The sequence below is a fragment of the Chelonia mydas genome, chromosome 13, assembly GCF_015237465.2.
Source record: "Chelonia mydas isolate rCheMyd1 chromosome 13, rCheMyd1.pri.v2, whole genome shotgun sequence".
Taxonomy (NCBI): Eukaryota; Metazoa; Chordata; order Testudines; family Cheloniidae; genus Chelonia; species Chelonia mydas.
Window position 1 is genome coordinate 36,071,349 of NC_051253.2, and position 71,423 is coordinate 36,142,771.

Here is a 71,423-nt window from a genome sequence, read left to right on the forward strand (position 1 = left end):
CATTTATAGACCTGTCTAGGAGGGGCTGGGCCCCCCAAGTGACACAGGGTAAACCATAGCCCCTGGTTCCTGCTGGGGAGGAGTTCACACGTGGGGTGTTGCTCACCGGCCGCCCTGCAGAGCTAGCAGAGAGTAATCTGCAGGGCCTGGGAAAATCTGGGGCCCGGTAGTCCAGGGGACATGCACATCTGGGGCCCTAATGCCCCCGGCCCAGGCACCAGCCTGAGCACCAGTGAGCAGCAGCACTGTCAGGCCCATGGGGGGCAGCATCTGCCTGGGAGGTGGGTTACAGGCCTGGCCTGGTGGGGCAGCGGGGATGCAAGGCAGGAAACCTCCAGGCCATGCACTCCAGGGTGTGGGTGGAAGACCTGCCATCTCAGCGCTTGGACCCCACACCACACCAGCTGCAGGGAGGGTGGAGAAGGAGAGTCACCATCTGGGGTCCCTCAGCTGTTGAGTCCATTCTGGTGGGGCCATGGGCATTGCAGGGCTGTGCTCACCCTGGACAGTGACCTGCAGCCCTGCAGAGTTGGGGGGAGGGGAAGTGGCTCAGCCGCTAAGAGGAGGGGCCTAGTCTGAGGCCTGTGCTGTGGTTAACCCGGCCTCATCTCAGCGTCTCTCTGCACTGGGAGGGTTCCTGTGTCTGGTTGGGAACCTTCACAAGCTGCAGGCTCACAGACGCCTTTGCCTGCTGTCTTGCACAGCAAAACTGCTCCCCCTCCTCCCTGGCGCCCAGGTGAAGGAGCTGCAGGAAGGTTCCTCTGTTGCTCTGGGCCCTCCACAGCTGGGGCTGGGACACATATGGGCACTGGCCCAGCCTGGAGCTGTGCATATCTGGGGTGGAGCTGAGCCCTGATGCAGCTTGCACTACCCCCCACCGCCCACTCCATGCATGCATCAGATGAGGCGTGTGGATAGGGCTGAGACATCCATTGACAGCTTCACTGGCCTCTTCCTTCAGACATCTGGGTCGGAGCAGAGACGGGGGTTGGGGGGACACGTCAGTGTGATGTTTCCACCTGCCAGGTGGGGCCTCGGCCATCTCTGTTCCTGGAAACCCCACCACATGGGTGTGGTGGGGGAAGACCAGTCCCCACATCTGAGCCCCTGGAGCCCTGCCCAGCAAGGGACTGCCCATTCTGGTGCCAGGCACAGCTGGGGACACACCTAGCTGGGATCTCTCCCTCTACACCCAGTGGCTGTGCACAGCTGGACACCACACACATCTGGAGCAAAGATGGGGGAGGGGGCTCAGCAACTAACAACAGAGTCTGAGCTCTCACCCTGGCTTGGTGCTAATGTGGGAGGAGCCGTGGTTTGACCAAGACTCAGATCAGGTTCTGGTGGGAACCCGGCCCCTTGATCCTTTTCAATGGCTCTCCTTCCCCTCCGTGTGGGTGTGAGCTGGGGGGAGGAACATGGATCTAGGAGACCAGAGCCCCCTGTCTTTGACAGCATGGCTTCCCAAAGACCCCCGCATTGCAGGCGGAGGCAGAAACAATGCATCTGATTCTCAACCCCCCTGAGCCAGCCAGTCTTGGATGGGAGTTGGCTCCCCCTAAAAGGGAAAGGCCCCAAGTCCCATTCAACACCCACCTGAACCAGTCAGTACCCAGGCCTGGGTCTGGTTTGCAGTCAGAGCCCCCTAGATGGGAAAGGCCCCAACTCCCATACCCCATCCCCAGGAACCAGCCAGTCCCTGGCCCTGGGGCTGGATGGGGAATGCTGCCCCATAGAGGGGAAACACCCATATCCATTTCTCACCCACCCCCACATGAAGGGTCGCTGTGTACTGTGAGGCTGAGTCCCATGAGGAGCTGCTCCCATTGCACTGGGTGAGGGGCTGAGCGGACTCCTGTGTGTACCTGCTCCTGGCCATACATTCTAGGGGGCTCATTGCATGTTCGGTGCTTATAAAAATCTCCGCATATCCCCGAATTGGGAGATGCTGGGAGCTGAGCTTCAATGGGATTGAGACCCAGAACTTGACAGGATGGGCTGGGAATTGTAAAGCGGGGGGGCAGGGTATTAGGGGCCCAACTCCCACTGAAAGTCAGTGGGATTTTGATACCTCACTCCTGCAGGTGGCTTTGAACATTCCCGCTGGCTGTGTGCAAAAGCGGTGGCCATTTCTAAAAGCCCTGGAAGGAAATAAACACCCAAGAAGGCTGAATGTCACTACACTCGATAGATACAGGATAGGGAGTGAAATTAAGAAGCAAACATTGTGGAGGTGAAGGCGCCAACAGGGCTGAGATACTAGAGCAATGGGTAACACTGTCAGGGAATGGATGGATGGAGGGAGGGAGTGTATGGGGAGGGAGGAATGGATGGAGACTTGCATATTCCTAGGGAGATAGGGAGGGAAGGATGGCAGGATGGATTGATAGAAGGGTGTGGATGGAGAGGGAGGGAGGGAGGGGCAGATAGAAAGGGTGGATGGACATGGAAGGTATAGTCGAAAGAGAGATCCTGAGACATGAGGCCTCCCATAAAGGGTCTGGTGTAAGGCCTAAGGCCTGAACTAAAGTCAGGCCCTGCTGAGATAAGGTAAAGTTAGCAAGAGTCAGTCTATGAGCAAAGGTCAGGCCCTGTGACAAAGCAGATGCCAGCTTGCATATTCACTATCTGATACATGAACTTGCCAAGCACAGGGCTGGTGTTGCAAAAAACACAAGCACTCCTAGGTGCTAAGTGTTCACATAAATATATTCCGGAAGGACAGTGCCAGAACATCCTAATACAAGGTAAACTCACTTCCTGAAGGTGACACAAGGACAAACCGACTCCTCCTAAAGATAAGGTCAGGATGAAAGGGTGATGTATAGAGATATTTTGAGCCAACCATCAGGGACACAGTAAAGAGTGGTAACTAACCACATCAGAGGGGCAATACATAACTTATTTGTACCAGTGTATAAAAGGGGGGTCACAGAGGGGTTGTCTTTGTCTGGTTTTGGGGGGAGTGGAGACTCACCCCCTCAGTGAGCCAAGCCCATTGTCACAGGCCTAAATGTGTTAGTGTACCTGTAGCACATATAAGGCAGTGATACTGTGCTTTGTCGGCAATAAACCTGGCCAAGCACCTTCACCACTGAACTGTGTCTGTGTCTTCTTTGACAGTTCGATAGAAGTCTGCTGTACGGGCTATCTGGCCAGAGCCAGTGTAGCATACAGAGAGAACGCACATGCAGCCAACAACGGACAACACTGGTGACCCCAACCGCTAATCTGGTAAGTTGGTGAGCTGCCCTCTGTAGGAATCATGAACTAACGTGGCAGAAAGCTATGAGCTAGGGAACCACCTTATCGCCTCCCTGCAAATCCTCACAAAGTTTGATGAGATATGGAGGTGCTGTGATGTCAGTATAGGATGTCCATATGAATTTTAGAAAGATAGTGTGAAAGAAACACATAATGGAATCTGTAAGGCTAGGGCAGCCACTGTAGCCTTGGAAAATAAGAAGAGTAAGTTCTGTCTGGAGGGAGATCTCATGGCAGGCCCGATTGTTTGTTCATTTCTCTGGAACATTAATAGCTTTCTGTCCTCCTTTCCTCTGAAATATCCCTCCATACATCCTTCTTCTATATACATCTGTCTTCTCATATACTATGTCCATCCATTCATCGTTCTCCAGTATCTATTCATGATCATCCATCCTTCTTCAATATCAATCTGTCTATTCTCTTGTAATATACATCCATCCATCTATCCATCTATCCAGCCATCCTTCTGCAATATCCATCCATCCATCCATCCATCCATCCATCCATCCATCCATCCATACTTCTGTATTGCCCATCCATCCATCCTTCTACCTTCTCATCTGCCATGTCCATCCATCCATTGTTTCACAGTATCTATCCATCCTCTGTCTATCCATCCTTCTGCAATATCCATCCATCTGTTGCCTTTTCTTTCATTTAAAGTGAATTTTGTAGTGTGGTATTACACCACCGTAGGTTCGGCTCTAGTGGCTACAGTTTCAAACTCACAGAGTGAAAGTCACCTCTGCTACTTGCTTCAGATTTAGAGTCTCTAGGAACATATAAGGACAAAGGGTTGTGACCACACGTACATTTCACGCATAAAAGGCCCTGTCTGTTTTACAAGTTTTATTGAAGTTACAGTTAAAGTTATGATTACCCAAACATATAGAAATTCTATAAAGACCGGTGAACAAGTTACAAATATACTTCTACTCACATCCTTTCATGATATTCTAAAGGTCTGATGGATGCCTGGCCAAATGATCTTCACTAGAGGGGTGGTTCCTGCTGGTGTTTCCAATAGGAAGCTCAATTTTCCTCATCTGGGCATCCTTTTTTTATAATGTGATTCCAACTATGCCTCATTAGCTTTTATGCACGTTGTGCACCCTACAGTTAGGGCACGTGTTAGAAAAATGTCACTGCTGGGGATCTTGTAAGCAAAAAATTACTCTTATTATTCATTTTTCGCAGCGCCACATATGGGTACATCTTTCCCCGTAATCTTGTGGCATAGGGTCATTCTTTGGTCACTTATGTCAACCATTTCTTAAGCCTATGGCCTAGTGTGGCTAAGCTACTATCTTACAGGCCTCAGCCTGTAGGCCTTGTGTTTGAGCCCTCCTTACTGAGACCCCTAATACCTAATTATCCCTTCTAACTACTGATCAATCTTATATTTCTGTAATCCTACAATTTAATTCATAACATGTTGTTGAATCATAACATCAAACAATAAACGATCAATCAACTAAAATCACTGGCTACACATCCATCCACCCATCTGCAATAGCCAGCCATTGCTCTGCAATACCCGTCTAGCTCTCCACTCACACTAGAGATGGATGCTCCCCTCTAAGGCTTCAGCTTGCACAGAGTTTTCTTGATCCACGGGACGTATATGGAGAGCCTGGTAAACACACTGGGAGTTGACCAGTCACCGCTGCCATGGGAGACTATGCCCCGGGCCTTCCCATCACAGACCAGTGGGCCCCCAGAGTCACCCTGAGAAGTAAATACCAGGCGCAGGGTTATCGATGTCCAAGCAAAGAGTGGGCTGCATTCTGTATTCACGGTCCTGAAATCCACCTCTGTAACCCACTTCCTGGGGGTTCACAGTCAAGTCACTCCCAGGACACGCCCAGGGCTCCCACCCCATGACCCAACCAACCCCTGTCGCTGAATTCTAGAATCTGCCCGATTCTGGTGTCTGATTTCTAGCATCCATCCCCGATTTCTTTAAGCTACTCAATTCCTGTCCCTGATTCCGAATCCTGATTTTCAGCATCTGGCTGACTCCTGCCCTTGATTTCTAGGATCTCCTGCTGATTTCTCAGATCCACCTTGGGTTCTTGATTCAGCAATTCCCCTTTCTGACTCCTAGGGTCAGTCTGATTTCCAAACCTGATTTCTGGGATCTTTCCCTCACGATTAAGATCCATCCCTGATTTCCAGGATGTGGCTGATTCATGTCCCTGATTTCTGGAACCTGTTGAACATCCAGATGATTTCTGTCCCTGATTTCTGTGATCTTGCCAGTTCCTGTCCCAACTTATTAGCATCCATTCCTCATTTGAAAGAACTGCCTGGTTCTTGTCCCTGATTTCTAGCCTCCATTCCTGATTCCTAGGATCTGGGCAATTCTGATTCCTGGTTCCCAGGATCTGCCTGGCTCACCATGGATCCTGACTCTCCCCATTCTGCCCAGCCCTGTCGGTCTCCTGTTCTAGCAGCACCTTGTCCCGGGCACTGTGTGCCCCTGTCCCACACTCACCAGGAATGGCGACTTCCTCTCCTGGGGGTCCCCCACGCACAGCATCCTGGATGGGACATAGTGCAGATAGGGCTGAGACAGACACATTTTCTTGTCCATGACCATCAGTTCCACCTCCTGCAGGGTCGGGGAGGGCTGGGAGTTTGTCTTGCTACTGGTCTGGCCCCAGCCAGCCACGCTGCACACTGCCCCCTTCTTCACCTTCTTCTGGGACAGGGGGATTGTGCCCACAGTCTGGGTCAGCTTGGCCTTGTCCATCAGCTGTGATGCAGGGCGAGGGGCGGGAGAGAGAAGGGAAATCAAACTCCTCTTGTGGGATGTATCCTATCCTGGGGGGATGGTGCTAGATGAGACCAGTTGGGGCATCCCCATGAGAACTGTGCAAATCTGTGATGCCATGTGGCTCCAGGGGGCTTGGTGATGGGATAGAGTGATACCTGCAGCAGAGTGAGGTCACTGGTGGAGGGGTGATGTGACTGTGATGCTACATGCCGCAGTGTGGGGGTCAGTGGGGGCGGGATGGAATGAAAGTGGTACCTGCAGTAGTGTGGATTCACTGAGGGTCAGGGTGGCATTACACCCCATTGTGACATTGCACTCCATATGCTTTATGAAAATATGCTTATGAATATGGCATAACTGCTGTACGCTAAATGCCCCTTGTAAGGTATCACTGGAAAGCTTATAATCCACTGAGTGTGTTCATCCTATTTGTTTGCATGGATTGTTTCCATGTCTGGCGGTAGGTGAACAAGACATAAACTCGTATTGCTGATGCAAACATCTGAAGTGGAAGCCATTAAAGGTGCTTCAGAAACAATGACCTGTGAATGGCCCTGATTACCTGCAAGCCTCCCTGTGACCTGTGGGCCCCCCCAGGAAGAACGGAGGCTGGGGGCCTTACAGTGACATGTGACCCCTCACCTGATACTGAATTCCATCTGGAATCTGGTACTTTTCCAGAGGGAGTGGGATTTCAAATAAAGGTTTCCTGCCTTAGGGAAGTTCTGTATAAAATGGGGGAAGCAAACAACAGCTGTCTTCAGCTGGCTTAAGAGATGGCCCCCCCACCCCGCAGAGATACCTGCAAGCACCTGGAAACAAAAGGACTGTAACCACAGGGGTGGGTGAGAACAGGCTGGACCCAGGTTAGAAAAGGCAACTGACCTGAGAAGGATTTTACCTGAAGTAACATCTAGGGTGAGAAGTTATCGTTTGTGACTGATTTCTTAGTGTATTCAGCTTAGCCTTGCGTGTTTTGTTTTATTTTGCTCTGTGAATACTCTGAAACCTTTGTTCTGTCTGTTATTGCTAAAAACCACTTAAATCCTACTTTTTATATTGAATAAAATCACTTTTGTTTATTAATAAACCCAGTGTAGTAATTGTTACCTGGAGGAGTGGGGGGGGGGGGGGCGGGCAAACAGTTGTGCAAATCTCTCTTTCAGTGCTACAGAGGGCGAACATTTAATGAGTTTACCCTGTATAAACTTTATACAGAGTAAAACGGATTTATTTGGGATTTGGATCCCACTGGGAGCTAGGTGTCTGAATGCTGGAGACAGGTGACCTGCTGAGCTGTTTTCAGTTAAGGTCTGCAGCTTTGGGGATGTGGCCCGGATTCTGTGTCTGTGTTGCAGCAGGTTAGCATGTCTGGCTCAACGAGGCAGGGTTCTGGAGGACCAGGCTGGCAGGAAAAACGGGCTCAGAGGTAATTTCAGAACATCAGGTGACAGGGCCTAGGGGATCTCTGTGACCGAGCCCATCACACCCATCTTCTTCATAGTAACGTTAGGATATGAGTATGGCACAATTATGATATATTTTGTGCAAGATAAGGCATGTGAGATATCATTGGAAAGGTTATGATTTACTGAACATGACTATCATATTTATCTGTATGTATCATTTTTGTATCTGAAGTTAGGAATATTGTCTATGCACCTATTACAAATGTGTTCACACCTGGGGAATATCCACTAGACAGAATGCAGTCAGTCTAGATGGATGTCTGGTAAGGACCATTAGGAAGAATAATAGGTCTTAGAAGATGCTAATCTCTTACTGAGGAGCCTTCCTAGGCAAGCCTTCCCGGGAACACTGCAAACAGCCTTTATGTTATGGCTGCAGGTTCATGTGATCAAGCCACCTGGTACTGGACTTCATGATAATATTAGTATTTTTCCACTGACCAGGGGTGGGAATCACACTGGAAGACAAAAAATTCCCGCCATATGTAAAACCCATTTAAGGCAAGGCAGTGACATAATCATGGCTCGTTCTTCACTGAATCCCCGTCCAGGATGACGGCTGTAAACATCTAAGAAACAAAGACCGAATGAGGGCAGAATGACTGAGCTCAGGCTGGAAGACTGTCTAGCCTGTAAATAAAATATCTGAAGTTTTAAGCTGCAGGCAAATGCAACTGCCCTTCAAGAATCTCTGCAATCTGCCTAAAACAACATTTAGGGTGGGAATTTGCTACTTGTAAGCAGTGTAGTATATTAAGCTTACATTGCATATTTGTCTTATTTGCTAGGCAATCTACTTTGATCTGTTTGCTGTCCCTTATAATCACTTAAAATCTACTTTTTGTAGTTAATACACTTGTTTTGTTTTGTTTAAAACCCAGTGTGTATATGGAAATTATAACTTGGGGCAGAAAGCTGTGCGTATCCCTCTCCACATTGAGGGAGGGGGTGAATTTCAGGACCTTACGCTGTATAGTTCTCTGTGCAGGACAAGACGGTACAATATTGGGTTTAGTCTCTAGATAGGGGTGTGCACTTGAGTACTGGGCAGTTCCTTAGCCAATCCTTCCCATGCAGTGCTGATCTCAGCATCGTTGTGAAGCTGCAGCTGGATGTGTCCCTACATGTATATATGCTGGAGGGGATTTGAGAGCCTGTCACACCATCACAGTGTAAAGGGAGCCCAGGCTTTTGGGTCAGGTGGGCTCAGTGGTACCCCAGTTCCAAGCAGCACCCCAGGGGGAATCCGTCACAGTGGAGTGATGAGATGGGGTGATACCTGCAGCAGTGTGAGGTCACTGGGGTGGGGGCTGAGATGTGGCCAGTACCTGCAGCAGCATGAGGTCATTTTCAAACGTCTCGTCATTGAATTCTGGGTGGGGGATTCGGCGATGTACCCAGATTTTCTGCGTCCCCAGTTCATCTATTTCAAAGTTGTGGGCCCCCAGCAGCACGGAGATGTTGCTGTGAAATACAAGGGGATGCAGGTGCTGCAGACAGGCCAATACTCTGGATTCAGGCATGGGTCATTAACCTTGTTAAAGTGGGTGTGTGTAGATCATGCCAGCACTCCAGGGCCTTTCCTCTGCTGGGTGGGGAGTAACTTTGACCTGGCCCCAGGTTCGGAGAATGGCTGGCTAAGGGGCAGGGATCTTGCATTTCTTACCCAAGGTTGCAGTTACAATGAGCTGCTGTCACTATCACGTCCTCCCGGATCAGGAACCCTCCACACATGTTTCCTCCCTTTCCTTCTCTCTGTATTCTTACAAAGGCCATGTAGGGTCTGGAGTGAGGCTGGGCTTCCTGTCCTCCAATGATCTCCCCTGGCAGACGTGTCAAGAGAAGGATTTAATTCAGGTTCCCGATCCAGCCAGCTGGTGTATCCCTCCGCTATCCAAGATCAAGGCCCCCATTGTCCTAGGCACTGAACAGACCCAGTCCGAGACCAGAGTTTGGTGGAATTGGAACATGAACCCAGGAGCCCTGGCTCCTAGCCCCTCTTCCCCGGCTCTAACCATACAGACTGCACAGACCTGCATTTCCTGTCTAGGAGTTGGCCGTTCACATCAGCAACTTATTGAATTTCTGTGTGTTGCCTCCCTCTCAGGGGATTTATTATGGTAGCATCAACCCCCTCCTCTCCCCTTGCCCCTTTAGGTCCCTGCGCACCTGCCCCCAGAACCCATGCCTCCCCAGATGGGTCCTGGTCATACACTGATGTCCCCAGGCCCCAAAGCTCAGGGGCACCTCAGCTTTGTTCTGGGCACACACACACTGATAACTGCCCCCAGGCTCCACGGACCTGAGGCTCCCTAGTTGGGTCCTGGGCAAACACCAATAGCCCCTGGAGCCCCACAGCAGTCCAGCTGGGTGCTGGGGACTCCAATGGCCCTGGTGGAAGCATCTGACTCTGGGGAGGAGCCATGGTTTGCAGACAGCTCCAGTAGTGCCAAGCTCTACTCCCTCTGAGGCCAAGGGGGGCCTATCCCCTCTTGCACTCACCAGCCTGAGCCCCGGGGGGCAGGGGAAAGACCATGGGAAACAGGAGCAGCAGCAGCATCGTCAGAAGGCGCCTGGGGAAGGAGACAATGTGTCTGTCTCTGGGGTCACTTATAGGACTGGTGACGCTTGGCTCAGGGTAAACCACATCCCCTGGATCCTAGCGGGGAGGAGTTCACACATAGAGTAAGGAAGTCACCAGCCACCCTGTAGAGCTAGCAGAAAGCAAACCTTGGGGCTGTGCACATGTGGGGCCCTAGAGCCTCTGGGGATGTGCATATATGGGGAATTGCACCCCCTTGTACATTTGAAGCCCTGTACCCCTGGAGACTGTGCAGCTCTGGGGCCCTGAACACCCTGGGGACTGAGCAGATATGGGGCCCAGCACCCTTGGGGGCTGAGCACATGTGGGGCCCAGTACCCCATGAGGCTGTGCACATGTGGCTTCCTGTACCCCTGGACTGTGCACATCTGGGCCCCCTTAACCCCAGGGCTATTCACATCTGGGGCTCTGCACCCCTGGAGGCTGTGCACTTGTGGGGCCCTGCACCCTCTGAGGTTATGCACTTCTTGGGCCCTGCACCTCTGGGCCTGTGCACATCTCGGGTGCGATAGTCCAGGGGCCATCCATATTTGGGGCCCTCAACCTCCTGGGGACTGTGCACATCGGGGCCACTATGACCCCCCCAATCACCAGCCTGTGCCCTGGGGAGCAGGAGTACGAGCAGCATTATCAGGGCGCAGCTGGGGAGGGGACATCTGCCTGGGAGACGGGTTACAGGTCTGGATCGGCACCGGGAATGCAAGGCAGGAAACCTCAGGGCCATGTGCTCCGGGATGTGGGTGAGGGCTCTCCCATCTCAGCTCTTGGACCCGCCCATCACATCATCTGGGGGGTGAGGGTGGAAAAGGGGAAGTGCCATCTGGGACCTCTCAGCCCCTGAGTCCATTCTGGTGGGGCCATGGGCATCGCAGGGCTGCGCTCACGCTGGGCAGTGCCCTGCTGACCTGCTGTGCCGGGGGAGGTGGCTCAGCTGCTAAGAGGAGGGGCCAGTTGAGGCCTGTGCTGTGGTCAACTCGGCCTCATCTCAGCATCTCTCTGCAACAGGAGGGCTCCTGTGTCTGGCTGGGGCCCTCACCACTCGCAGGCTCACAGACTCGCTGGCCTGCGTCTTGCAAAGCAACGCCACCCCCCTCCCTCCTTGTGCCCCGGTGAAGGAGCTGGAAGAAGGTTCTTCTATGGCTAGTTGCCCTCCAGAGCCTGGAGCGGTGTGCACATATGGGGCAGAGCTGCCCCCTGATGCAGCTTGCATTGATACCCCCCACCCCCCGGTCTGTGCACATGCCTGTTGGGGCATGTGGCTAGGGCTAAGACATCCGCTGAACCAGCTTTGTTGGCCTCTTCCTCCAGGCACCTGGGCTGGAGCAGAGATGGGGATGGAGGGGGACACCTCAGTGTGATGTTTCTACCCACCAGGTGGTCCTTGGCCATCTTTGTTCCTGGTGGGGGGCAGAATATACAGCCCAACTGGGTCATGCCCTCCACAGCTGAGCCCCTGGCGCCCTGCCCAATGGGGGGCTGCCCGTTCTGGGGCCAGGCACAGCTGGGAACCCACCTAGCTGGGACTCCCCCGGTGCGCCTAGCACCTGTGCACTGCTGGGTACCGCGCACATCTAGAGTGAATCTGGGGGAAATGGTTCGGTAGCTAACAACAGAGTCTGAGCTCTCGCCCTGGCTTGGTGCTACTGTGGTGGGAGTCATGAATTGACCAACTGTCAGCTCAGCCTCCGGTGGGAACCGGCCCTTAATCCTTCTCAAAGATCCCCCTACCTCGCAGTGTGGGTGTGAGCTGGAGGGAGGGATGTGGGTCAGGGAGACTAGATCCCCCCATCTGTGACAGCACCACTTCCCACAGAAACCCAGATTGGGGACCAGACCCAAAACAATTACCCGTAATCAGATTCTCAACCCTGCTGAGCCAGCCAGTCTTGTCTGGGAGAGTTGGTGCTCTGAGAGGGAGAAGGCCCCATGTCCCATCCCCATGCTCCTGAGCCAGCCAGTCCCCACCCTGGGGCTTTATTGGAACCGACGGCCCTTAGAAGGGAAAGGCCCCATGTCCATTCCCCACCCTGGGTAGCTGTCCAGGGTGAGGCTGGATTCCATAAGAAGCTGTTCCCATTGCACGGGGTGAGGGGCTGAGTAGACTCCGGTGTGTACCTGCTCCTGGCCATATGTACTAGGGGAACCCACTGCATTTTTGGCACTTCTGAAAATCTCCCCATTTCCCCTCTTGGGAGATGCTGGGCGCTGAGCTTCCATGGGATTGAGCCCCAACACTTGACAGGATGGACTGGGTATTGTAAAAGGGGTGTCAGGGTGTTAGGGGCTGAACACCCACTGAAAGTTAAGGGGATTTAGACACCTCACTCCTGCAGGTGGCCTTGCACATGCCGGCCTGGCTGTCTATGATAGCGGTGGCCAGTTCTAAAGGCCCTGGAAGGAATTATACACTGACAAAGGCTGAATGTCACTAGACTCCATTGATTCTGGCAGACAGAAGACAGAGTGAAATTAACAGGCAAACATGGCAGAGGTGAAGGCATGAACAGACCTGAGTTACTACAGCAATGGGTAACACTGTCAGGGGATGGACGGATGGATGGAGGGGGTGTGTGGAGAGGGAGGGAGGGATGGAGACTTCCATATGTGTAGGGAGAGAGGGAGAGACGGATGGCAGGATGGATTGATAGAAGGTTGTGGATGGGGAGGGAGGGATGGATAGAGTGAAGGGGTGGATGGACATAGAGGATGTTATCAGAAGAGAGATCCTGAGACATGAGGCCTGCTATAAGGATCCTGGTGTTAGACCTAAGGCCTTAATTTAAGTCAGGCCCTGCTGAGTTAAAGTAAAGTTAGCAAGAATCAGGCTATAACCAAAACTCAGGCCCTGTTACTAAGCAGATGCCTGCTTGCAGGTTCACTGTCCAATACATAAACTTGCCAAGACCAGGGCTGGCATGGCAAAAAACCGAGCAATTCTAGGCACTAATCATTCACACAAGCACATTCCCGAAGGATTGTGCCAGAACACTGCAATACAAGGTAAACACCCCCAATACAAGTTAAACACACTCCCTGAAGATGGTACAGGGACACACCGACCCCTCCTAAAGATAAGGTCAGGATGACAGGGTGAAGGATAGAGATGTTTTGAGAAAACCAACAGGTAAAGTGTGGTAACCAACCACATCAGAGGGGCAATATGTAAATTGTTTGTAACAGTGTATAAAAGGGGGGGTCACAGAGGGGGTGTCTTTGTCTGGCTGAGGGGGGGAGCAGAAAGTCCTGGCCTCACTGAGCCGAGTCCCTTGTCTCGGGCATATATGTGTTGAGTGCACCTGTAGCAGGTATACGGCATTAATACCGTGCTCTGTTAGCAATAAACCTGGCCAAGTGCCTCTCCCACTGAACCGAGTCTGTGGTTTCCTTGGACAGTTCGATAGAAGTCTGCTGTATGGGCTACCTGGCCAGGGCTGGTGCAGCACACACAGAGAACAGCCAACAACTGACAACACTGGTGACCCCGACTGCTGATCTGGGAAGTAGGTGAGCTGCCCTCTCTAGGAATCGCGATATAACATGGCAGAAAGCTACGAGCTCGGGAACCCCCTTCTCCCATCCCTGAAAATCCCCACAGAGTTATATGGACGCAATGGGATGTCAGCATAGGACGTCCATATGAATTTTAAAAAGATAGTGGGGAAGAAACATAGAAAGGAATCTGTACGGCTAGGGCAGAGGCTGCAGCCTTGGAAAAAAAATAAGAGTAAGTTCTGACTGGAGGGAGATCTCATGGCAGGCTTGACTGGTTGTTGTTCATTTCTCTGGATCACCAGTAGCTTTCTGTCCATCTTTCCTCTGCAATATCCATCTGTCTGTCTTCCTATCTGCCACATCCATCCGATCTTCTTCAACATCTATTCATCATCGATCCATCCATTCTTCTGCAATATCCATCTGTACATCTTCTTGCAATATCCATCCTTCCCTCTACCATCTATCAATCTATCCTTCTGCAATATCCATCCATCCATCCATCCATCCATCCATCTGCAACATGCATCAGTCTTCTCATTTGCCATGTCCATCTGTCCATTGTTCTGCGGTATGTATCCAACATCTGTCACCCACTGGTAAATCTTTTTCTGTAATCTTGTGGCATAGGGTCACTGTTTGGTCACTTATGTCAAGCATTTCTGAAGCCTATGGCCTAGTGTGGCTAAGGGAAAATCTTACAGGACTCAGCATGTAACACGGCTATCCCTCTGAAGCCTGTAGGCTTTGCGTTTCAGCCCTCCTTATATAGATACCTAATACAGGTTGTACCTCCTTTATCTGGACTTCCCTGGTCTGGCAACATCCCTGGTCCGGCATCGTCGGCAACCCCATGGGGGTGCTCCAGGGCTGGAACACTCACGGGGAAAAGCCAGCATCCCTGGGCTTAGAAACTCCTCCCCCGCCCTCCCAGAGCTTCAGAAGCACGGAGTTAAAGCTCAGGGAAGGAGGGAGAAGAGCAGGGATGGGGGGGCACTCGGGGGAAGCGGCAGGGCGGCTGCAGAACCTCGCACTGGAGCACCATTGACTGAGAGGGGATGCAGTGTCGCCCTGGCCGTGGGGCTCTGCAGCTGCCCTGCCTCTTCCCCACAGTGCCCCCACTCCCATCCCCGCTCCGTCAATGCCGGCCCCTCTCACGCCAGAGCAGAGCTCTGTGGCCGGCAGCAGAGGGGCAGACATTGACTTCTCCCGATCCTGCAAATTCCCTGGTTCGGGACCGGTCATGTCCTGAAGGAGCCAGACCAGCAAGGTACAACCTGTACCTAATTATCACTTCTCACTACTGATCAATCTTATCCTTCTATAATCCTACAATTTAACTCTATTTAGTATACAATGATTACATATGACCTAACATATTAGTTAATCATAACATCACACAATAAATGAACAATCAGCTAAAACCATTGGCTACACATCCATCCATCCATCCATCTGCAATACTCAGCCAGCCAGCCAGCCATGCCGCTGCAATACTCAACTGTCTGTCCAATCACGCGAGAAGAGATGAACGCTCCCATCTATGGCATCAGCTTGTGCAGTTTTCTTGATCCACGGGACGTATTTGGAGACCCTGGTGAAAACCTGGGGTGCTGACCCATCAGGTTTGCCCTGGGAGACAATGCCCTGGGTCTTCCCGTCACAGACCAGGCCTCCGGAGCCGCCTGAGAAGCAAACACCAGGTATGGGTTTACAGATGTCCAAGCAAAGGGTGGGCTGCATTCTGTATTCATGGTCCTGAAATCCAGCTCTGTACCCCTCTTTCTGGGGTCTCATGGTCAAGTCACTCTGAGGACTTGCATGGAGTTCCCACCCCAAGGTCCAGGGATCCAGCTGGACCATGTCCCTGATTTCTAGAATCTGGCCAGTTCCCGTGTCTGATTTCTAGCATCCATCACAAATTTCTTTAACCTGCTCAATTCCCATCCCTGATTCCAAATCCTGATTTCCAGCATCTGGCTGACTCCTGCCCTTGATTTCTAGGATCTCCTGCTGATTTCCTGCTGACTCCTGCCCTTGATTTCTAGGATCTCCTGCTGATTGCTCTGGCAGGGCTGGGCAGAATTGGGAGAACCAGGATCCACGGCGAACCAGCCAGAAACCAGGAACTGGAACTGACTAGGTCCTAGCACTAAAGGCTGTAGGACAGAAATTTGGGACCAAAATTGGCCAGCTCCTAGGAATCAGCGATGGAGGCTAGGAACCAAGGACAAGAACTAGGCTGGTCTTTTAAATGTGGAATGGATCCTAATTATTTTGGGACAGGAACTGGCAAGATCTTAGACATCAGGGGTGGAAATGAGCTGCATGTTCAACAGGTTCTAGAAATCAGGGACAAGAATCAGCCACATCGTGGAAATCAGGGATGGATCTAAATAGTGAGGGACAGATCCTAGAAATCAGGATTGGGAATCAGCTGGATCCTAGGAAATAAAAAGGGGATGGGGGCAATAGGAGACTATATAAGAAAAAGGCCCCAAAATCGGGACTGTCCCAATAAAATAGGGACATCTGGTCACCCTACCTGCCCCACATGTCCCAGGTCAGATCTGCCCCTGTGGCCATGGGGGTTTTTATCTTTCCAGACCCACCCTTCCCTTGCAACACCCGCCCCGTTAATCAAGCGCAATCCCTCTGGCAGAGGCTCCCCAGCAGCCTAGAACTGGCCGGGGCGGGGGACGAGGGATGGGACAGGACAGATCTATGCCAAGCCCTAGAGGGGCCTGTCTCTGCCCAGCTAACAGAACAGCCCCGAAGTGGCTGGGCCCTGCACAGACGGCCAGAGGTGTCAGCTGCGTTCACAGCGCTCCTGTGCTAGCTAGTGGTGCAGGAAGAGTTGGGAATCTGGGCGGACTCACAAGGGTGCTGCTGCAATCGCCTCCCGGCTCTGTGGTTGACCCCAGCCCTGGAGCACAGTCCTTGAGCTAAAGGGGCGAGGCTGTTAGCTGGCAGCAGTAGGAGGTTGTTACCCTGCATGTGGCTTCCAGGGGATGTCACACGCCCAGGATGGGTGGCTGATATTCATGGGTAGGAAGCTTCCCTAACACAGACAGGATCCCCACGGGTCTATGAAAACAGCTTCCCCTGCTCTGCTTCCCACTCCACCGGGCTTGTCATCCTTCCTGAAATGTCGCACCCAGGACTGGATACAGTACTCCAGTTGAGGCCTAATCAGCGCAGAGTAGAGCAGAAAAATTACTTCTTGTGTCTTGCTGACAACACTCCTGCTAATACAGCCCAGAACGATATTTCCTTTTTTTTGCAACAGCTTTACACTGTTGACTCATTTAGCTTGTGGTCCACTATGACCCCCAGATCCCTTTCCGCAGGACTCCTTCCTAGGCAGTCATTGCCCATTTTCTATGTGTGTAACTGATTGTTCCTTCCTAAATGGAGTACTTTGCATTTGTCCTGACTGAATTTCATCCTATTTACTTCTTTCTTACTTACATTTCTCCAGTTTGTCCAGATCATTTTGAATTTTAATGGCTTCTGTACATTGATCCTGGGTGCAACACGACTGTTAACCTCGTTAAAGTGGGTGGCTCTAACGACCCATGATTGAATCCATTGTATTGGCTGGTCTGCAGCACCTGCATCCTCCTTGTATTTCACAGCACCATCACTGTGCTGCTGGGGGCCCACAATGTTGAAATAGATGAACTGGGGAGGCAGGAGGTCTGGGTACATCACCGAATCCTTCACCCAGAATTCAACGATGAGACGGATGAAAAGGACCTCATGCTGCTGCAGGTACTTCCCGCTTTGCATCACCCTGGTCCCAATGATGTAGGTTCCATCATATCACCTCACCCCCAGTGACCTCATATAGCTGCAGGTACCATCCCCATCCTGTCACTGCACCCCCAGTGACCTCACACTGCTTCAGATACCACCCCATCCCATCCCCCCCACCCCCAGTGACTTCACATTGCTGCAGGTACCACCGCTGTCCCATCACCTCATTCCAGTGGGCACATGGACTCACAAAGTTGTACATGTTTCATGGGGAAGCCCCACCTGTTCCCATCTGGCCCCATGCCCCAGGACAGGACCCATCCTCCAACAGGAGTTTGATTTCCCTTCTCCCTCTCCCCCCATCACAGCTGAGGGACGAGGCCAATCTGACCCCCACTGTGGGCACCATCCCCCTGCCCCGGTGACAGGTGTAGGAGGGGTGTAGCAGGGCGCTGGTGCAAGAGCATCTAATTAGCCCCTCCCCCGTCAGCTCCAATCAAGGGAAGCAGATTTGGGGCTGATGGAAAAGTCCTGATGCCGGCCTGAGGATTGGCAGCACCTGCCGGCCTGACAAGCCAAGGGCTATAAAGGCTGGGAAGGAGCCAGGAGGGAGGCAGGCAGTGTTACGAATTACACCTGAGAGGACACGCACACAACTGTTGCGAATTACACCTGGTAGGACACGCACACAAATGCTGCGAATTATACCTGGTAGGACACGCACACAAATGCTGCGAATTACACCTGGTAGGACACGCACACCAATGCTGCGAATTATACCTGATAGGTCACGCACAGTTCGAATCTAGGCTGAGGCACATAAACAAAGTCCACAACTGCAGAGTTCCCAAAAGACACTAAGTTTATTACGCTCGAGCGTGGTGCCCCCCTGCTAGCCAGGAGGGGACCCTGAATACAGATTATACAAAGGTTATATACTTTTTAGCAAAGCATGTTGCCCTCGTGCATCGGAAACCTTAGCCAATAAACAAACCCTTGTCTTATCTACCACCTATCCCTGCTTGGTGCATTCCTCGTGCTATACCAGTATGTTAATTACACAGCATGGTCCTAAAGCCATGCATCAGTAACCTTTATTATCAGGATGGGAGGCCTCACATCAAGGCCAAGAGACAGGGAGTTAGAGACTGACAAAAACCAGATACTGGGAGTCAAGGCAGGCTGGAGACAAGGAGGAGGATTTTCACAGGGATTCAGTATCTAAGGATCACTCCTCCTGGTGTATGATGTGCTGGCATTTAGACAATGGTGGGCCCCAAACCAAAATGGAATCACATGTCCTAACTTTTCCTTAACAGCAGCAAGGGAGAGGTCAGTCAGGGAGGGAGCTGGAAGCCTCCTGGCTGAAGACTGATTCTGCCTGTAAACAGAGGAAACCCTGTAAAGACTATATAGTTTGGCACTGGTGGTGGGAGAAGGCGAGGTGAATAAAGACACGGGTGTGGCACAACCCTCAAGTCTCTCCGAGCCTGATTTGGGAAGGCAAGCAGGCCCAGGAAGAGGGGCTGGTCATGCACCCCATTACAAGGGGGGTGTGCAGCGTGGCGGGCTGGGGCCTGACTACGACCAAGGAAAATGCCTAGCCCTCCCCAACTCTGCAGGAGGTGGAACTGAAGATCATGGGCAAGGGCGAGTGTCTTCCTCAACCATATCCGCACTATGCCCTGTCCAGGATGCTGTGCGTGGGGGATCCCCAGAAGACGAAGGCATCATTCCCGGTGAGTGTGGGACACAGACATGCGGCGCCCGGAACAAGAGGCTGCTAGAACTGGACACTGGCAGGGCTGGGCAGAATTGGGAGAACCAGGATCCATGGCGAACCAGCCAGAAACCAGGAACTGGAACTGACTAGATCCTAGCACTAAAGGCTGTAGGACAGAAATTGGGGACCAAAATTGGCCAGCTCCTAGGAATCAGGGATGGAGGCTAGGAACCAGGGACAAGAACTAGGCTGGTCTTTTAAATGTGGAATGGATCCTAATTATTTTGGGACAGGAACTGGCAAGATCATAGAAATCAGGGGTAGAAATGAGCTGCATATTCAACAGGTTCTAGAAATCAGGGACAAGAATCAGCCACATCGTGGAAATCAGGGATGGATCTAAATAGTGAGGGACAGATCCTAGAAATCAGGGTTGGGAATCAGCTGGATGCTAGGAAATAAAAAGGGGAATTGCTGAATCGAGAACCCAAGGGTAGATCTGAGAAATCAGCAGGAGATCCTAGAAATCAAGGGCAGGAGTCAGCCAGATGCTGGAAATCAGGATTTGGAATCAGGGATGGGAATTGAGCAGATTAAAGAAATTTGTGTTGGATGCTAGAAATCAGACACGGGAACTGGCCAGATTCTAGAAATCAGGGACATGGTCCAGCTGGATCCCTGGACCTTGGGGTGGGAACTCCATGCAAGTCCTCAGAGTGACTTGACCATGAGACCCCAGAAAGAGGGGTACAGAGCTGGATTTCAGGACCATGAATACAGAATGCAGCCCGCCCTTTGCTTGGACATCTGTAAATCCACACTTGGTGTTTGCTTCTCAGGCGGCTCCAGAGGCCCCCTGGTCTGTGATGGGAAGGCCCAGGGCATTGTCTCCCAGGGCAAACCTGATGGGTCAGCACCCCAGGTTTTCACCAGGGTCTCCAAATACGTCCCATGGATCAAGAAAACTGCACAAGCTGATGCCATAGATGGGAGCGTTCATCTCTTCTCGCGTGATTGGACAGACAGTTAAGTATTGCAGCAGCATGGCTGGCTGGCTGGCTGGGTATTGCAGATGGATGGATGGATGGATGTGTAGCCAATGGTTTTAGTTGATTGTTCATTTATTGTGTGATGTTATGATTAACTAATATGTTAGGTCATATGTAATCATTGTATACTAAATAGAGTTAAATTGTAGGATTATAGAAGGATAAGATTGATCAGTAGTGAGAAGTGATAATTAGGTACAGGTTGTACCTTGCTGGTCTGGCTCCTTCGGGACGTGACCAGTCCCGAACCAGGGAATTTGCAGGATCAGGAGAGGCCAATGTCTGTCCCTCTGCTGCCGGCCACAGAGCTCTGCTCTGGCGTGAGAGGGGCCGGCATTGACGGAGCGGGGATGGGAGTGGGGGCACTGTGGGGAAGAGGCAGGGCAGCTGCAGAGCCCCACGGCCAGGGCGACACTGCATCCCCTCTCAGTCAATGGTGCTCCAGTGCGAGGTTCTGCAGCCGCCCTGCCGCTTCCCCCGAGTGCCCCCCCATCCCTGCTCTTCTCCCTCCTTCCCTGAGCTTTAACTCCGTGCTTCTGAAGTTCTGGGAGGGCGGGGGAGGAGTTTCTAAGCCCAGGGATGCTGGCTTTTCCCCATGAGTGTTCCAGCCCTGGAGCAGCCCCACAGGGTTGCCGACGATGCCGGACCAGGGATGTTGCCAGACCAGGGAAGTCCAGATAAAGGAGGTACAACCTGTATTAGGTATCTAAATAAGGAGGGCTGAAACGCAAAGCCTACAGGCTTCAGAGGGATAGGCGTGTTACATGCTGAGTCCTGTAAGATTTTCGCTTAGCCACACTAGGCCATAGGCTTCAGAAATGCTTGACATAAGTGACCAAACAGTGACCCTACACCACAAGATTACAGAAAAAGATTTACCAATGGGTGACAGATGATGGATACATACTGCAGAACAACGGACAGATGGACATGGCAAATGAGAAGACTGATGCATGTTGCAGATGGATGGATGGATGGATGGATATTGCAGAAGGATAGATTGATAGATGGTAGAGGGAAGGATGGATATTGCAAGAAGATGTACAGATGGATATTGCAGAAGAATGGATGGATCGATGATGAATAGATGTTGAAGAAGATCGGATGGATGTGGCAGATAGGAAGACAGACAGATGGATATTGCAGAGGAAAGATGGACAGAGAGCTACTGGTGATCCAGAGAAATGAACAACAACCAGTCAAGCCTGCCATGAGACCTCCCTCCAGTCAGAACTTACTCTTATTTTTTTCCAAGGCTGCATTCTCTGCCCTAGCCGTACAGATTCCTTTCTATGTTTCTTCCCCACTATCTTTTTAAAATTCATATGGACGTCCTATGCTGACATCCCATTGCGTCCATGTAACTCTGTGGGGATTTTCAGGGATGGGAGAAGGGGGTTCCCGAGCTCGTAGCTTTCTGCCATGTTATATCGCGATTCCTAGAGAGGGCAGCTCACCTACTTCCCAGATCAGCAGTCGGGGTCACCAGTGTTGTCAGTTGTTGGCTGTTCTCTGTGTGTGCTGCACCAGCTCTGGCCAGGTAGCCCGTACAGCAGACTTCTATCGAACTGTCCAAGGAAACCACAGACTCGGTTCAGTGGGAGAGGCGCTTGGCCAGGTTTATTGCTAACAGAGCACGGTATTAATGCTGTATACGTGCTACAGGTGCACTCAATACATATATGCCCGAGACAAGGGACTCGGCTCAGTGAGGCTGGGACTTTCTGCTCCCCCCTCAGCCAGACAAAGACACCCCCTCTGTGACCCCCCCCTTTTATACACTGATACAAACAATTTACGTATTGCCCCTCTGATGTGGTTGGTTACCACACTTTACCTGTTGGTTTTCTCAAAACACCTCTATCCTTCACCCTGTCATCCTGACCTTATCTTTAGCAGGGGTCGGTGTGTCCCTGTATCATCTTCAGGGAGTGTGTTTACCTTGTATTGGGGGTGTTTACCTTGTATTGCAGTGTTCTGGCACGATCCTTCGGGAATGTGCTTGTGTGAATGATTAGTGCCTAGAATTGCTCGGTTTTTTGCCATGCCAGCCCTGGTCTTGGCAAGTTTATGTATTGGACAGTGAACCTGCAAGCAGGCATCTGCTTAGTAACAGGGCCTGAGTTTTGGTTATAGCCTGATTCTTGCTAACTTTACTTTAACTCAGCAGGGCCTGACTTAAATTAAGGCCTTAGGTCTAACACCAGGATCCTTATAGCAGGCCTCATGTCTCAGGATCTCTCTTCTGATAACATCCTCTATGTCCATCCACCCCTTCACTCTATCCATCCCTCCCTCCCCATCCACAACCTTCTATCAATCCATCCTGCCATCCGTCTCTCCCTCTCTCCCTACACATATGGAAGTCTCCATCCCTCCCTCCCTCTCCACACACCCCCTCCATCCATCCCTCCATCCCCTGACAATGTTACCCATTGCTGCAGTAACTCAGGTCTGTTCATGCCTTCACCTCTGCCATGTTTGCCTGTTAATTTCACTCTGTCTTCTGTCTGCCAGAATCAATGGAGTCTAGTGACATTCAGCCTTTGTCAGTGTATAATTCCTTCCAGGGACTTTAGAACTGGCCACCGCTATCATAGACAGCCAGGCCGGCATGTGCAAAGCCACCTGCAGGAGTGAGGTGTCTAAATCCCATTGACTTTCAGTGGGTGTTTGGCCCCTAAAACCCTGGCACCCCTTTTACAATACCCAGTCCATCCTGTCAAGTGTTGGGGCTCAATCCCATGGAAGCTCAGAGCCCAGCATCTCCCAACAGGGGAAATGGGGAGATTTTCAGAAGCGCCAAAAATGCAGTGGGTTCCCCTAGTACATATGGCGAGGAGCAGGTACACACAGGAGTCCACTCAGCCCCTCCCCCCGTGCAATGGGAACAGCTTCTTATGGAATCCAGCCTCACCCTGGACAGCTACCCAGGGTGGGGAATGGACATGGGGCCTTTCCCTTCTAAGGGCCGTCGGTTCCAATAAAGCCCCAGGGTGGGGACTGGCTGGCTCAGGAGCATGGGGATGGGACATGGGGCCTTTTCCCTCTCAGAGCACCAACTCTCCCGGACAAGACTGGCTGGCTCAGCAGGGTTGAGAATCTGATTACGGGTAATTGTTTTGGGTCTGGTCCCCAATCTGGGTGTCGTGGGAAGTGGTGCTGTCACAGATGGGGGGATCTAGTCTCCTGACCCACATCCCTCCCTCCAGCTCACACCCACACTGCGAGGTAGGGGGAGCTTTGAGAAGGATCAAGGGCCGGTTCCCACCAGAGGCTGAGCTGACAGTTGGTCAAATCATGACTCCCACCACAGTAGCACCAAGCCAGGGCAAGAGCTCAGACTCTGTTGTTAGCTACCGAACCATTTCCTCCAGATTCACTCTAGATGTGCGCGGTACCCAGCAGTGCACAGGTGCTAGGAGCACCGGGGGAGTCCCAGCTAGGTGGGTTCCCAGCTGTGCCTGGCCCCAGAACTGGCAGCCCCCCATTGGGCAGGGCTCCAGGGGCTCAGCTGTGGGGGGCGTGACCCAGTTGGGCTGTATATTCCACCCCCCCACCAGGAACATAGATGGCCAAGGACCACCGGGCGGGTAAAAACATCACACTGAGGTGTCCCCCTCCATCCCCATCTCTGCTCCAGCCCAGGTGCCTGGAGGAAGAGGCCAACAAAGCTGGTTCAGCGGCTGTCTCAGCCCTAGCCACATGCCCCAACAGGCATGTGCACAGACCGGGGGGTGGGGGGTATCAATGCAAGCTGCATCAGGGGGCAGCTCTGCCCCATATGTGCACACCGCTCCAGGCTCTGGAGGGTGACTAGCCACAGAAGAACCTTCTTCCAGCTCCTTCACCGGGGCACAAGGAGGGAGGGGGGTGGCATTGCTTTGCAAGACGCAGGCCAGCGAGTCTGTGAGCCTGCGATTGGTGAAGGCCCCAGCCAGACACAGGAGCCCTCCTGTTGCAGAGAGATGTTGAGATGAGGCCGAGTTGACCACAGCGCAGGCCTCAACTGGCCCCTCCTCTGAGCAGCTGAGCCACCTCCCCCCACGCAGCAGGTCAGCAGGGCACTGCCCAGCGTGAGCGCAGCCCTGCGATGCCCATGGCCCCACCAGAATGGACTCAGGGGCTGAGAGGTCCCAGATGACAGCTCCCCTTTTCCACCCTCACCCCCCAGCTGATATGGTAGGGGGGTCCAAGAGCTGAGATGGGAGAGCCCTCACCCACATCCCGGAGCACATGGCCCTGAGGTTTCCTGCCTTGCATTCCCGGTGCCAATCCAGACCTGTAACCCGTCTCCCAGGCCGATGTCCCCTCCCCAGCTGCGCCCTGACAATGCTCCTCGTACTCCTGCTCCCCAGGGCTCAGGCTGGTGATTGGGGGGGTCATAGTGGCCCCGATGTGCACAGTCCCCAGGAGGTTGAGGGCCCCAAACATGCATGGTCCCTGGACTATAGCACCCGAGATGTGCACAGGCCCAGAGGTGCAGGGCCCAAGAAGTGCATAACCTCAGAGGGTGCAGGGCCCCACAAGTGCACAGCCTCCAGGGGTGCAGAGCCCCAGATGTGAATAGCCCTGGGGTTAAGGGGGCCCAGATGTGCACAGTCCAGGGGTACAGGAAGCCACATGTGCACAGCCTCATGGGGTACAGGGCCCCACATGTGCGCAGCCCCCAAGGGTGCTGGGCCCCATATCTGCTCAGTCCCCAGGGTGTTCAGGGCCCCAGAGCTGCACAGTCTCCAGGGGTACAGGGCTTCAGATGTACAAAGCCCCAGGGGGTGCAATTCCCCACATATGCACATCCCCAGAGGCTCTAGGGCCCCACATGTGCACAGCCCCAAGGTTTGCTTTCTGCTGGCTCTGCAGGGTGGCTGGTGACTGCCTTACTCTGTGTGTGAACTCCTCCCCGGCAGGATCCAGGGGATGTGCTTTACCCTGAGCCAAGCGTCACCCGTCCTATAAGTGACCCCAGAGACAGACACATTGTCTCCTTCCCCAGGCGCCTTCTGACGATGCTGCTGCTGCTCCTGTTTCCCATGGTCTTTCCCCTGCCCCCGGGGCTCAGGCTGGTGAGTGCAAGAGGGGATAGGCCCCCCTTGGCCTCAGAGGGAGTAGAGCTTGGCACTACTGGAGCTGTCTGCAAACCATGGCTCCTCCCCAGAGTCAGATGCTTCCACCAGGGCCATTGGAGTGTCCCCAGCACCCAGCTGGAGTGCTGTGGGGCTCCAGCGGCTATTGGTGTTTGCCCAGGACCCAACTAGGGAGCCTCAGGTCCATGGGGCCTGGGGGCAGTTATCAGTGTGTGTGTGCCCAGAACAAAGCTGAGGTGCCCCTGAGCTTTGGGGCCTGGGGGCATCAGTGTATGCCCAGGACCCATCTGGGGAGGCATGGGGTCTGGGGGCAGATGTGCAGGCACTTAAAGGGGCAAGGGGAGAGGAGGGGGTTGATGCTACCATAATAAATCCCCTGAGAGGGAGGCAACGCAAAGAAATTCAATAAGTTGCTGATGTGAATGGCCAACTCCTAGACAGGAAATGCAGGTCTGTGCAGTCTGTATGGTTAGAGCGGGGGAAGAGGGGCTAGGAGCCAGGACTCCTGGGTTCATGTTCCAATTCCACCAAACTCTGGTCTCGGACTGGGTCTGTTCAGTGCCTAGGACAATGGGGGCCTTGATCTTGGTCAGCAGAGGAATACACCAGCTGGCTGGATCGGGAACCTGAATTAAATCCTTCTCTTGACACGTCTGCCAGGGGAGATCATTGGAGGACAGGAAGCCCAGCCTCACTCCAGACCCTACATGGCCTTTGTAAGAATACAGAGAGAAGGAAAGGGAGGAAACATGTGTGGAGGGTTCCTGATCCGGGACGATGTGATGGTGACGGCAGCTCATTGTAACTGCAACCTTGGGTAAGAAATGCAAGATCTCTGCCCCTTAGCCAGTCATTCTCTGAACCTGGGGCCAGGTCAAAGTTACTCCCCACCCAGCAGGGGAAAGGCCCTGGAGTGCTGGCATGATCTACACACACCCACTTTAACAAGGTTAATGACCCATGCCTGAATCCAGAGTATTGGCCGGTCTGCAGCACCTGCATCCCCTTGTATTTCACAGCAACATCTCCGTGCTGCTGGGGGCCCACAACTTTGAAATAGATGAACTGGGGACGCAGAAAATCTGGGTACGTCGCTGAATCCCCCACCCAGAATTCAATGACGAGACGTTTGAAAATGACCTCATGCTGCTGCAGGTACTGGCCACATCTCAGCCCCCACCCCAGTGACCTCACACTGCTACAGGTATCACCCCATCTCATCACTCCACTGTGACGGATTCCCCCTGGGGTGCTGCTTGGAACTGGGGTACCACTGAGCCCACCTGACCCAAAAGCCTGGGCTCCCTTTACACTGTGATGGTGTGACAGGCTCTCAAATCCCCTCCAGCATATATACATGTAAGGACACATCCAGCTGCAGCTTCACAGCGACGCTGAGATCAGCACTGCATGGGAAGGATTGGCTAAGGAACTGCCCAGTACTCAAGTGCACACCCCTATGTAGAGACTAAACCCAAAATTGAACCGTCTTGTCCTGCACAGAGAACTATACAGCCTAAGGTCATGAAATTCACCCCCTCCCTCAATGTGGAGAGGGATACGCACAGCTTTCTGCCCCAAGTTATAATTTCCATATACACACTGGGTTTTAAACAAAACAAAACAAGTTTATTAACTACAAAAAATAGATTTTAAGTGATTATAAGGGATAGCAAACAGATCAAAGTAGATTACCTAGCAAATAAGACAAATATGCAATCTAAGCTTAATATACTACACTGTTTACAAGTAGCAAATTCCCACCCTAAATGTTGTTTTAGGCAGATTGCAGAGACTCTTGAAGGGCAGTTGCATTTGCCTGCAGCTTAAAACTTCAGATATTTTATTTACAGGCTAGACAGTCTTCCAGCCTGAGCTCAGTCATTCTGCCCTCATTCGGTCTTTGTTTCTTAGATGTTTACAGCCGTCATCCTGGACAGGGATTCAGTGAAGAACGAGCCGTGATTATGTCACTCCCTTGCCTTAAATAGGTTTTACATATGGCGGGAATTTTTTGTCTTCCAGTGTGATTCCCACCCCTGGTCAGTGGAAAAATACTAATATTATCATGAAGTCCAGTACCAGGTGGCTTGATCACATGAACCTGCAGCCATAACATAAAGGCTGTTTGCAGTGTTCCCGGGAAGGCTTGCCTAGGAAGGCTCCTCAGTAAGAGATTAGCATCTTCTAAGACCTATTATTCTTCCTAATGATCCTTACCAGACATCAATCTAGACTGATTGCATTCTGTCTAGTGGATATTCCCCAGGTGTAAACACATTTGTAATAGGTGCATAGACAATATTCCTAACTTCAGATACAAAAATGATACATACAGATAAATATGATAGTCATGTTCAGTAAATCATAACCTTTCCAATGATATCTCACATGCCTTATCTTGCACAAAATATATCATAATTGTGCCATACTCATATCCTAACATTACTATGAAGAAGATGGGTGTGATGGGCTCGGCCACAGAGATCCCCTAGGCCCTGTCACCTGATGTGCTGAAATTACCTCTGAGCCCGTTTTTCCTGCCAGCCTGGGCCTCCAGAACCCTGCCTGGTTGAGCCAGACATGCTAGCCTGCTGCAACACAGACACAGAATCCGGGCCACATCCCCAAAGCTGCAGACCTTAACTGAAAACAGCTCAGCAGGTCACCTGTCTCCAGCATTCAGACACCTAGCTCCCAGTGGGATCCAAATCCCAAATAAATCCGTTTTACTCTGTATAAAGTTTATACAGGGTAAACTCATTAAATGTTCGCCCTCTGTAGCACTGAAAGAGAGATTTGCACAACTGTTTGCCCCCCCCCCCCCCCCCCCCACTCCTCCAGGTAACAATTACTACACTGGGTTTATTAATAAACAAAAGTGATTTTATTCAGTATAAAAAGTAGGATTTAAGTGGTTTTTAGCAATAACAGACAGAACAAAGGTTTCAGAGTATTCACAGAGCAAAATAAAACAAAACACGCAAGGCTAAGCTGAATACACTAAGAAATCAGTCACAAATGATAACTTCTCGCCCTAGATGTTACTTCAGGTAAAATCCTTCTCAGGTCAGTTGCATTTTCTAACCTGGGTCCAGCCTGTTCTCACCCACCCCTGTGGTTACAGTCCTTTTGTTTCCAGGTGCTTGCAGGTATCTCTGCGGGATGGGGGGGGCCACCTCTTAAGCCAGCTGAAGACAGCTGTTGTTTGCTTCCCCCACTTTATATAGAACTTCCCTAAGGCAGGAAACCTTTATTTGAAATCCTACTCCCTCTGGAAAAGTACCAGATTCCAGATGGAATTCAGTATCAGGTGAGAGGGTCACATGTCACTGTAAGGCCCCCAGCCTCCGTTCTTCCTGGGGGGGCCCACAGGTCACAGGGAGGCTTACAGGTAATCAGGGCCATTCACAGGTCATTGTTTCTGAAGCACCTTTAATGGCTTCCACTTCAGATGTTTGCATCAGCAATATGAGTTTATGTCTTGTTCGCCTACCGCCAGACATGGAAGCAATCCATGCAAACAAATAGGATGAACACACTCAGTGGATTATAAGCTTTCCAATGATACCTTACAAGGGGAATTTAGCGTACAGCAGTTATGCCATATTCATAAGCATATTTTCATAAAGCGTATGGAGTGCAATGTCACAATGGGGTGTAATGCCACCCTGACCCTCAGTGAATCCACACTACTGCAGGTACCACTTTCATTCCATCCCCCCCACTGACCCCCACACTGCGGCATGTAGCATCACAGTCACATCACCCCTCCACCAGTGACCTCACTCTGCTGCAGGTATCACTCTATCCCATCACCAAGCCCCCTGTAGCCACATGGCATCACAGATTTGCACAGTTCTCATGGGGATGCCCCACCTGGTCCCACCTAGCACCATCACCCCAGGATAGGATACATCCCACAAGAGGAGTTTGATTTCCCTTCTGTCTCCCGCCCCCCGCCCTGCATCACAGCTGAGGGACAAGGCCAAGCTGACCCAGACTGTGGGCACAATCCCCCTGTCCCAGAAGAAGGTGAAGAAGGGGGCAGTGTGCAGCGTGGCTGGCTGGGGCCAGACCAGTAGCAAGACAAACTCCAAGCCCTCCCCGACCCTGCAGGAGGTGGAACTGATGGTCATGGACAAGAAAATGTGTCTGTCTCAGCCCTATCTGCACTATGTCCCATCCAGGATGCTGTGCGTGGGGGACCCCCAGGAGAGGAAGTCGCCATTCCTGGTGAGTGTGGGACAGGGGCACACAGAGCCCGGGACAAGGTGCTGCTAGAACAGGAGACCGACAGGGCTGGGCAGAATGGGGAGAGTCAGGATCCATGGTGAGCCAGGCAGATCCTGGGAACCAGGAATCAGAATTGCCCAGATCCTAGGAATCAGGAGTGGAGGCTAGAAATCAGGGACAAGAACCAGGCAGTTCTTTCAAATGAGGAATGGATGCTAATAATTTGGGACAGGAACTGGCAAGATCACAGAAACCAGGGACAGAAATCATCTGGATGTTCAACAGGTTCCAGAAATCAGGGACATGAATGAGCCACATCCTGGAAATCAGGGATGGATCTTAATCATGAGGGAAAGATCCCAGAAATCAGGTTTGGAAATCAGACTGACCCTAGGAGTCAGAAAGGGGAATTGCTGAATCAAGAACCCAAGGTGGATCTGAGAAATCAGCAGGAGATCCTAGAAATCAAGGGCAGGAGTCAGCCAGATGCTGGAAATCAGGATTCGGAATCAGGGACAGGAATTGAGCAGCTTAAAGAAATCGGGGATGGATGCTAGAAATCAGACATCAGAATCGGGCGGATTCTAGAATTCAGCGACAGGGGTTGGTTGGGTCATGGGGTGGGAGCCCTGGGCGTGTCCTGGGAGTGACTTGACTGTGAACCCCCAGGAAGTGGGTTACAGAGGTGGATTTCAGGACCGTGAATACAGAATGCAGCCCACTCTTTGCTTGGACATTGGTAACCCTGTGCCTGGTATTTACTTCTCAGGGCGACTCTGGGGGCCCACTGGTCTGTGATGGGAAGGCCCGGGGCATAGTCTCCCATGGCAGCAGTGACTGGTCAACTCCCAGTGTGTTTACCAGGCTCTCCATATACGTCCCGTGGATCAAGAAAACTCTGTGCAAGCTGAAGCCTTAGAGGGGAGCATCCATCTCTAGTGTGAGTGGAGAGCTAGACGGGTATTGCAGAGCAATGGCTGGCTATTGCAGATGGATGGATGGATGTGTAGCCAATGATTTTAGTTGATTGATCATTTATTGTTTGATGTTATGATTCAACAACATGTTATGAATTAAATTGTAGGATTACAGAAATATAAGATTGATCAGTAGTTAGAAGGGATAATTAGGTATTAGGGGTCTCAGTAAGGAGGGCTCAAACACAAGGCCTACAGGCTGAGGCCTGTAAGATAGTAGCTTAGCCACACTAGGCCATAGGCTTAATAAATGGTTGACATAAGTGACCAAAGAATGACCCTATGCCACAAGATTACGGGGAAAGATGTACCCATATGTGGCGCTGTGAAAAATGAACAATAAGAGTAATTTTTTGCTTACAAGATCCCCGGCAGTGACATTTTTCTAACACGTGCCCTAACTGTAGGGTGCACAACGTGCATAAAAGCTAATGAGGCATAGTTGGAATCACATTATAGAAAAAGGATGTCTGTGGGTTACAATGAGAGAAGACAGGGAGATGTAATGAAATCATTAGCTTTGGTAACAAGATTTGGAGACAAGCTGCGGAATAGGAAGTAGATGAGCTGGGTGAGCAGGCTGGGAGGAAGGCGCTGGGCAGCTGTAAGCATGGATTTGAAGGAACTGATTTGATCCTATTGATTTCCAGAAGGCCAACATAAGATTCAACCCAAGAAGCTCTTGATTTCATAAAAAAACCCAGTAGGCACCATTGTGCAGCTTCAGCCACCTAAATACGTTTAAAACCTGGCTCCCTGTCCACTAGGTTTAAAAGAATGATACAAGATTGCGTTTGTTTTCTTTCAAACTGATTCTTGCCCCTGGGAAATGACAGGAATTCTCTGGCCCAAGAAGGAAAACAAATATTAAAAGACAGAGGCATCAAGCATGTGTGTGACTTGAAACATTAAAATAAATTGTTTAGAAAGGGAAGGGAGACGTAATTCATAAACCGGGTTAATTCAGAAGTACGTTTGAACGACTAACACAAAAAGAGCTTCAGATAAGCAAAGAATGACAGAGATTGTTGATGCATCAGCGCCATCTACTGGATAGTGATGGAAGCAGCTATTAGCAAGTGTCCAATAGAAAATAAGAGGATTTCCATCCTCCAACAAACCCCAAAACAGTGTCAAGATGCTGAACTTCAGAGTTTTGCTGAACCCACCAGTGAAGCTAGAGAACCAACAAGTTCTACCAGACACCACATGGACAATCCACATGTCCCGCTCGCTCCTGTCTCAGGCTTACCAGGCTGAGAAGAAGTGGTGAAACTTCTTTTCAGAGATTGCATTTCTTGGTGTTTCTTTAATTGCAGTGTCTGAAAGATCCCCTGCTTGCATCTGCACTTTCTAGCATGACCCCCAAGGAACCACATCTTGGATTTTAGCCCAGCAATGCCATCTGCATGTTTCTGCTTCGTCCATCCAAGTCAATGGCCTAAGAGAACCTCCTACAAGAAATTTAAGCAACTGTTTTTGATAGTTAAACTAGTCCCGTTTAAACCAAACACTAGAAACAGTAAGGACCACATTACTTGAGTGCCTTCAGACAAAGTGCAGAAGAGAATTACCTGAGGGGTGGCAAATATATCCAAGATATTGTTGGAGACCCCAGGGCATGGCAGATCCGGTGTAATGGGCAGACCCATTACTTACCGAGACTGAAATCGCCCGTAATGCAATAGGAAGGTAGACCAGCTGTTACCATGCAGGTCTATACTCATGCACCTTTTAATCCTATGGACCTGGCTGCTTTCAAAGCACAGGGTGGAGAATTTTCTATCAACCCAAGCAAGTTTGTATCCGTTTTTGAGGGATGTCTTAGCAGCTACAAGCCAGACTGGGATGATTGTAATGTCCTTCTGCGAACATTATTGACTGAGGTTGAACGAGAACAGGTCATAGCTAAAGCAAGGGAGGAAGCAAAGAGGCGATATGACCAGGACCGTAACAATATCCCGACCCCAGATGATCAGGTTCCTATAAAGGATCCTAGGTGGGACCCAAATGACAATCAGGCTATGACCCACCTCACCTCCTATAAGGAGCTGCTATTGTTTGGACTCCGTCACGCAGCTGTCAGACAGAATAATTGGACTAAACCATATGAGGTAGTGCAGGATCCAAAGGAAAGCCCTGGAGCCTTTTTACAGAGCATTCGAGACACGATCCGACAGTATACCAATGCAGATCCTAATGATCCGCAAACTGAGGCAATTATTAAAGGAGTATTTACAAGCAGGGCAGCCCCCGACATTAAGCGAAAGCTACAGAAAAAGGAGAATTTGATGGGTATGACCATGGCACAGATTTTAGAAGCAGCAAATCGAGTGTATAGTTTTTAAGAGAAGTGGAGAAGGAGAAGAAGCAAGTGAGATTGATGGTAGCGGCGGTGCAGGCAGGCATGAAGGGAAGTGAACGAGAAGGAAGGGGCCGTGGACGCGGACGTCCAGGCCCGCGGGAGAGACAACTGGGGCGCAATCAGTGTGCCCTGTGTCGGCAAGAGGGACACTGGAAGAATGAGTGCCCAAACAAGAAGGAAAGGGGGGGTACCTCTATGATGGCAATAGAAGAACAGGACTAGGGGTGTCAGGGGAGACGGATCATCCTACCCCCGGAACCCCAAGTAAAAATGCGGGTGGGAAATAAAGAAATAGATTTTTTAGTGGACTCTGGAGCGGCGCAAACTGCTGTAAATCAACCCCTTCAGTTGCCAGTAGCAGACTCCCTCACTGTGACAGGAGCCACAGGCAAAGATACCAAGCAAAGCTCTTAGAGAACCCCGAGGTCACGCTGCAGCCTTGTCCATCCCTTAACCCTGCCACCCTCTTACCAGAAACTGAGAAACAGGAACATGACTGTTTGGAGATCATAGATGCCCAATATTCTAGCCGCCTGGACTTGAAGGATGTGCCCCTCCCAAATGCAGATTATGAGTGGTACACTGATGGTAGCAGCATGGTGATAAATGGGCAAAGGAGGGCGGGTTATGCTATTGTGACCCTCAATGACACCGTGGAAGCTGAAAGTTTGCCCGCTGGGACCTCTGCCCAGTTGGCTGAGCTAGTGGCCCTGACCCGTGCACTCGAACTGTCCAAAGGAAAACGGGTCAATATTTTCACTGATTCCAAATATGCTTTTGGGGTGCTGCATGCTCATGCTGGTCTATGAAAACAAAGGGGAATGCTGACAGCCCAAGGCTCCCCAGTCAAGTACGGGCCCCAAATTCTCCGGCTTCTAGAGGCCGTGCAACTCCCTTTGGAAGTGCCAGTGGTACACTGTAAGGCCCATCAGAGGGAGGATCAAGATGTGACCAGGGGTAATGCCAGGGCAGATAGAGAGGCGAAGCATACTGCCACCCTGATGTCCCCTCAGACTGAGAACACCTATATGCATGCCCTTATCGCATCAGTGGGGGAGCTCCCAACCCCTCAGTATTCTGGGGAGGAGAAACAGCTAGCTGACAAACTTCATCTCCAGGAAAAGGAGGGATGGCTTCATTCCCCGGATAGGAAAGTCCTCTTACCAAAGGGCCTAATTCTGCCAGTATTACAGAAATTACATCAAACCACTCATGCTGGCAGGGAGGCACTTATCCAACTAATGGGAAAGTACTTCATAACCTCCAGACTCTGACCCCTGGCTGCCCAGGTACAAGCGGAATGCCTAGTCTGTCAAAAGAATAACCCCCGACCAGGACACGCAGTACCACCAGCGGCCCTGGAACCCACTCCAGGCCCCGGACGGGTGTGGCAAATAGACTTTACTGAGTTTCCCCGGACCCAAGGGTTCAAGTATCTCCTTGTCATAGTGGATAGATTCAGTGGATGGCCGGAAGCCTTTGCATGTCGCAATTGCACTGCCAGGACAGTGGCTCTCAAGTTTGTTAAGGATTATTCCTCGCTTTGGACTTCCCCAGTGGATGGAATCTGACAATGGAACACACTTCACGTCAAAAATCGTCCAAAGCATCTCAGACGCCTTACAGATTCCCTGGAAACTCCATTCGCCCTGGAGACCGCAAGCCAGTGGGGTAGTGGAGCGGACCAATCAGACCCTTAAGCGACATCTCTCGAAAGTATGCCAGGAGGCCTCCCTACGGTGGCCTGATGCCCTGCCCCTAGTTCTGCTCCACATCCGTGCTCTCCCAAAGGGTAGATTAGGGCTCAGTCCCTTTGAAATTATGTTTGGAAGGGCATGGCCTACGAATGGTACACCGGTTGTGTCAGGGGGAGAGTGGGAATTGGGGAATGGGTTTTTGTCTTAGTATATGTGTTCCCTGTCTGCTGTTCTTGTGTCTCTTCACAGGTATACTAAGGATTCCCAGCCTCTACCCTTGGATTCGCCCATCCACTCCCTGCAGCCTGGTGATTCAGTGCTCGTACATACTTGGAAAGACGAGCCCCTCCAGGAAAAGTGGAAGGGACCCTATACCATTCTGCTGGTCTCCCACATGGCAGCAAAGGTCAAGGGACACAAGAATTGGATTCATTATACCCGGCTGAAAGCGGTGTCAACCCCCCCCGCCCCCCCGCGGCTGAAAGGTGGACCGTGCATTCAGCCCCCTCCACTGAGGATCTTGGACTAAAATTACTATTTAAACAGCCCACCGGGAAGCCAGGAAAATAGATGGGAGGGTATATTTTATTCCCCCTCTTGGCCATGTGCCTAACTAGTACTGCTGTTTCAGGCATCATACCTGTAAATACCTGGCTGGCACTGGCCCAGAGTGCAGTAAACACAACGTTGTTTTGTTTGCCACATACATTTTCAGTGGGTGCAGTCATGGAGACTTGTTTTATTGGTGTATGTGCAGCCCCAACCCTGGTTCAGCATTATTCCCTGTTAAAAACCATAAATAAAACATTTACTTATACTGATTTATAGACCCTTGGATCTGCCCAGTATAAGTTAGATGCCTCCATGTTTTCTTATTACCTAGCCAATACAACTCTTGCCCCCTCTTGTATGAGGTTGTTGCTGGCACTGAGTGCCGAGAGGCAAAACAACATTCCCCACATTGGGGAAAACCGCACCAATGAAGAACTTAAATGTAATAACAGTGTGGAAATCTCCTTTGCCTCCGGGCACATGAAATTGCCAGCAGGGTGGTTCCTTATATGTGGCAGACATGTGTATTCCTATGTCCCGGCCAGTAGTTCTGGGGGTCCCTGCTCTCTTGGTCGCGTGGCCCCATTGATTTTTCCATACCCTCCACAGTTATCTGCCCGTCATAAAAGCGATGCTATTCCCCTTGATTCCACCTGTAGGTCAGAGGTAACCTTATTTTCAGAGAGTGAGGCAGCAGCTCTGGCCTTTTCTTTAGTTGGTATCCCTGGGCTTGTGGTACATAATTATCACGCAGTAGAGCACCTTGCCTGCACGGTAGCAAAGGCCATTAACTTAACCTCAACCATCCTGGCCCAACTCTCACATGAGTTAGGGGAAGTACGTCAGGGTATGCTACAGAACAGGCTGGCTGTGAACTATTTTCTTCTACGCCATGGTCACCTATGCCAGGAGTTTGCAGGCATGTGTTGCTTTAATATAACAGATGCAGGGCCATCCATAGAAGCCAATTTACAATGCCTAAAGCAGCTGGTAAAGGGCATTCATCAGCAAACTGGGGAGGATTGGCTCGGCTCTTTATTTTCTGGTTGGGCCTTTCCCCGTGGCTAAGTGGGTTGTTTTGCCTATTATTTAAGTTTTTTTTCACTGTATTAATCATGTTATGTTTACTGTGTTGTATGTGGGCCTGTGTAAAAATGCTTATTTTGCATAGTTTTGAAAATTTTAATTTTATGCATAGCCCGCTAGTAAGTAAATAAAGATGAGAAGACTCAAGCAATAGAAATGAGTATTCTCAAAGGAGGGAATTGTTGGAGACCCCAGGGCATGGCCACTAGTTAAGTCGAGGGGATGGAAGGCCATAAGGGTAGAGGAGGTCTCCCTGCTGAAGGCCTAAGGGCTTCTTCTTAACCCCCCTTAATAGAATTCAGGCCTGGCTGGTTTGAGTAAGCTCTTTTGCTCTTAAAACAATGTTGCAGCTGCAGATAATGCCTTATAGTGTAAGGTTTGCTGACGCCAAGTTAAAGATAATAGGAGATAGTTACAAGGCCAGACAGAATGTGCTGGTTGTTTAAGTTGCTAGGAATGCTTGTTAGAGGTTGCAGGAAATAAACATTGTTGTAACCCATATAAGGAAGGCAAAGTATTTGTGCAAAGTTTTAATTGGCTGATGTGTAGTGCAGTAGCATTAAGGAATATAAAAGTGTGTGTAATGACCTGCTCTGTGTGCAGGATTTAAGATTCTAATCTCCCTGTACCTTGTTTGCAGCTGCAAATAAACTTTTCTGCTTCTCCACCCCGTTGTGATTATTGAGTGAAACACACCGGGTAACGAACCCCTGCTGTTGTTTTGCCTCTCGGCACTGGGTGCCGGCAACAATATGGAAGAACTGATGACTATAAATAAATGTAATAAGAAATCTGACTGCTTGTTTGGTCTATGGCATAAGTGCTGAGCCCTAACGCTGGTCTATTTATGACCACTGAGCGCCAGACTACATGTGTATTTTGAGTTTGGTACATCCCTAGGACATTTGGTGTACCTAAGCTTTTATCTGGAAAGCTGATGATTATATACCTTCTTGACTGTAGAAGTACTGTCCAGGGTGAAAGTACCGAGAGAAGAGTTTAGCATTAAAGTGAGAAAGCTAACACTCCCAGGACTCAACAATACAGGGTAATCCTAAATAAATTTTATTCAGACATGGATGAAAAATTCAGTTTGCTAAATTTCACCTTTCAAAGATATTCTGGCATCTTGGCAAATCCATGGTATTGACCCCAATTCTCACTTACAATACTTCAGGGATTCCTCTGATTTCTACTGAACTCTTGACTCTGAAGGAGCCCAAAGCAAACTCTAGGCTGTGACTAACAGTAACAATTGGAGAGAGAACATGCCATTCAATCACTGACATTATAGACGAGATTTGGAAGGAGGTTTGGGAAAGGCAGTGAAGGAAGTGGAGGAAGGAGAATGGAAACAGCAGAAGTGGAGTGGGGAGAAGTTTGGACAGGCTGTGTGTCCTCATCATTAAAACTGGTTGAGATATTGGTTTTGAGGGAAAATTGGATTGTTTTGCAAAAGGAAAATATTCATAACAAGCGTCAGCTTCCCTCAAACGCTGTGCCATTTTTTGGGTCAGAAAAGCTGAAAATGATTGGCTACCAATAAACGTTTTTCAGTTTTCAGTAAGCATATTTTTGTTTGTTTTGTCACCATTTTGCCAATAATTTTTTTCACGTCTTTTTCAGATTTCAGCACCTTTTTGCCGTATTTTCTGGGGATTTGGCCATTTTTAGTAATTTTTTTTTTAGTTTTTCAATAGAAAGTCTAAATTTTTCAAAGGAAAATCAAACGCCATTTTCTGACCAGTTCTAATAATAATAATAGGAAGGGAAAGGTGTTTAATTAAACCATCTTTGTTGCAAATGAGATTTGGGTAAAGCTAGGAACAGGAGAAAAAACAGGAGGAGAACCAGCTGGGATGAGGTGGGAGAAATTTTGGGCAGCTCAGGAAAAAATCTGAACAGGAAATACTAGGGCAAAGAAGCTCACATGCACACATCCAGAATATCATTGTGGTGCTGGCATCCTCCATCATCGCAGATGCTCAGGAGACCAGAGACAGGGATGTTGGGTTTTTTTGGTGAACTGGACGTCCCTGCAGAACAAGATGGGCTTGTTGCCTACGCCGAGGCAGTACTGTCAGATGTAGAGGTTCTGCTTGCTCTTCAGGGACACCTGAATTGACTCCTCTTCTTCTCGAGCTTCAGTCCAGTTCTCCTGCTCCATGTGGATGGCTTTCCCACCATACTCAGGTTTGAGGGAGAACTGGAGCTGGGTGAAGAGCTTGGTGAGGTCCCCGGCCTAGAGGGACATCTCAGTGGAGACGCTCCAGCTGTGCTCAATGCTGGACATCTGCTGCTTGGCGTAGCCAACCTTGCGGGTGACCTTGTTGGACCAGGTGATGGGGAGTTGGAGTCGTTGTGCAGCGTCTTGATGCACTCCCATCCCCCACAGGCGATGCCCTTGGTGAGGGTCAAATCCCCAGGGAAGAAGTTGAGGCTAGCGGAGTTCATCTCATTGAACAAGTAGAACTGAGCCCCCCACTTCTCGTCCACCTTGATCAGAGTTAGGAGTTTACTAATCCTGAAATAGTAAAGGCCCTTCCTTCATTCAGGGTGCAGGACAATGTTTTTTCACCATCATTTGTTCTCGAATCACTCACCCAGCGGATTTCACCCTGGTTTTGGAAAATGATGAAAAATCCATCACAAAGTCCTCCCATAGCGGTCCCCACCACCTAGCAGGAGCTGCCCTTGATTATGTAGATATTGAGGTCCCCCACACAGCCCAGGTAGTGGTCCCTGCCCTGGCACGAGGGGTGCAATCTCTGGATATTGATGTTGTGCCCATTTTCAAGGAGCTCTGTCTGCAGGTAGCAGCCCAGGTCAGAGCAGATGATGCAGTCTCCACTGTCGTTGCGGAAGATGTCTGTGCGCAGGGAATCTTTCTGAGGTACCAGTAACCCAGGGACTGGACTGGAGCCCTGGGATGGGTGTGACGTTGCACCCCATAATGCTTTATAGAAATATGCTTATGAGTGTGAAAATGACATAACTGGAATATGTTTTATGCTAGACATGCCATGTAATATCTTTGCAAAGGTTATGACCTACTGATTATATTCATCCTATTTGTAGGCATGTGTCATTTTTATATCTGAAGTTATGAGCATTGGCTCTATGCTTGTGTTTAAAGTGTTTGCTGTTGGAAGCACATAAGACAGATTTGATCAACATAGTGTGAAGGGTCTATTCAAGTAACTGGGAGTACGTAACTAACAATGGACTTTGGGAGATGCCAATCCACATCTGAGCTTTCCTGGGAATGTTCAAACTAACATGTAAACAGTGGCGTCGGCCTGCAAAAAGCTGAATCATTCATAGACATGTGACTTGCCCAGGTGGCGACAGACTCCATCTTGTGGCTGTGATGTTGCACAAGAGAGAGAATATAAAAGGCCCTGTCATAAATATAAAGGGAAGGGTAAACCCCTTTAAAATCCCTCCTGGCCAGAGGAAAAATCCTCTCACCTGTAAAGGGTTAAGAAACTAAAGATAACCTCGCTGGCACCTGACCAAAGTGACCAATGAGGAGACAAGATACTTTCAAAAGCTGGGAGGAGGGAGAAAAACAAAGGGTCTGTGTCTGTGTGTGTGATGCTTTTGCCGGGGACAGAACAGGAATGGGGTCTTAGAACTTTTAGTAAGTCATCTAGCTAGGCATGTGTTAGATTATGATTTCTTGAAATGGTTGAGAAAATAGTTGTGCTGAATAGAATGACTATTTCTGTCTGTGTGTCTTTTTTGTAACTTAAGGTTTTGCCTAGAGGGATTCTCTATGTTTTGAATCTAATTACCCTGTAAGGTATTCACCATCCTGATTTTACAGAGATGATTCCTTTACTTCTATTCAAAGTCTTCTTGTAAGAAAACTGAATGCTTTTTCATTGTTCTAAGATCCAAGGATTTGGGTCTGTGGTCACCTATGCAAATTGGTGAGGATTTTTACCAAACCTACCCCAGGAAGTGGAGTGCAAGGGTTGGGAGGATTTTTTGGGGAAAGACGTGTCCAAACTACGTTTTTCCAGGAACCCAGATAAAGTTTGGCGGTGGCAGTGGAAATCCAAGGGCAAAGGGTAAAATAATGTGTACCTTGGGGAAGTTTTAACCTAAGCTGGTAAAAGTAAGCTTAGGAGGTTTTCATGCAGGTCCCCACATCTGTACCCTAGAGTTCAGAGTGGGGAAGGAACCATGACAGGCCCAAAAAAACCCTCTTCAGCTTTCTCAGAAGAGAGCCTCTCCACCCCAATGAGATGCCTAAAAGAAACTGGAACAAAGGACAGTAACTACGGGGGTGTGAAAGTGATTGCTGGATCCAGACTAGGAAGGAGTCTAGTCTGTCAAAGAATCTTATTGGAACATCTCTGAGAGTGAGATTTACCTGCATTTAGTTTCCTACTCTACTAGGCTTAGACTTGTGTGTTTTTCTTTTATTTTGCTTGGTAATTCACTTTGTTCTGTCTGTTATTACTTGGAACCACTTAAATCATTTTTAATAAAATCACCTTTTGCTTATTAATTGACCCAGAGTATGTAATTAATAGCTGGGGAAGCAATCAGCTTTGGATGTCTCTCTATCAGTGTTATAGAGAGTGAACAATTTATGAGTTTACCCTGTATAAGCTTTACACAGAGTAAAATGGATTGGGAACTGGGTATCTGGGTGTTGGGACAGAAGCACTTCTTAAGCTGTTTTCAGTGAAGCCTGCAGCTTTTGTGGGACGTGGTTCAGACCTGGGGCTGTGTTTGTAGCAGGCTAGCGTGTCTGGCTCAACAAGGCAGGGTAATGAAGTCCCAAGCTGGCAGGGAAAACAGACTCAGAGGTAGCCCCAGCACATCAGGTAGCAGTCCCAAGGGGGTCTCTGTGACCCAACCTGTCACAGTGGGGACAAAGGGGATGGGGAAAGAGGGGAGCAGTTGGCAGAAGGACCAAGGCAGTTTGAGACGATCATGTGCACGTGGGGTTGGACTAGGACACGTCAGGGGACTTCTCTGTTTCTTTCAAGGGAAAAACTTTTCAGTAACACCAGGAGTAAATCCCTGAAGGCAACAACAACTTGTCTTCACTCACCCCAGTGGAGCTAAGGCCAATAAAAGCAGCTGAGGGCTGGTCCATTGACACCAGTAGAGCTACTGCCCATTCGCACCCCAGCTGGGGGCTGGCCCATTCACATCCCAGCTGGGATCTGGCCCATTAACACCAGCTGGACCACTGAGAGGAGGGAACTCCAGAGAGAAAGGAAGAGAGGCTGAAGGAAGCCCCGAGGGTAGGAATCCTGGAGTGGGAGGCCCAAACCCCGATAGCTCGAGGCCCAGAACCCGAGGCACTGGGCACCGGGGTGCAGTTTTCCCCAGTCTGGTTCCCCTGCCAGGGAAGGAAGGGGAATGGCTGGAGCAACCTGTCCAAGGTTGTGACTGGGGCAATGGCCTCTGGGATGCTGTGGATTTGTGGGGCGGCCCATCTCCTACCAAGTGCACCTTTTGTGGGTGGAGGATGCCAGAACCCCACAAAAGTGGTCCCAGGAACCCCCCAGGTGGGCAGAAAGGGCTTCCCCAGAGTTACCCCCCAGGCCGAGGAAGGCGGGGCCAAGCAAGATCAGGCCTGGCACCGGCTTAAGGGGGAAGATATGTGGCAGGGTGCTGGTGCAAGAGACCCTAATTATCCCCTTCCCCCTCAGCTCCAATAAAGAGGAACAGATTGGGGCTGAGGAAAATGCCTTATGCCGGCCTGAGGATTGGCAGCACCTGCCGGCCTGATGAGCCAAGGGCTATAAAGTCTGGGAAGGAGACAGAAGGGGTGCTGGGGCAGCCAGGGAGAAGTCAGTCAGGGAGGGAGCTGGAAGTCTCCTAGCTGAGGACTGACTCTACCTGTAAAAGGAGAAAGAGCCGGTAAAGTCTGTATATAGCTGGACACTTGTGGTGGGGAAATTCTAAAGGGAGTAAAATACACGGGTGCTGCATTATGCTGCAGCCTTGCGAGCCTTATTTGGGAGGGCAAGCTGGCCCCGGAGAGAGACAGTGACAGTGACCCCACGAAATACAAAATCCAAACCCACCACCCAACTTTCTGGCTCCAATTTGGGATCCACTTCACTTAAAGCTGTTAGCAAGGCTGCCAGTTCTGCCTCCTGAGCTGACCTTGCTTCTAGTGAGAAACCAGTGGTGCTGACTGTCTCATTGCCTCGGATTCCCACAACAGATAAGCCTGCAGTTTTCCATCCCCCTTGATACCTACAACTTTCATCCAAAAACCACACCAGTGTCCCCTCCTTTACCTGATTGGGGTTAGCAGCCCGAAACACCTGATCTTGGGTTTTATCTGGGCTGGTTTCACATTGGTGTGGGGTGCCAGCCAGATGTAATCCAGCTACCCAGACTATGGGTTCCTTTCACACTTCTGCTGTAATGTTTTCTGCCTGTAGAGCCAGCAACCACTGGGCAACACGCTGCCCACTCACTGGTCCCTGTAAGACAGTGTGCATGTGTAACAGCCGCAGGGGTCATGAGGAGATCCGACTACTACTTTCTGCATTCCCGGGAGGCACTTGAATTTCCCTGCCCCGCAGTAGGTGCACAAGACCTTTTCACACCATCCCTACTTCAGTTTCACAGCACTCAAAAGTCGGTTCAGTCCTTTGCCCCATACTCCCGTGTTAATGCACGCCCAATGGTGGTGTCGGATACCAAAGGGTACAGATAAAAGGGTTTCTCCCCATCTGGGGAGCCCAGCACTGGAGCACTGGCCAGATTTTCCTTTAGTACCCTCACTACCTCAGGACACTCTTCCGACCACTCCCACTTTGAGACTCGGGTTAGGTGGAATAGAGGTCGGGCTATTTCTGTATAGTTGGCCACAAAATCCCTGCAAAATCCAGTGAGATCCAGAAAACTTTGCAAACTTTTAACATCCGTAAAAGGGATTGTCAGGGACTGGATCAAATGCATCCGTCCCTTATCGATTTCCCTTCCCATCTGGGACACCTCCACCCCTAGATAGGTCACTCTTGTCTGTTCTATTTGAGCCTTTTTCCTTTCCCATTGACCTTTAGCCCTGCTCTTGCCAAAGCTTGCAGGACCTGCTCGGTTAGTTCCCTGTCTTCCTCCTCTGTCCCTGACATTAGCAACAGGTCATCTACATATTGTGTTCACCTTGCTGAATCCACCCCCTCCAGAGCTTGTCTCATGTATCTGTGGAAAATTGCAGGGGAGTCCCGATATCCCTGGAGTAGGACTATCCAGCAGAATTGTCTGCCCTCCCATGTGAATGCAGTTTTATACTGACACGAGGTAGCTAGTGGCAGAGACCAAAACCCATTCGCTATGTCCAAAACAGTGAAAATTCGGAATTGGGGTCCAATCCGAGCAAGCATTTCAGGGTACGCGGCCACCACTGAGGCTGGTGAATTGGCCAGAGCGTTTAGTGCCCTGTAATCCACAGTGAGGCACTAGGTACCATTTGGCTTTCTCATGGGCCACACAGCAGCATTACAAGGGGATGCAACCGCTCTAATCAGTCCCCTCTGTTCCAATTCCCCAATCGTTGCCCCCACCTCCACCAGTGCCTCCCGAGGAATAGGGTACCGTTTCTGTGAGCAGGGTCCCCTTCTTACCAGCCTGATGTTACACGAATTTAATGTAATTTAGATAGAACGTGAGGATGTGACTTTCTGCTTCTCAGCTAATGGCTGCTGCTCTGCTTAGTCAAAGGCCTTAGCTTAAGAACAAGGCCTTCCACTATCATAGCGAGAGAAGGCCTATAAACAGGCACACTGTGATTTTGGTTCTTGTTTTGTACCTCTATAACTAGCTAAGTGATAAGAATACACCTACATTCTTAGCGTATAGGCCTTTAGAGAAAGGCCTGAATATCTATATCCTAACAATAATTGGTTATACAACCACAAATTAAGAGTAACTATTAAGGGAATGATGCTGGATTGGAGGGAGGTCTGTGATGCTGTGTTAGGTGTTGCTTAACATTTGATCAGTATGCGATCTATCCCTACATACTGGTGATTAAGAAAGGACCAATATGTGAGGGTAGATCGCATACTGATCAAATTTGCAGGTCACACAAAAGCGGGGTGGGGTTGCCAGCATTTTAGAGGACAGCGCTAAAATTCAGAGGGATCTTGTTACATTGGAGAACTGGGCTACAGACAACAAAATGAAATTCAACAAAGACAAATGTAAGGTGCTTCATCTGGGGAAGAAAAACCAAAGGCACAAATACAGAATGGGGGGAAACTGGCTTGTCTTCAGCAGAGGTGAAAGTGTGTCGGTGCAGGCCTGTATGGCATGCCAGGAAGAACCAGCCGCTGCTACCGGCCCATACACAGCTGATATTCCAGCACTGCCGTGGCAGCTCTTTAATGTCGCACCCTCCTTTGCTCCCCTCTGTTGGCAGCCCTGCCAGTAGGGTCCAGCAACACTGTCATGGCAGCACTTCACTGCGGGGCAAAAGGGGCAGCAATGTTAACGCCCCTTTTGCCCCGTTAAAGCAACATTAAAGTCCCAGGAGCCCCAGGCCCTTCCAATTGTCACCAGAGACCGGAGAGAGGCTGGGCACAGAGCACTCAGACAAGTAAATATTGAGAAATTTGGAAAGAGGTTGTATGCAAATGCTAGACGTCTAAATACTAAAGTGAGTGAACTTGAGTGCCTGGTATTAAATATGGTTATTGATTTGATGCTGTATAAAAAGGAAGCTAACTGGCTACACTAATATAGTCACCACTGTTACAAAATTGCAATAAATGTTGTACAAAGTATGCCTTGTAAGGTATCAATGGAAAAGATATAGTCTGTTAAGTATGATTATCCTGTTTAAATCCATGTACTATCATTGTATCTGAAGTTATGAATATTGGCTAGGTGTTTGTATCTCAAGGGTTAAGGTACAGCTAAGCAGAACTCAAGTTTTACTAGATAGACTGAGGTCAATCAGGAAGTAAAGGGGAGGGGATTGGAATCATGTTTTGCTAAGGGGGGGAATGGGAACAGGGACACAGGCAGCGCTCTGCGGTGTCAGAGCTGGGAAGAGGGACTGTCAGGATTCCCTCCCCACTCTGAACTTTGGGGTACAGATATGGGAACCCGCATGAAAGACCGCCTAAGCTTAGTTCTACCAGCTTAGGTTAAAAACTTCCCCCAGGCACAAATCCTTCCTTGTCCTTGGATGGGTACTGCTGCCACCACTAGGTGAGTTAGACAAAGATTCAGGAAAAGGACCATTTGGAGTTGCTGTTTCCCCAAAATATCCCCCCACGCTGCTTCACCCCCTTTCCTGTGGAGGCTTGAGAATAATATACCAACCAAATAGGTAAACCAGGTGAGCACAGACCAGACCCTTAGGTTTTTAGGACACTAAAAACCAATCAGGTTCTTATAAGCAGAACTTTATTATAAAGAAAAAAGTAAATGAAGCACTTCTGTAAAATCAGGATGGAAGGTAATTCTACAGGATAATAAGATTTTAAAAAAAGAGGATTCCTCTCTAGGCAAAACTTCAAAGTTACAAAAAACAGGAATAAACCTCCCTCTTAGGATAGGGAAAATTCACAAGCTAAAACAAAAGATAATCTAATGCGTTTCCTTGCTATTATTTACAATTTCTGTAATTTTAGATGTACCATTTCAGTAGAAGCTGGATTACTTGCTTGGTCTCTCTCTCTGTCTCGAGACACAGAGAGCACACACAAAACCTCAACCCCCTCCTCCTCCCCAGATTTGAAAGTATCTTCTTTCCCCATTGGTCCTTCTGGTCAGATGCCAACTAGGTTAATGGAAATGATTAACGCCTTACAGGTAAGTGATTCTGTACCTCTGGCCAGGAGGGATTTGATGTTACTGCATATATAAAGGTTGTTACCCTTCCCTTTATATTTATGACAGGGACATGGGGTAAATGCTCTGTGGTGACAGAGCTGGGAAGGGGGACAGGGGGTAAATGCTCTGTGGTGTCAGAGAGGGGAAGGGGGACATGGAGTAAACGCTGTGGGGTGTCAGAGCTGGGAATGGAACATGGGGTAAACGCTCTGTGGTGACAGAGCTGGGAAGGGGACGTGGGGTAAATGCTCTTTGGTGACAGAGCTGGGAAGGGGACATGGAGTAAACAATGTGGGGTGTCAGAGCTAGGAACGAGGACACAGGGTAAATGCTCTGTGGTGTCAGAGCTGGGAATGGAACATGGGGTAATCGCTCTGCGGTGACAGGAGACACAGAGGAAGGAAACTAAACTCATAGGGGGAGGGATAGCTCAGTGGTTTGAGCATTGGCCTGCTAAACCCAGGGTTGTGAGTTCAATCCTCGAGGGGGCCATTTAGGGATCTAGGGCAAAAATTGGCAGGATTGGTCCTGCTTTGAGCAAGGGGTTGGACTAGATGATCTCCTGAGGTCCCTTCCAACCTTGATATTCTATGATTGCTTTGTGAAAGTTAACCCCAATAAACATTGAATTGTTGGCACCTCCAGACTTTGGGTATTGCTGCTCTCTGATCACGCGAGAAGGACCAAGGAAGTGGGAGAGTGGTGAGATAAGCCCTCTAACAACATCCTGTTCTTTTGTTATTTCCCATTTTCCTTCTACTCCTGTTATCCTTTGTCCCACTAGTTTCCATTCCTGTTCTTCATACTGTGTGAATGCTTTGTGTTGCTCCAGAAGGTTTTGATCAGTGGTATCAGTGTTTGTTTCCAGTTTTTCTGGGTTTACTTCTTTTTCCTTCTGAGTTTGAGTTACCACTTTGACGTTACTGTGGACAGAAGGTGATGCAGCTGCTGCTTCTTTGGCCTTCTTATCCACTTTAGCAGTATCGTATCCTTCTAAAGAATTGTCTAGCATGAGCCTTGGCATGCTTGATTCCTGGAGAGCCAGTCCTTCTCTGGACAATATCAATAATGGTTTTCCAGTAATCCCAGTATGCAACTTCTTTGCCCTCTTGTTGTTCCCATATGGGTGCCCATATCTTCACTCCTTGCTCCTTCCATTAGAATCAGAACATATGGCCATGTCATAGTCTGGGGGCGGGAGGGTGTTGCTTCAAATGCCAGCTTGACTGCTGCCACTTTGCATCTTTGGGCTGACACCCTTTTACATGGGATCACTCGTTCCTGTTCTGGAAACAAACAAACAGCTGCTGCTCCACAAACAAGTTCACCCTCCTTGTACTAACCATGCCCCCTCGTGATCCAATAGTGCCTGTAGTAAATCCCCGGTTTCCTGCACAGGCCACTTGTGCTGTGTCTGTACGGGTATGGGACATTCATGGTGTTGCCCTTCTATTATTAGAGCAGATGGAAGTAGTGGGGGTTCCTTTACTTTATTCACCACAAGCCTGCGGTTCTGTCGAACTAGGGCCCACTTAGCCGAAGGATGATCACTTACTCTATATCAGAACTCTTTCTTTGCAGGCTCAGCTTCACAGGAATATGAGCTGTGATTACAATAACAGGAACTTGTCCTGTCATGTATTCCGATTTCTGTAAAGCCCGTATAATAGCCAAGCATTGTAGTTCACATGGAGAAAATCTGGACTCATGGGCTGTTAATTTGCAGCTTCCGTAAGCAACAGAGTGTTACTTTCCACGTTTCCTGCAATAGTCCTGCACCCAGCGCTCCCAAGCTGTGTGATACCGTTAAGTAAAAAGATTTAGTTGAATCTGGATATGCTAATGCTGGTGCAGTCATAACTGCTTCCTTTAACTTTTTGAATACTTCATCGTGTTCTGGGCCCCAGTCCCATTGTCGTTTTTTCTTTATTAGGGACCACAGGGGTCTGCAAATTTCAACAAAATTTGGGATAAAATCCTGGACAAATCCCATAGCTCCTAACAATACCCGAACTGAATGCACATCCAGTGGCTTAGGGAGGGTGCTTAAAATTTCCACTCTTTGTTTCCTGGTAGTACAACCCTCCTGTCCCAAAACAGTGCCTAAATAGTCAACTTCTTGCTGTACCAGCTGTGACTTGCCCCATGATCATTTAAAATCTGCTTTCTCCATTATTCCCAAAACCAGCTTAGTTTGATGTTTACACTACTCCTGGGAAACCACATAAGAAGTAACCCCCGGCTTATCCAAATCAGGGAGTTGGTCTCACATCCTTGTCACGTGTACATGTGCTATAGGCAGAGCATCGTGGTAGCCTTAGGGTGACCAGATAGCATATGTGAAAAATCGGGACAGGGCGAGGGGGTAATAGGCGCCGATATAAGAAAAACCCTTGAATATCAGGACTGTCCCTATACAATCGGGACATCTGGTCACCCTAGGACACGTTGAAATGTGAGCTGAATGTTCTGGAATGTAAAACCAAACCGAGACTGACTCTCAGGGGTTAATGGAATAGCAAAGTAACAGTTATCAATATCCAACACAGAGAACCATTTAGTGGCTGCAGATATGCCAGCTAGTCCAGCTGGGAGATTAGCTACTATTGGTGCCATCAGGACTGTAGCCACACTGACTTTTCTATAATCAATCGTGAGACGCCACCTTCCGTCCAGTTTTCACACAGGTCAGATGGGAGAATTGTATGGACTTTGGCATTCCACCACCACTTGGTGGGATAACTCACATGACTGAAGTACTGTCACGGATGGATATAAACTGTTCAGGAAGGACAGGCAGGGCAGAAAAGGTGGGGGAGTTGCACTGTATGTAAGAGAGCAGTATGACTGGTCAGAGCTCAAGTATGAAACTGCAGAAAAACCTGAGTGTCTCTGGATTAAGTTTAGAAGTGTGAGCAACAAGGGTGATGTCGTGGTGGGAGTCTGCTATAGACCAAAGACCAGGGGGATGAGGTGGACGAGGCTTTCTTCCGGGAACTCACAGAAGTTACTAGATTGCAGGCCCTGGTTCTCATGGGAGACTTCAATCACCCTGATATCTTCTGGGAGAGCAATACAGCAGTGCACAGACAATCCAGGAAGTTTTTGGAAAGTGTAGGGGACAATTTCCGGTGCAAGTGCTGGAGGAACCAACTAGGGGCAGAGCTCTTACTAGGGGCAGAGCTCAACTAGGGGGGAATGTCCGGGTTCCAGCAACGCGGACACAGGTAACTAACCGCTTTCATGTTCTCTCCACAGGTACCATTGCGGAGAGTGGACCAGATGATACGTCTGAGGGAAGGGAGCAGAAGGAGACTCCCCTGGCTGGAAGGCATGAGATGCACTGTCCTGAGGTTGGGGGTTCCACGACCACCACTCCCAAGAGAAGGAGGTGGGTGGTGGTGGTCGGGGACTCTCTCCTCCGGGGGACTGAGTCATCTATCTGCCGCCCTGACCGGGAAAACCGAGAAGTCTGCTGCTTGCCAAGGGCTAAGATTCGCGATGTGACTGAGAGACTGCCGAGACTCATCAAGCCCTCAGATCGCTACCCCTTCCTGCTTCTCCACGTGGGCACCAATGATACTGCCAAGAATGACCTTGAGCGGATCACTGCGGACTACGTGGCTCTGGGAAGAAGGATAAAGGAGTTTGAGGCGCAAGTGGTGTTCTCGTCCATCCTCCCCATGGAAGGAAAAGGCCAGGGTAGGGACCGTCGAATCGTGGAAGTCAACGAATGGCTACGCAGGTGGTGTCGGAGAGAAGGCTTTGGATTCTTTGACCATGGGATGGTGTTCCATGAAGGAGGAGTGCTGGGCAGAGACGGGCTCCACCTTACGAAGAGAGGGAAGAGCATCTTTGAGAGCAGACTGGCTAACCTAGTGAGGAGGGCTTTAAATTAGGTTCACCGGGGGAAGGAGACCAAAGCCCTGAGGTAAGTGGGAAAGCGGGATACCGGGAGGAAGCACAGGCAGGAACGTCTGTGAGGGGCGGGCTCCTGCCTCATACTGAGAAGGAGGGGCGATCAGCAGGTTCGCTCAAGTGCTTGTATACAAATGCACAAAGCCTTGGAAACAAGCAGGGAGAACTGGAGGTCCTGGTGATGTCAAGGAATTATGACATGATTGGAATAACAGAGACTTGGTGGGATAACTCACATGACTGGAGTACTGTCATGGATGGTTATAAACTGTTCAGGAAGGACAGGCAGGGCAGAAAAGGTGGGGGAGAAGCACTGTATGTAAGGGAGCAGTATGACTGCTCAGAGCTCCGGTACGAAACTGCAGAAAAACCTGAGTGTCTATGGATTAAGTTTAGAAATGCGAGCAACAAGGGTGATGTCGTGGTGGGAGTCTGCTATAGACAACCGGACCAGGGGGATGAGGTGGATGAGGCTTTCTTCCGGCAACTCACAGAAGCTACTAGTTCGCACGCCCTGGTTCTCATGGGTGACTTTAATTTTCCTGACATCTGCTGGGAGAGCAATACAGCGGTGCATAGACAATCCAGGAAGTTTTTGGAAAATGTAAGGGACAATTTCCTGGTGCAAGTGCTAGAGGAGCCAACTAGGGGGGAGCTTTTCTTGACCTGCTGCTCACAAACCGGGAAGAATTAGTGGGGGAAGCAAAAGTGGATGGGAATCTGGGAGGCAGTGACCATGAGTTGGTTGAGTTCAGGATCCTGACACAGGGAAGAAAGGTAAGAAGCAGGATATGGACCCTGGACTTCAGGAAAGCAGACTTCGACTCCCTCAGGGAACGGATGGGTAGGATCCCCTGGGGGACTAACATGAAGGGGAAAGGAGTCCAGGAGAGCTGGCTATATTTCAAGGAATCCCTGTTGAGGTTACAGGGACAAACCATCCCGATGTGTCGAAAGAATAGTAAATATGGCAGGCGACCAGCTTGGCTTAACAGTGAAATCCTAGCGGATCTTAAACATAAAAAAGAAGCTTACAAGAAGTGGAAGGTTGGACATATGACCAGGGAAGAGTATAAAAATATTGCTCGGGCATGTAGGAATGAAATGAGGAGGGCCAAATCGCACCTGGAGCTGCAGCTAGCAAGAGATGTCAAGAGTAACAAGAAGGGTTTCTTCAGGTATGTTGGCAACAAGAAGAAAGCCAAGGAAAGTGTGGGCCCCTTACTGAATGAGGGAGGCAACCTAGTGACAGAGGATGTGGAAAAAGCTAATGTACTCAATGCTTTTTTTGCCTCTGTCTTCACGAACAAGGTCAGCTCCCAGACTGCTGCGCTGGGCATCACAGCATGGGGAGTAGATGGCCAGCCCTCTGTGGAGAAAGAGGTGGTTAGGGACTATTTAGAAAAGCTGGACGTGCACAAGTCCATGGGGCCGGACGAGTTGCATCCGAGAGTGCTAAAGGAATTGGCGGCTGTGATTACAGAGCCATTGGCCATTATCTTTGAAAACTCATGGTGATCGCGGAAGTCCCGGACAACTGGGAAAAGGCGAATGTAGTGCCCATCTTTAAAAAAGGGAAGAAGGAGGATCCTGGGAACTACAGGCCAATCAGCCTCACCTCAGTACCTGGAAAAATCATGGAGCAGGTCCTCAAGGAATCAATTCTGAAGCATTTAGAGGACAGGAAAGTGATCAGGAACAGTCAGCATGGATTCACCAAGGGCAAGTCATGCCTGACTAATCTAATTGCCTTCTATGACGAGATAACTGGCTCTGTGGATGAGGGGAAAGCGGTGAACATGTTGTTCCTTGACTTTAGCAAAGCTTTTGACAAGGTCTCCCACAGTATTCTTGCCAGCAAGTTAAAGAAGTATGGGCTGGATGAATGGACTATAAGGTGGATAGAAAGTTGGCTAGATTGTCGGGCTCAACGGGTAGTGATCAATGGCTCCATGTCTAGCCGGCAGCCAGTATTAAGTGGAGTGCCCCAAGGGTCGGTCCTGGGGCCGGTTTTGTTCAATATCTTCATAAATGATCTGGAGGATGGTGTGGATTGCACCCTCAGCAAGTTTGCAGATGACACTAAACTGGGAGGAGAGGTAGATATACTGAAGGCTAGGGATAGGATACAGAGGGACCTAGACAAATTAGAGGATTGGGCCAAAAGAAATCTGACGAGGTTCAACAAGGACAAGTGCAGAGTCCTGCACTTAGGACGGAAGAATCCAATGCACCGCTACAGACCAGGAACCGAATGGCTCGGCAGCAGTTCTGCAGAAAAGGACCTAGGGGTTACAGTGGACGAGACCCAACAGAGGACATGGAGGGTCCAGAGGAGGATCAGTGTGAGCATACATATGGGTTTTACTCCAGGAGAAGGGAGTGGATATGGCTCACTTGGAAGAACAACCTTTAGAGGTTTTATTGAATGCTGTGAGTGATTTGGCAGGGAGTAAGTCCTTGCCTGTGACACAACCTAGGACTAAGGCTGTTGAGATTGTGGGAACAGGTGTGGGCCCTTATGGCGTGTTGTCTCAGGAGTTGGCTCAGATGGACGTGGCAGCTTCTCATCAGGGTAGCCCCACATCTCAGTAGGGGTGCCCCATCCTTAGCAACCCCTGCCCCCAAGATTGGATGTTAGTGTCTAAATTGCAGCCCCACATAACTGGAAGACCCTACGTGGAGTTGGGGTTGCGGGGAGGGGGGCAGGAGGAAACACAGAATGGCTGCTGGCATTAATTGATACAGGGGCAGAGGCAACTTTGATTAAGTCGGTGCTGGAGGACGTACAGAAAGGACAGACTCTTCCTTTATTTGGATCTAAGGGTGAAGGAGTTAAAGGGATTTTATTAAAGAGTTTGTCGTGGGTGATAGGACACCGTAAGTTTTGGACAGATACCGTGGTCTGTGATAGCATGACTGAAAATCCTATCTCAGGCGCAGATGTGGTACAGCAGGAGAAATGGGCAATTGATCTGGTAGGAGGTTGGCTGTGGAAGAGGGAGACAGAGATTGTGAGCGAGCAGGTGATTTCAGGAGGATTAAGCAAAGGAGCTTGCAAAGCGATATCACTTGTGGTGTTACCAGATAATGAATGGACACAAGAATTCCCTATGGTATGGGCCAACAAGAAAATTTGTAAAACCCTGTCAAATGCTTTCTCTGCATTGAGAGATAAAGCGACGGAGGGCACATCTGACATCTCAGGATTGCTGGATCAAATGAGCGATTTTTCTAATATTCGCAAAAAGAAAAGGAGTACTGTAGCTGTGAGCTGTAGCTCACGAAAGCTTATGCTCAAATAAATTGGTTAGTCTCTAAGGTGCCACAAGTCCTCCTTTTCTTTTTGCGAATACAGACTAACACGGCTGCTACTCTGAAACTTTTCTAATATTATCAGCAGCCAATTTTCCGTTAATGAAACCAACCTAATCTGTATGTACAACTGATGGGATGATGGTGTTCAGTCATGTCGCTAAAATGTTTGCAATTATTTTACAATGTGTGTCAAATAGAGATGGGGGGCGGAAGTCGCCACAGTTGCAACCACCTTTGTTCATCTTCTATATTAAAGTAAATAAAGCAGATCTCATATCATGAGACATCATTCTTTTTTGCAATCTTTCAGTGAAGACCTTTCAATGAGTAAGGAGTAACCTCAAAGTGGGGGGCATAAAAATAGAAATGTTAAGAACGTGAAGCCTTAAGGTGGCTCTTTGTGAGCAGAAAATCACTTTGATAGGGGTACAAGAAAATACTGTCAGCTCAAAACAAACAGTTATACTTTGTGTGAAAATGAATATGGCTAATATGATTTTATGGCACATAAAGGGTAAGGAAAGAAGACACATGGGTATGGAAAGAAGACACATTCCCATGAAATATGTAGAGTTTATCGCAAATGGACAAAACAACTGTCAATAAGACAGGCTGTTTAATTAAAAACACATACAGGTTCCAACAAGAAGCCACAAAAGCTTGTGTTTACTTCTCAGGTGGCTACCTGCTTCAGAAGTAAAAATCAACCCAGCACCAAGACAGATCAGTGAATATAAGACATGGAGCTTCACCACTAACACTCTCATCCAAAAGTTCTGTTTGGTGGTGATGTCAAGTAAACGTTATTAGGAAACAAAAACCCAGACGGTAGTGATTTGTAAATGGAAAAAGAATAATTGTATTGAAACTAAGCAATTGTATCAAAGATTGAAATGCCCTAGATTAAAGAACAAATCCAACAAATATCTGATGGTTACATTTATTGAAACTATTTTTTAAATATTTAGTTTATTAATAGGCCAAGTGTTAAATTTCACCAGTTTGCTGTCTATTTACAATGTTTACAAACCATTGAAAGATGCTAGGGCCAAAAAATGGAAACTTTTGAACACCACGAGCCTGCCAAGGTGGGGCAGCAGTGACCCTGAAGGCAAGTGGTGGAATCATCCCGGGATCAGCAATGTCTGGGACTGGTATGTTGTTCTGAAAGCAGCTGACAGAGAGACGCTGTGGGAACATGACCAAATATTTCAACAGAAGCTAGCAGCAGAAGTACTTGATCCTTTACATGAGCAAGGTTTTCAGCCAAAATTAGCATCAAAGTATCATATGATGAAACGCAGCAAAGCAAAAATTATTTAAAATGAGCTTTGAACTATTATATGTAGGACCCCCTATCCACCCGGTAACCTCCTTTAGCACCAATTCCCTTCTGGGTTTTGATGCACAGGCCTGGGTTCTTCTGGATCCTGCCTCCCACTCAGCAGGATGTAAATTCTTTATTTTCTTCCCATATGAATTTATTGGCAGTGCCTCCACCCCCTCGCTCCTTCCTGGCAGGATCACCAGGGCAGCTTGGGAGAAAAATTCTAAGCACAAGGAAACCTCCACTTACATGCCAGATAGTTGGAGACTCCCAAGAAATAGCACAAACACACACGATATATTCAACATCGTTATATTTATCTCCTGTTTTATATAATAACATAACAGTGTAAAACACTTTGGATGGATGTCAGTGGAGTTCTCCCAGGGCGAGGGAGGAGGGCACCGGTGTTATCCTAGGGTTAGCATTCGGGAAAAGGTCAAAGGAATTCTGCTCAGATTGAGGCAGGGCAGTTAAGTGACACTAGGGTTCAGGTGATGCGTGCAATCAATAAAGTTACCCAAGTCTGGGGTGAGGCAGGAAGTAAATACATTCATGCCAGGGTTTATGAGGGCGAGGCAGAAAGTTAGGTGAATGACGTCATCTCCTTGGGGTTCAGTTCCTCACCTGAAACACTGTGGTAAAAAGTTTCAGAGGGGTAGCCGTGTTAGTCTGTATCAGCAAAAAACAACGAGGAATCCTGTGGCACCTTAAAGGCTAACACATTTATTTGGGCTATAACTCACTTTGTCAGATGCATGGAGTGGAGATTACAGTAGGCAGGTATAAATATACTAACACATGAAAAGATGGGAGTCACCTTACCAAGTGGAGGACCAGTACTAGGAGGCCAATTCAATCAGGAAGGAAAGGTAACTCCCATCTTTTCATGTGTTAGTATGTTTATAGTTCTCTGAAAACATCAACTCAGTGTGCAGTGGCAGTCAAAAAAGTGAACAGAATGCTGGGAATAACTAAGAAAGGGATAGATAATAGGACAGAAAATATCATGTTGCCTCTCTATAAATCCGTGGGACGCCCACATCTTGAATCCTGAGTGCAGATGTGGTCGTCCGTCTCAAAAAGGATATATTGGAAAAGGTTCAGAAAAGAGCAAGAAAAATGATTAGGGGTATGGAAGGGCTTCTGTATTTATTACACAGATCTGCAGAAGCAAGTGCAGCATCTTCTACAAACCAAACGGGAAGGAAAAAAATTCCCTCCATCTTCTGGCATGAACCACAGCTCACCAAGCACCTGCCCTTGGCAGCTGCCTAAAATTCCTGGGAGAACCACTGGATTTTTCACCACGCCCTAAAGATCAACGTATTTGTGGTACAATTTGCAAAAACCACCTAAGTGATTTAGGAACCTAACTCCCACTTTCAAAATTGATGGAGGCATTTAGGAGTCTTATTCTCCCTGAAAGACTGTGGGAAGTACGTGTCTGAGGACCAGATTTTCAAAGGCATTTTTTAGACACCTAATAAGTTTTCTAAGAGCATCTTGAGTGAGTCTGGCACCAGACTCCCAGTTACTTTCCATAGGAGTTAAACACATAACCTATTTAGAAGCTCTCTGTGCCCAGTGGAATTTATTTAACCCCTTCGTAAAGCTAGACCTTATGGCAGATTTTTAAAGATAATTAGGCACCTAGTGGGATTTTCAAAAGATTTTCTCATAGAAATCAGTGAGAGTTAGATGTCCAGTGCCAGATTTTTAAAGGTGTGACAGACACGGGAATTTCCTGAATAAACCTTATTGAATTAAGTTTAATCCCTTTGGGGTCTGTTGTATTACAAATACAATTGTGCGCGTGTTATTGTGGACTGAATGTAACTTTTCTAGGAGACTGATGAATGGAATCTTGGGGAAATGTGAGGAACTTCAAAGAACTGTTTGGGACAATACATGTGAAGGTGGTCACGGGGTACTTTGGAGGTCTTTCAAAGCTATGCCATGTGGAGAAAAAACCCATTCTCTATGGATTACCTGCCCCTGGAAACTCCAGATCAAAGACCCCCATCCTGCCTAAAGAATGAACTAAACTTGTCGTGCTGGAGCTAGTTCTGAGCTGAGGCTGTTATGAGCTGGTAACCACAAAAGAGGCCCGGTTGTGCGGTTTGAAGGACTAATCCCCTGACAGAGCCCGTGTTGGAGTTGGGGTGATCTCTGCTAAGCTTATTACTATGCATGCAGGTTCTTTTATGTTTTTTCTCTGTATTGCTTTTAGCTTAAGAATAAAATATGCTTGCTTAGGAAGAACTGTATGGTAACTTATAACTGAGGCCATTACGCCGTGCACCACCCAGAGGGAAGAAGCAAAGCAGGGCTGCTTAGGTAGGCTGGTTTTTGAGGGAATAACATGGTGAAGGGAACTGTTAAGCCTGGAAAAGCCCCAGTCAAGAGGAAGAGAGACATGGGTCTCTACCCAAGAAAGCCTACAGGTAGGGAGCTGGAAGCCTGAGAGAGGTGCCCCTGCCGGACCACTATGGAGAAATACCAGTGCAGTTGCTCTGAACTGTGACAATAGTCTGGGCCTAAATACCAAGGCCCGTTTGAAAATCCCACTAGTTGCCCATCTGCACCTGTAGGTGGCGATATACCTTTGAAAATCTGGCCAATGTCCCCATGGAATTTCAGTGAGAACTGGGCACCTGAATGGCTTTTGAAAGTGGGACCTACTTTCCTCAGTCAATTAGGTGTTTTTTTTAAAATTCACCCTCTGCTTAGATAGAGCTAGAAAGATAAATAAGTAAAAAAAGGAATAAAAATGCTAATAGAAGATTTAACAAATGTGAGGACTCTACACTCATCACACACAATGTGTTTTGGGTTTGTGCTGCTTATGTATTGTGTCTTCTGCATGCGGTTGTGCTTGAAGTTTGAGTAATATGCGGTGGGAATAAACCTAACCTGGGAATACATTTTTTTTTCTTGTTTCCTGCCCTCAGCTGTTGTTTGAATGGAACTTGTCTATAAGTTTTCTGTGCTTTTTCTAGGTGTTCCAATGAAAAATAAATCTAGAAACTGGTGTCTGGAGAGGACTGGGCCCATTTACGAGACCGGCAGAGAACAAATGAAATTTAAGAGAACAGTAAAAATATAAAATGAAAAATAATTGGATTTTAAGGCTGGAATTTCCAAAGGAAGACAAAAGTCTATGGCAGTTAGACACTTAGCTTCTGGGAGGTGTCTTTGAAATTCCCAACCTAAAGTAAAAGTGTGATAGGAAGTTCACCAGAGTGCGCAGATGGTCTGCTCACTGGTTACATACCACTTAAGCTCTAAACCGTTTTTTATATTTGCACACTTAGCCTGACAAACTCATGGCCACAAGATATTGAGGCCAAGAGCTTTTTAAATTTCAAAAAAGGATCAGAAAGGTGTACAGATGATGAGAACATCTTGAGTTATATAAAAGCCAATCACTGTCATAATTATTAAGGACTAGTCATAAATGATCCTTTGAAGCTTTTCTTTGGTGGAAAATTGGGTTTTCAACGGACCTGCACTGGGGAAAACATCACCCACTAGATGGGAACGTGAACCTCTACGACTGAGAAATTAATTACGTCCACACACAAAGAACTGAGCACCAAGGAAAGTAATTTTACTGGGCCAGAAAGTTATAGAAATCTCACTACATATAGATATGGCCATATGACCAGCCCCTTACTGTTTAAACTGACATGTCTCCACTGACTTCAATTCACACCAACTGGAAATCTGAACCATTGACTCCAATGGAACTAAGACAGGTTCACACCAGCTGGGGATCTGCCTCCACTGTGGCAGGCACTGTGCAGAGTCAGTCCTTGTCCTAAAGTGCTTAGGATCTAAACAGCCTAGGGGGAGTGGCACTAGTCCCATTTTACAGATGGGAAACCAAGGCATGCACAGTGCAAGGGACACAGGCTGTCTGGAGTCCCACTGGCACCGACTTTCAAAAGTGCCGGGGGGTGCTCAACCCCCGTCTCTGCCACAGGCCCCGCCCCCACTCCACCTACCCCCACCCTGCCTCTTCTTACCTGCTCCACCCTCACCCTGCCTCTTTCTGCCCCACTTCACCCCCTCCCCTGAGCATGCCACGTCCTTGCTCTTACCCCCGCCCCCAGAGCCTCCCGAATGCTGCGAAACAGCTGATTGCAGCGGCCAGGAGGCACAGAGAGGGAGGGAGAGGCACTGATCAGCGGGGCCCGGCAGCAGGTGGGGGGTGGGGGCAACTGATACAGGGGCTGCTGATGGATGCTCATTACCCACCAAAGAACTTTGGCCCAGATCCTCCCATTGATTGCAATGGTCTGGAGTTTTATTATTGCTATTTTCCAGATACAACCGAAATAAGGAAAAGAATAAAACCCTAAGGAAGATAACACAGCTTCAGCAATAGTTAAAATGGTCAGACTGTCACTTCTCTTCAGGTCGTATGTTGTATGAGATACTTTATCATAAGGGGTTCACACATGTTGTCGGAGACCACTTGCAATGAAAAAAGAAAAGGAGGACTTGTGGCACCTTACAGACTAACAAATTTGTTAGTCTCTAAGGTGCCACAAGTCCTCCTTTCCTTTTTGCTGATACAGACTAACACGGCTGCTACTCTGAAACCCGTCACTTGCAATGAAGCCGTCACTTTTAACATCTCTGCAGGCATAGGACAAAGGAAGTTTAGTAGGCACCACATTATGTTACAAAATTGTTGTAATGAGCAATAAGACCAGGGTCTCCGGTTGTTGGGATTCCTTCCAAAGCCTGTTCCGCTTGGCTGATCCAGCTCTGGGAGAGCACTTCATCCCGTTCCCTGGGGAAACTCACTTCTACTCCACATCTCATCACTCAGGTCCCTTGATTCAGAATACAGCAAAGTGACACTGAGCTGATCCGACTCACCTCACCCCACTGATGACATGTCTGAGCAACTCGCAAATCTGTCATGGATTTAGCCTCCCAACAACCCCAAGGGAAGCAGAAAAACAACGTTAACTGGAGTGGGACTCCACATAGGCGCCGACTCCATGGGTGCTCTGAGGCTGGAGCACCTACGGGGGAAAACAGCTGATTGCAGCGGCCAGGAGGCACAGGGAGGGAGGGAGAGGCGCTGATCAGCGGGGCCCAGCAGCGGGTGGGGGCAGCTAATATAGGGGCTGCCGATGGATGCTCATTACCCACCAATTTTTCTCCAGCCTCAGAGCACCCATGGAGTCGGCGCCTATGTGGGGTCCCACTCCAGTGCCTTTACCACAGACCCTTCCTTCATTGGGAATCATTGCAGGTTATTTTTCATAACACCGACGTGCCTACAGGCCCCCGGCAAGGATCACATGTGTGCTGCACAGAGATAGAGGCCCTGAAGAGAGGATGTTCTAATCGGAGACAAGACAAATCAAGTGCATGTGGTATACCAGGGGTGGGGTAGCGGTGGGGTTTACAAAGATAAGACCATGTGGTGACATATGCCGTCATGTTATTTTTATGAGCGGAAGAGCTTGGACAGTTCCGAGGGCTGGGCTGATGGGATGGATGGCCCAATGGTCTGATGTTGTTTGGCCATTGCTGTGTTCCTAAAGCAAGTCCAACATCTTGGATTCTGCCCCAGGATCCCTTCTTAGATGAGCTTGAAATGGCTTTTCTCTAGCTTCTGCGACTGGAGCCTCTCCTCCTCCTCCTCCCAGTCTGTAATGACTTTGATCTCACAACCCTCGGTGTTAGGCAGTAGGGAAATGACCCGCATGGGGAAACTGATGCCAAGTGACTTGCCCAGGGTCATACAGGAGCCTGTGGCAGAGCTGTAAACAATGAACCCAGGAGTCCTGACTCCCAGCCCTCCCTGCTCTTACCACCAGACACCACTCCTCTCCAAGAAACAGAAATACAACCCAAGAGTCTCAAGTGCAAATCTGGGTGTCTCTACCCACAAGAGAATTGGAACAAACTCCAGTAGATCCCAGGAACCTGGAGTTCAATCGGTAGAACCCACTTCCCTCCCAGAGCCAGCAAGAGAACCCAGGAGTCCTGATGCTAATCTCCAAATCCCTCTCTCCCTCTCCAGTTCTCAGGAAGCTCCTGCTGGACACAGGACAATCATGGCTTAGGCCCCAGCAGTTTCCTGTCCCCCAGTCTCATCAGGGCATCCTTCATCTCCTTGTTCCTCGGCATGTAGATGAAGGGGTTCAGGAGCGGGGTCACCGTGGTGTAGAATACAGCCACCACCCTATCCACAGTGTGCTGGGAACCTGGCCTCAGGTAGATGAAGACCACAGGCACATAGTAGGTCACCACCATGGTGACGTGAGCCTCGCAGGTGGAGAAGGCCCGGCGCCTCCCCTTGGCAGAGTGGATACTCAAGATGGCCCAGATAATGTAGACATAGGACATCAGGATTAGCAGGAAGCAGGTGAAGGTTTGGAAGCTGATGTCCACAAATGTCTCCAGCTCATTGAGCGCCATGTCCCCGCAGGCCAGCTTCAGCACAGCCAGGATATGACAGAAGATGTATCCTACTCGGTTCCCCTGGCCATAGGGCAGCTGGAAGGTGAGTGCGGTCTCTATCAGCGAGTGCAGGGAACCCCCTAACCAGGTCCCCGTTCCCAGGCACAGGCAGCCTCTGAGGTTCATAATGACGCTGACATGCGGTGGCTTGCAGATGGCCAGGAAGCGGTCGTAGGCCATGACCGTATAGAGGAAGCACTTGGTGCAGCCAAGGAAGTGGAAGAACGGGCCACGCAGCTCTGGAAGGATATGGTCCCGCTGCCTGGCAGGAAGCCGGCCACCACCTTGGGCACCACCACTGAGGAGACCGTCATGTCCAGGAAGGACAAGTGGCACAGGAACCAGTATATGGGCTTGTACAGCCAGGGCTCCCAGGTCACTGCGAGCAGGACGAGCAGGTTCCCACACAGCGTCAACAGGTGGAGGAAGAGGAAAAAGGGGAACAAGGGAACCTGCCACTCTGTGGGGTACGGGACCCCCACCAGGATGAAAGCTGTCAGCTGGGATCTGTTCCCACACTCCATTCACTCGGTCTGTGTCCCTGCCAGTGTACGCGGGGTGTTAATGGTTAACCAAAGAGGAACAATGGGTGATCTTTGCAGGGCTGTTTGAGCTAAAACTCTCTGCTATGCAGAAGCCAGAGTTGAACCCCTGTACACCAATCTAGGGGACCCCAATCCCTTCCCATCCCTGGGGATACAATCCAGGTGTTCTGACATCTAGCCTGCCCTGCTCTAATCCAGTAGATCGCACTCCCCATCCCTACACGGGCCGAATCCCAGCCCCCACTGAACCCCATTTGCCTCCCCGAACCAGCTTTGAACCCAGGTAAAGTAACCAGATGTCCGAATGTTATAGGGACTGTCAAGGTTCCTCCCCCACTCTGAACGCTAGGGTACAGATGTGGGGACCTGCATGAAAAAAAAACCTCCTAAGCTTATCCTAACCAGCTTAGGTCAAAACTTCCCCAAGGTACAAAATATTCCACCTTTTGTCCTTGAGCTGGCCGCTACCACCACCAAACTAATACTGGTTACTGGGGAAGAGTTGTTTGGAAACTTCTTTCCCCCCAAAATACTTCCCAAAACCTTGCACCCCACTTCCTGGACAAGGTTTGATAAAAAGCCTCACCAATTTGCCTAGGTGACTACAGACCCAGACCCTTGGATCTTAAGAACAATGAACAATCCTCCCAACACTTGCACCCCCCTTTCCTGGGAAATGTTGGATAAAAAAGCCTCACCAATTTGCCTAGGTGACTACAGACCCAGACCCTTGGATCTTAAGAACAATGAAAAAAGCATTCAGTTTTCTTACAAGAAGACTTTTAATAGAAATAGAAGTAAATAGAAATAAAGAAATCCCCCCTGTAAAATCAGGATGGTAGATACCTTAAAGGGTAATTAGATTCAAAACATAGAGAATCCCTCTAGGCAAAACCTTAAGTTACAAAAAAGATACACAGACAGAAATAGTTATTCTATTCAGCACAATTCTCAGCCATTTAAAGAAATCATAATCTAACACGTACCTAGCTAGATTACTTACTAAAAGTTCTAAGACTTCATTCCTGGTCTATCCCCGGCAAAGACAGACTATAGACAGACACACAGACCCTTTGTTTCTCTCCCTCCTCCCAGCTTTTGAAAGTATCTTGTCTCCTCATTGGTCATTTTGGTCAGGTGCCAGCGAGGTTGCCTTCAGCTTCTTAACCCTTTACAGGTGAGAGGAGTTTTCCCCTTCCCCTTATATTTATGACAGGGACAGTCCCAATATTTGAGGCTTTTTCTTATATAGGCTCCTATTACCCCTCACCTCCGTCTCCATTTTTCACACTTGCTATCCGGTCAGCCTAAACCCAGGAGTCCTGGCTCCCAGCTCCAATGCTTCAGCCCACTAGACCCTGCTCTTCTCCCACACCCAGGAACAGAAGTCCAGAGTTAAACAGAGACACATTCAAATTACAAACAAAGTTCACATTGATACGTGTGAGGGTGATTAGCCGTGGGAATGGACTCTGAAGGGAAGTAAGGCACGCTCTGACTTTTGCGATCTTCGAGTCAAGATGGCCTTTGTTGAAATAGGCGTTAGTGAGGCATGAGTTCTTGGGCTTGACATTCTGTGGTATCCAGGAGGTCAGATTCGATGCTGCTGCTGGTCTCCTCTGGCATTAATCTATCAGTCTATGGATCCGCACATCCGGCTGTGGTGCCTGGCCATGCGTCCAAGCTGGGCTGCTATGGCCAGCATGCTAAGCCATTCTCACCTGCTCCATGCCGTGCCCTGAGATCTCCCATGGCCTTCACCCCTCTACATCTCCCACACCCAACCCTTCACACAGAACGTAGCCTTGTCCCCCACGTGAAGCCAACCTCAGCCTGGAAGGGCTTAAGGGGAAACTTGCTTGTGGAGATTAGCCCAGAGTTGCCCACTTCAAGGTCCTTGCCCCTGCCTCTGACACAGCTGGTACCAGGCACTGTGGGACACCTAGTTGGCATGAGGCACTGTGGGATGCCAATCCTAACAGGTAGTTGCTCTATTTCTATTCCTTTCTCTGCTCTGTTTAGTTTCTTCTTCAGCTTAGACGTGTCCTTTCTCTCTGCAGCTTCTTATAACCTTGCACCCTCTCTGTTCTCTCTCCACTTTCCCCCCGGTGTATTTCACTCCCCTGGTCACACAGAGCTAGGTCAGTGTTAAACTGTTGACATTGGCTGTGTTTTAAAGCACATAATGATGCCCTCCCACTGGCAAACTCCAATGGGCCTTATTAGAATCGTTGTTTGGGGCAAAGTGAAAGAGCTAGTTCATGTATTTCATCAGAGAGGAAAGTCTGTGGCCATGCTAGAACGGGTGGCTCGTGCAGGTTGCGTCTGGTGATCACTATGGGCATTACACCGAAGGTCCTTGTTTCTTTAATATAATGCAGCAATTCTCTCAGAAAACTGCTCTCCCTGATATTCCAGGCCTGGCCTCCCGCTCTGAGCCAGTCCTGAGCCCGGGGCTCTGTGAGACGGTGCTGTATTGCAGAGAGTGGAGTGGGTTACTCATTAGGATGTGTACTCTGCTTGGAGTCAGTGCCGAGCCCAGTGTCCCAGCAAGCTCCTAGGGGGGCATTGTGTTGCTGGAAGGACGGTGGAGGGCTCAGTAGATGGCCCTGTCTTCTCTGAGTCACTGCTGACCCCATGTCCCAGCATGGCAGCAAGGGGCGCTCTGCTGCAGAGAGTGGTCTTGTGGGGCTCAGCAGGGAGTGTTTGGACATCTCATGCCACTTTTTGGTCAAAGCAGATATTTTACCCTTCACTTTCTGGCTAAATGCTTACTTTGTTAATTCCATTCCAGTTACAGAGGCAGCTCTAATGTAGAGCAGGTCGTACCCCCAGCTGGAGTAACTCGCCAAGGCACCATGGGAGTTATTGCCCCTCTGTCTTCTTACACTGAGAAAATTCACTTTGACTCTTGGTTGTAACGTGTAGACCCCTAGGTGCATGGCTCTCGGACTATACGAGAGCAGGTCTGCTTTCAAAGCAGGCCTTGGCAGCAGATGGTTGTCCCATTCCATGGAAGTTTTTGGCATTTTGAAATTGTTCCTATTATAAATCAGGACGAAAAGTCAAAAAGTTTGTGAGTTAAAAATCTGAAAAAAATCAGTTTGGGTGAATAAAAAAAATTGTTTTTAGATAATTTCACAATGTTTTATTTCTATGTTAACCTTTTTTCCCATTTAAACATTTTTAGTGTATATTTACTGCAATTTCAAAATGAAGTTAAAACCCCCAAACTTTCTGGTTTGACAGGAGGTTTTGACTATCGTTGAAACTTTTCTAACCAAAAATATTTTGAGTTGGGTGTTCCACTGAATGCAAAACTGCTTCGCGAGCAGTTTTCATTTTGCTGAATTGGCATTTTCCAACAAAAAAGTCAAGAACATTTCCCCAGAAAATTTCCATCCAGATCTCCTATTTCAAAGGTCCTTCTTCCTGGCATCTGGCTGAGCTAAGGCCACCTAGGGCTGGAGTCTGGAGACTTTGAGGGCATGCATCTTGCTGGTTCCTCTATGACCCCCCCTCTCCATCCCCCAGTTCACTTACACCAGGGAATCTATCCTCACGGCTATGAGGTAGGGAAGGGTTATTGTCCCCATTTCACAGGGTGAGTACCAGAGACATTAAGTTTGACTTGGGCTCCTGGGATTGGGGCCACCCACCTCCTAGAAGCTAGGTGTGGTACTGCAATCTTTTTTTCCGCTCATGACCCCTCCTCCCTCACACTCCCAGCTGGCCAACCCCCTTGCCAGGTCTTCAGTGGCTCAGCCCTCCAGCCAAGTCACACAGTGAAAAAACAGACCTGCTCCAGAGTAGCAAAGAATCCATCAAACCGTCTGCCTTCACCCAGGGCTTCAGCCCAGTTGCTGGGCCTTTTAAATCCCACCCTTGGCTCAGGCTTCTAAAAGAGACTTGTCCCCATGTTGGGGCTTAGGCCCCTTTGCCAGTGGCCAGTGGAGGAACCCACCACGCCAGGTTCCAGCCCAGGGACCCTGTTCCCAGCCTCTATGTGCTGCTCCCTTTAATTAGCTGCTGCTGCTTCCCAGGGTCCCTTCCCGCCTCCTCCCTTCCCCTCCACTTGTTACCTTCGTGTTACAGTTCTCAGGTCTTCTCACTCGCAGGGCCAGCAAATGCAACCAGAGCAGAGCTGCCATCCTCGACCCTCTGGTCCCAGCTGGGAACTGACCCACCAAGGCCCTGCCGCTCCTTTTATCTGAGCCCATGGGCTGAGATTGGCTGCTTCTGTGCAGCTTTTCTAGGCAAGAATTGAGGACCCAGCAGGAGGCCATGAAGACTTGGTACATCCTGGCATGGTTCATGACTCCCTTAGGCCCCTTTGAAGTTCCCAGTGATCACCCACAGAGCCTACAGCCAAACTGGGAAGTGAGTCCTGGTCTCCTGAGTCACAGCTAGCCCACAGTAAACCATTTACACAGGGGAACAGTGAGTTCGACTGGTCCTACAAAGACCAGGAGCAACGCTGTGTGTCCTTGAGCACCATCTACCTGCACTTTGTCTGATAACACACGATCGACATGCAGCGAGACAAGGCAGGGGAGGGAATATCTTTTGTTGGACCAACTTCTGTTGGTGAAAAAAAGAGACAAGCTGTCTAGCTACCCAGAGCTCATCTCCAGGTCTGGGAGAGGTATGCAGCTACAACAATGCAAACATCCACATACAGACAGAGATGCTCCATTTACAGAGCACTCTTGTAACACGGCCAGCCGTTTTGTCTCCCCCATGAGTATTTGTTGGGGATTGGTCCTGCTTTGAGCAGGGGGTTGGACTAGATGACCTCCTGAGGTCCCTTCCAACCCTGATATTCTATGATTCTATGAGCATCTTTTGCAGGTGCAAATGTCGCTGTCCATTTGTAAAAAACCCTGGCCCATGAGAAGGTCATGCAAGCCTGTATCAAAAGCCTTACTAAAGTCTAGGTATACCATATGCACCACTTCCCCCCATCCACAAGGCTTGTTACCCTGTCAAAGAAAGCTATCAGGTTGGTTTGACATGATTTGTTCTTGACAAATCCATGCTATTACTTATCACCTTATTATCTTCTAGATGTTTGCAAATTGATTCCTTAATTATTTCCTCCATTATCTTTCCTGATACAGAAGATAAGCTGACTGGTCTGTAATTTCCTGGGCTGCCCATAAAAGCTTTATCAGTAGTGGTTGCTGGCTTCATTCTTGCTGGATACAAGCGGGGAGGAGTGGCCATTTTGGAAAAGGGCAGCTCATCTGAGAGAAGCTGTTGTTTCACTTCCCTTGAGAGCTAAGGGGAGTGAGGCCATTTAGAAAGATGGAAATTCTTTGTGAGTGCTTCAAAAGGAGAAGATTTTATATGCTGGCAGATAAAACGCCAGTTATGAAAAATAGCCAAAATTAACATTTATATATATATATATATATATATACAGAGAGAGAGAGAGAGAGAGAGAGGGAACTCAGAGAGAAGTGGAAACCTAGATTGTGGGGGGCAGGGACAAGAGGGAAAGGAAACACTGTACATGCGTTGACAGAAAAAAGAGGACTGCAAGAAGGAGTGGAACTGGTGTGTGTGTGGAGAGGAATGTGGGGTGCTGGAGGGAAGGAACTGGTGTGTGTGTGTGAACACGGGGTGCAGGAGGGAGGGGAAACTGATGTATGTGTGTGCAAGGGAATGTGGGGTGCAGGAGGGGGGTGGAACAGGTGTGTATTTGTGTAGGAGAATGTGGGGTGTAGCAGGGAAGGGGATGTTGGTGGGGTGTGTATGTGAGAGGATCCCTGCTATACTGAGCCCCTGCCCCACTCCCTGCAGCACAGCTCCCCATAGCAATGCACCAGGGCATTGGGTTCAGCACTGACGGCTAGTGGACAGCTCCCTCTACTGAGCGCCCTGCCCCACTTCCCTGAAGAACAGCACCCCCTAGCATCATATTGGAGTATTGCAGTCAGCCCTGATTCAGAGAGGAGAGCACCCCGCAACAGACTCACCACCCTGGTTCCTGCAACACAGCACCCCCTAATGCCACCTTGGGTTCAGAACGGACCCGGAGGGGAGAGCAACCCCTGCTGACCCCCCTCATCCCATTGCATGAAACAAAGCGCCCCCTGGTGCCATTATGGAGCATGGTGGTCAGCACTGACTGGGAGGGGAGAGCACCCCCTACTGAGCCTGTACCTCACACCCTGCAGTCCCACACGGGGCCATTCTTTTAAGATCCATGGTCTCCTTTAACAGCTAAGTCAATGCTCTGTCGCCTTCATTTTTGCCCCAAACACCATTTCTAATGATGACCATTGGGGTTTGCCAATGGGTGACGTCATTACTTGCTTGAAAATACAGCAAATGTCGACAGTTTAATATGAGTGGCGCTGGGGGGAGAGAAATACACGAGGGGGAAGAGGCGAGAGCACAGAGACAAATGCAGGAGGGACGCCAGGTTAAAAGAAGCTGCAGAGAGAAAGGACACACCAGAGCTGAGGGCAAAATTAAACAGAGTGGAGCAATGATGCATAGAAACAGAGAAACTGCCAGAGACGATCAGCACCGGGACCCACCTAGCTCAGTCTCCCACCATGAAAGGCAAGTTCACAAACTCTGCAGCCAGCAACTCTGGGATGATTTCCCATAGGGGACATTTACCGCGAGTCCCTGCCTGTTTGGGCTGGCATCACACTGGAGCCAAAGCCACCTCCTGTGTGAAATGTTTGACTGGGGGGATTTAAGGGAGATCTCAGAGCATGGAAGAGAGCAAATGGGAGTTGCTTGAAGACCAAGCCACGAACCCCAGCTGCAACACACTCCAGGTAACTGTATCCAGAGGGGCAGCTGCAGGACGGGTCTGTCACCTGTTTCAGTCTATCTCTGCTGCTCTTCCTCACTACAGGGCCAGGTTCCTAGCTGGTGAAAATTCCCATTTCCCATGGCAAGTGAGTCCTTCATGCCACAGAACAGCCACTCGCTCCTTGAGAGTGGCCTGAACTGGCAACATCAGAGGAAGGGCAAAAACCTCTGCAGGGGGCAGTTCCAGTATTGACTTTCCAGAGCGTTTTCTTTTTCCTATCCCAGGTCACTTAGAAGTTGAGTTTGACCCCAAAGTGGGAAGTTTTATCCCCTTCTGATCTGTGGAGCACCCCGGTTGAAATCCACACCTGCGCAGTGGGGCCAGCATGAGGACTAGACGCCAAAGTCCTCAGATGGGGGCTTTAGAAGGACTTCCTGTGTGGGCTGCAGGGGATTAGAAGATGAGGAGGGGACGCTAGGAGCAGGACTCCTGGGTTGTAGGGTTGTAACCCCAGCCCTGGGAAGGAAATGGGGTCCAGTGGGTAAGATTGGGGGTGGGGTGGGGCTTCTGGATTATTTTCACAGCTCTGGGTGGTGAGTGAGATGTAAGGGGTGAGGAGGGGATGTGAGTCAGGTCTCCTGGGTTATGTTTCCAGCTCTGGGAGGTAAGCGGAGTCCAGGGGGTTAGAGCAAGGGCATTTGGCTGCCAGGACTCCTGAGTTCAGGTCCCAGCTCCTGGAGTTGAGCAGGGTCAAGTGGGATAGAGCAGAGGGGGAGAGGCTTGGAGTCAGGGCTTTTGGGCTCGATTCTTCTCCTGGCACAGGAGTGAATCTTGTCTCAAATGCCCCTGCAAAGATCATCCACTGCTTCTCTGCTCATTAATCATTAACACCAGAGTTCACCTTCAGGGACACAGACTGAGTGAATGGAGTGTGTGAACCAATCCCAGCTGACTCATTTCATCCTGGTGGGGCTCCCATATCCCCCAGAGCTGCAGGTTCCCTTGTTCCTCTTCTTCCTTCTCATCTACCTGTTTACGCTGTGTGGGAACCTGCTCATATTGCTGGCGGTGGCCTGGAAGCACCAGCTGCACAAGCCCATGTACTGGTTCCTCTGCCACTTGTCCTTCCTGGACATGACGGTCTCCTCAGTGGTGGTGCCCAAGGTGGTGGCCGGCTTCCTGCCGGGCGGCGGGGACATGTCCTTCTAGGGCTGTGTGGCCCAGCTCTTCTTCTTCCACTTCCTTGGCTGCACCGAGTGCTTCCTCTACACGGTCATGGCCTATGACTTCTTCCTGGCCATTTACAAGCCACTGCACTACAGCGTCATTATGAACCACAAAGCCTGCCTGTGCTGGCAGTAGTGACCTGGTTAGGAGACTCCCTGCACTCCACCATACAGACTGCATTCACCTTCCAGCTGCCCTATGGCCAAGGGAATAGGGTGGGATACATCGTCTGTGATATCCCAGCTGTTCCGAAGCTGGCCTGCGGGGACATGGCGCTCAACGAACTGGTGACATTTGTGGATATCGGCTTCCTGGCCTTAACATGCTTCCTGCTGATCCTGATATCCTATGTCTACATCATCTCGGCGATCCTGAGGATCCACTCAGCCGAGGGCAGGCGCTGGGCCTTCTCCACCTGCCTGGCTTATGTCACCGTGGTGGTGACCTACTATGTGCCTGGGTTATTCATCTACCTGAGGCCAGGATCCTGGCACCCACTGGATGGTGTGGTGGCTGTATTCTACGCCACGTTGACCCCACTCCTGAACCCCCTCATCGACACGCTGAGGAACAAGGAGATGAAGGATGCCCTGATGAGACTGGGGGGCAGAAAACTGCCGGGGCCCTGAGCTATGATTATCCTGCTTCTAACAGGAGCTTCCTGAGAACTGACCAGGGAGAGAGGGACTTGGAGACAGAAGTCAGGCCTCCCCTGTTCTGCCTCTGTTCTGTGGGGGAGCTGGGGTCAGTGGCTTGGAGTAGGAACAGCTGAAAGTCCATTGTTCATTCTCCACAGTCCTCACTCACTTTCACCAGGCTAGGGCAGAGGGTTGGGGTGTGGACTCTGGGCTGGGGGGGGGGTCAAGGGGTTAGGTGTGTGGGGGGGCTTCTGGGCTGGGGCAGGGGGTTGGGGTTCAGGGGAGGTGCAGGCTTTGGCTGGGGGTGCAGGCTCTGCGGTGAGGCCAGGGATATGGGGTTAGGGGTGCAGGAGGAGGCTCAGGGCTGGGGCAGAGGATTGGAGCACAGGAGGGGTTGAGGGGTGCAGGCTCACGGCAGTGCTTACCTTTGGTAGCTCCTGGTTCAGCAGCCCAGAGGAGTTACGGCAGGCTCCCTGACTGCCCTGGCTCTGCATGACTCCCAGAAGCAAACAGCATATCCCTTTGGCTGCTGGGCAGGGTGGGCAGGAGGACTGTGCACACTGTCCATGTCTGCAGGCGCTGCCCCCGCAGCTCCCATTGGCTGCAGGTCCCTGTCTCCAGCCAATGAGAGCTGAGGAGTTGGAGCTTGGGGTAGAGTGTGGGAGCAGCATGCAGAGACCCCCTGGCCCTGGCCATCCCTGCACCTAGGATCCAGACATGCTGCCACTTCCAGGAGCTACACGGAGCCAGGGCAGGCAGGGAGCATTGTGCAAAAACGTATACAGGTAGGGTCTTGTATGAAAGCTTGTAGTGGTCTGAGCTGGATGGTGAAGCTGAGGTATGAATACAGACTGTGATTATGAAACTCTGTCTTATGCTCATGACTGGTACTACAAATCCCAACTCCACACAGCAGGGAGTGGGGGGTCCTCCCAAGCCTGTTGTGTACACAACACAAACCCAGCTAGAGGCTGTCAAGGCTGATTCCACACTCTGGCACTTTGGAGCCTGCAAGGACTCCAAACATTAATATTTGCCACTCCAGGCTGGTAATGCTGCCACCACCCAAGTGAAAACACTGCCTTTTGCCAATTGTAGCAGGACAGTCACCCCGCTCTGTCCCTGAAGGGGTTAAAGTCCAGCCCTGGGAGAGGGCTGGGGCTGAGAGCCAAGAAGAAGAGGCTGGGAGGCAGCCAATCAGGGCCAGGCTGGGCC

At 49.6% G+C, this 71,423-nt stretch overlaps 1 protein-coding gene and 4 pseudogenes across 1 annotated transcript; 3 read left to right on the forward strand and 2 right to left on the reverse strand.

The window, feature by feature from the left end:
- Positions 1-4,108: 4,108 nt before the first annotated feature.
- On the reverse strand, positions 4,109-10,102 carry LOC119563637 (mast cell protease 3-like). Its single transcript, XM_037877085.2, has 5 exons — positions 10,018-10,102; positions 9,182-9,338; positions 8,844-8,979; positions 5,765-6,025; positions 4,109-4,995 (listed from the first exon to the last, which is right to left on the reverse strand). Exons 1-5 carry the CDS (start codon positions 10,073-10,075, stop codon positions 4,846-4,848), a joined length of 762 nt encoding a protein of 253 aa, XP_037733013.2. The 5' UTR covers positions 10,076-10,102; the 3' UTR covers positions 4,109-4,845.
- A 3,552-nt stretch (positions 10,103-13,654) lies between these two features.
- On the forward strand, positions 13,655-20,077 carry LOC122462756 (annotated as a pseudogene).
- A 5,072-nt stretch (positions 20,078-25,149) lies between these two features.
- LOC119563636 lies at positions 25,150-30,898 on the forward strand (annotated as a pseudogene).
- Positions 30,899-60,615: 29,717 nt separating this feature from the next.
- Positions 60,616-61,547, reverse strand: LOC119563635 (annotated as a pseudogene).
- Positions 61,548-69,267: 7,720 nt separating this feature from the next.
- LOC102940070 lies at positions 69,268-70,199 on the forward strand (annotated as a pseudogene).
- The last annotated feature ends 1,224 nt before the right edge of the window (positions 70,200-71,423 follow it).

What these genes read in the sequence shown, in the direction of transcription:
- LOC119563637 (XM_037877085.2), bottom strand. Translation starts at nt 10,075, where the DNA reads ATGCTGCTGCTGCTCCTGTTTCCCATGGTCTTTCCCCTGCCCCCCGGG. An exon ending in ATGACCTCATGCTGCTGCAG is followed by an intron (nt 6,026 to 8,843) that starts GTACTGGCCACA and finishes CCTGCATCACAG; the next exon opens with CTGATGGACAAGGCCAAGCT. An exon ending in AGAGGAAGTCGCCATTCCTG is followed by an intron (nt 4,996 to 5,764) that starts GTGAGTGTGGGA and finishes TTTACTTCTCAG; the next exon opens with GGTGACTCTGGGGGCCCACT.